Source organism: Pseudoliparis swirei, chromosome 2 (genome assembly GCF_029220125.1).
Source record: "Pseudoliparis swirei isolate HS2019 ecotype Mariana Trench chromosome 2, NWPU_hadal_v1, whole genome shotgun sequence".
Classification (NCBI taxonomy): domain Eukaryota; kingdom Metazoa; phylum Chordata; class Actinopteri; order Perciformes; family Liparidae; genus Pseudoliparis; species Pseudoliparis swirei.
Window position 1 is genome coordinate 10,740,093 of NC_079389.1, and position 72,089 is coordinate 10,812,181.

General features: G+C 40.0%; 1 protein-coding gene across 2 annotated transcripts; it reads left to right on the plus strand.

Moving 5' to 3' along the window:
- The first annotated feature begins 30,773 nt into the window (after positions 1-30,773).
- On the plus strand, positions 30,774-57,030 carry fign (fidgetin). Of its 2 annotated transcripts, XM_056436212.1 has the most exons (3): positions 30,774-30,878; positions 31,666-31,700; positions 50,297-57,030. In XM_056436212.1, the coding sequence occupies exons 2-3, from the start codon at positions 31,676-31,678 to the stop codon at positions 52,525-52,527; spliced, it is 2,256 nt and encodes a 751-aa protein (XP_056292187.1). In that variant the 5' UTR covers positions 30,774-30,878; positions 31,666-31,675; the 3' UTR covers positions 52,528-57,030. The 2 variants fall into 2 exon arrangements, with proteins under 2 accessions (XP_056292187.1, XP_056292194.1); XM_056436219.1 differs by lacking the exon at positions 31,666-31,700.
- Positions 57,031-72,089: the final 15,059 nt, after the last annotated feature.

Genomic DNA, 72,089 nt, shown 5'->3' on the forward strand with positions numbered 1-72,089 from the left:
ATATATCTGTAAAAATGTAATCTTCTGTCCATATATTGTCATATATGAAACATATGGGATGGGACAACCCTTGCATTTAAATTAAAGATAGTTTATAAAAAATGAAATAGTAACTTATTAATTAAAAACATCCCCTAGAAGCAGATGTAGGTATCCAAAAGTATTCAAGAAAATATATTGGATTTATTATGATAATATCCGTTTCATTCAGGCTTAGCCACTGTACTCTAAATATGAACAATGTTCTGCTCTTAATTATAAAAATATGTATTAAAGAGTTTTCAGTATTATTTTCCAGATTCCTGCTATTGTAAAGCACTATTGTATTTCCTTTGGTCTGCTTGGCTCTACTCTGTGACTTCTCCATATCAGGGGATGAAGCTGTCTGTTCAGGTGATTGACACAAGCCTACATTAAGAGGTGGTTTTGGAAATTAGTCCGTGGAGACCCTTTGGAGCCGAGCTGGAGAAGGAGGGCTGTCTCTGAGAGGAGCCGTGCCTTTTTAACCCCTCTCATTGGTATGCCGATGCGCGACTGGCAAGCTGCTCTCTAAATGGCTGAGACATCCTGGCTGCTACCCCCTCGACACGTTCCTGCACAGCCAGACCCGTGGAGAGCTGCCAACCATATGCAGCCCGGAATCCTCAAATTACAATGGGCCCAATTAATAATCACAGAGTAAGTTAATATTGTATTGCTTATGTAGAGCGCAGCAGAACAAAGCCACCAAGCCTCACCAAGCTTTACTTGAACTATGTGAACATTGTTTTCTTTCCTTCCGAATGCTAACAATGTTGGATTTTTTTTTAATGATGTGGTTGCTTGACCAATCTTTCACCCTCCTTTTAATTCACTATTATTGGCAGGATGTATGATAAAATACATAATAATGGGACCACTAAGGGATGGTCATGAAATGTGAATGAGTTTGTCTTGGTGGAATAAACCATGAAATAAGACGTATACCTACATCAGTAAAGCTTTGACTTAGAACCAGTTTCTGACTATTTAAGCCTTTTTCAAACATGTAATAGTTTAGTTATCAGTTTTATTTGGGGTTTATAAAATGTGGCTAGAAGAAGTAATATATCATTTTCCCCTTCATATTAAATTATTGTCTTTCGCCCATGTGCAAAATATTGAATAATACACATTTTCCTCTGAAAATATGTTCTTTAACACACTCTTTTAATTCACTAAATGTATTACGTACTAATCACAGTTTGTGTTCAGCATTTTGTTACATTGCATATTCTGGAACAGAATAAGCTGCCAGTGATGAACATTTTTGAAATTCTGACATGTTAATTTAAAGTTGTTAATAAGATGTAAATATGCAACGTGTCTTCTCGGGCTCCCTTTGATATGCAAATACAGGGTGCAAACAAAGGTGGAGTGGATATAGGTTCTGATGCAGCCAAATCATGGACGTGTAATATTGTTCATATGCTATTAAAATATGAAAGACATTAGCTATTTGCTGTGATAATGATGAGATTTGACTTTTCAAATGTAATGTATATCAATCAAACTATCTATCTATCCATCCATCTTTCATCTATCCATCGAAAGAATAAACACTATGTTACATTTCAAATAGCAGATCATATAAATGTTGCACTGAGAAGCATTTGAAATCGGGTGGGAGGTTGGTGGGAGGCTTTAAATGATTGTGTGAAGGCAATTTATGAAAAGTACCCCATTATGCGTTATGCATTTTATTAACCTGTTATTACTTGTATCATTTCCATTTCTTCTAGTATGTGCTCATCTGTGGCATTACGGAGAATAAACACTCCTTGAAATGTTTTCTGTTCACAGTGGGAAGTCTTCAAAGCCTAAATATCTCACTTTATAGATTCAAGATTCAAGATTCAAGATGTTTTATTTGTCACATACACACACAGGGTGTGCAGTGAAATGAAAGTGGCAATGCTCAGCAGGAATGTGCAAGGGCAACAAGTACACACTATTTACAATAAAAAACAACACAATATTTACAGTAAGTGTGTGTGTGTGTGTGTGTGTGTGTGCCTAAGAGGGGCAGTTGTGTGGGTCTATGTGGGGGTCCTGGTGAGGTCGGAGTTCACAGTCCTGATGGCCTGAGGAAAGAAACTCCGTCTCAGTCTCTCTGTTCTTGCAGCGTGACTACGGAGGCGCCTGCCTGACCGCAGCAGCTGAAACAGTCTGTTGTTGGGGTGGTGAGGATCCTTCATGATCCTGCCGGCTCTGGTTCTGCACCTCCTGGTGTACAAGTCCTGCAGGGTGGGAGTGTAGTTCAATAGTGCGTTCAGCCGAACGCACTACTCTCTGCAGAGCCTTCCTGTCCTGAGCGGAGCAGTTGCCAAACCAGGCTGTGATGCTTCCTGTCAGGACGCCTCTACAGCTCCAGAGTAGAAGGACTGAAGGATCCTCTGGGAAACTTTAAATTTCCTCAGCTGCCTGAGGTGGTAGAGGCGCTGCCTTGCCTTTCTCACCAGAGTGTCTGTGTTTGTTGACCATGTCAGATCCTCGGTGATGTGGACTCCCAGGTATTTATACCCGCTCACCCTCTCCACAGTAGTCCCGTTAATCCCCAGTGGTGAGTACGTCCTCTGTTGTTGTACCCTCCTAAAGTCCACAATCAGCTCCTTAGTTTTGGTGACATTCATGATGAGGCTGTTGTCCTGGCACCAGAGTGACAGATCAGCAACTTCCTCCAGGTAGGCCTTCTCGTCGTTGTCGGAGATCAGGCCCACCACCACTGTGTCATCCGCAAACTTGATGATGGTGTTGAGCTGAACCTGGCCACACAGTCATGTGTGTACAGGGAGTACAGTAGGGGGCTGAGGACGCAACCCTGGAGGATCCTGTGTTCAGGGTGAGGATTTGGAGGTGTGTCTGCCCACCCTGACCACCTGTGGCCTGGCGGTCAGGAAGTCCAGGATCCAAGCACACAGGGGTGTTCAGTCCCAGCTCAATCAGCTTGCCGGCCAGTCTGGAGGGACTATGGTGTTGAAAGCTGAACTATAATCAATGAACAGCAGTCTCACATAGCCCCCCCTCTGGCTGTCCAGATGAGAGAGTGTGGTGTGCAGTACCTGGGAGACAGCATCATCCGTGGATCTGTTTGGGCGATAAGCAAACTGCAGCGGGTCCATGGAGGAAGGGAGGAAGGCGCAGATGTAGTCCTTTATCAGCCTCTCAAAGCATTTCATGACCACCGAGGTGAGGGCCACCGGTCGGTAGTCATTCATACATGCTGGAGAAGCATTCTTGGGCACAGGGACAATAGGGGATTCTCTTCTGCAGGACTGGTGCATGTTTAGTTCGCTGTGTGATCTTGATGCTGTAGGTGCCATTATTGGAAGAGACAAGTGATTATCTTAAGGTCACTTAAGGAAACATCGGACTACAAGTCTGAAAATGGTTAAAAGAATATCTATGTGTGGATTTAGAAAGAAGTGAGTTCAGCAGACCTATGTAGCCTTCTAATCTCTGCTTGAGGCCAGCAGCTCGAGGCAACTTGCATAACACGCAAAGTCCAGTTCCTAATCCAATTCACCGTTACATGCCGCGATAGTCGAATTATCAACCGGATCGGATCGAGTTATCCAGGGGTGTTAATCGGATCGTAGTCGGACCGCACATAGTCGAACAAAGGTGTTTACATGAAACGGATAATTCGATTTCATTCCGACTAAGCCAGTTATTCGAATGCATGTAAACACGGTCATTGATAGACAGAAAGAGATGTGTGGACAGTTGGATCCAGCCATGCACTCTGCCACCGGTCAGCTAAAAACTTTGTAGATGATTTGCACCTCACTCTCGTGTCTACACATTTCCAATTTCAGGAGGAAAATTGGGATTCCTGAGTGTCTGAAGTGCCATTTTCTGACTCTTTGGAGTGGAAAATAGGATTCAATTCCCGCTCAACACCTCTTCATTAACTAACCACCAAATACCAGCCACAAAAAGTGCTTGTATCAAAGAACTTTGACAAGTGCATTTCCATGCTTCTTAAAAACAGTTTGGGGTGTATTTCACAGATATTGTAATGCTTTGTGAAAAGTGCACGGAAACACCAGACAAGTCAAGTTTTGTGTAATTATTCACTGTGCAGATGCACTTTTGTTTAAAGAGAGTAACCCTGACCAATCCCTCTAGAGAGGTGTTCCAGCTCCCGGTGTGTAAAGCCACTTAACCAGACTCACAGACATTAGCCACCCATGACTTTGCTGCCAATCCAGATTCGACACCCACTGTACTCCCCATTAAAATTTTACAGGTCAAAAATTTAAAAGGCAGTTAAAGAAATGTTCTTTTTCATTACATGTGACAAAAAAACAAGTAGGTCACACTTTAGCATAATGGCACGGTAATTAGAGCCTCATGCTTTGATAAAGTGTGACTGTAAATCAATGTAAGACTAATTAATCAATATTTTAATTATTAGACCTTTTAATGAGCATTTGGGTTGAATTCCCCTGGATCTTGCTGCCATATTGGCCTTTTCTGTCATCATTAGCAGGAACACGGAGATTTTGACTGTGCTGAATTTTTTTGCAATAAATAGTGACATCAAAGAGTTTTAATTATTTGAGTTCTTACGCTTGATGTTTAAGTTAAGACTTAAAGCTCTGCCCAGAAGTCGTGGTCCTTTGGATTCCGGTTTCTGACTCATTAATCTGAATCATGATGATTTTGAATAATATGTCTTTATCAAATAATCACTTACTAATTGCATTCTTTTGTATCATCACCCAGTCAAGTCATTTCACTGTAAATATCAAGGAGGAACACTTTTACGATAAGAAAATAGCACTGGTCAAACATTTGAAGCCTCTCTTTCAGGTACCTTTAGAAAGACTGTGGACCTGTTAGTTTGAGAGCATGTTTTTGGAGAATCATTGTTAATAGTAACAAAAATGCCTAATTTAAAGACCATTTTGCATTTAGTTATAAAATCATTAATTTGTATCTGATTATTACATAACCAGAAATAGTTTCAATGTAAAGAGACTGAAGGTGTTAATCGTCCAGCTTGGGTAGTGCCATGGTAACTAACAACGTACAAGCAATGGTGGGGTTTTCTTTGTACCTTCGCAGGGATTACATGGCAATCAATTGGTTTGACCAGTACAACGAATTCCCTGACTCTCTGTTGGTGTCACTCTTTTGTCTTTTCATCCATGTTGGAAATCATAGCACATAGTAAACCATGGATACTCTGGAAGTGCACAGTTGTATTACTATTGCATCCTTTTGTGTTCTTTAAGTTTGTTGGTTTTACTTTTACTGTACAATATCTAAAGCATCAATATAGCAGCAAATACCTATTTACTCTATAAAGATATCGTAAAGTTGCGCTCTCCCTCTGTGTGTGGGTTGTCATTCGATCTTTTCTGTGCTTTGCTGGCAGCACACGTACATTTAATTCACCCACTAACTAGCTTACAGCAAGGTCAGGCAATGTTCCCTTAGCCTCATACCTCAGCATCATTCTTGGCCCATGTTAAAATGTATCAATTACTTTTGGAGATTTTGTGATAATACTAATAAATAAGAGACAGACAGTGTGGCTAGTATTTGCTGCCTTTGTGGATTAGCTTGGTTAGGTCTAGGCCAATTAGAGGAAGAATGTAGGGTGGGTCATGTCTCCATAGTCCAGTGACCTCTTTCTGTTTACTTATTAGCCATGTGCTTTGGTTTGTTGTATTTGCAGAACAACAGGTGTTTGTTTTTGGAATAAATGTTGTGAGATAAATGGACTTTTATCTAATGTGACAATTGTGTAACTGTTGTGGTTTTGTAATAATCGTACATGAACATGTACTTGTATAGCATTTTTCTAGTCTTCCGATCACTCAAACGCACAACATGACATCATTCACACCCATTCATACACTGATGGGAGGAGCCACCTGGCCATCAGGACTAACTAACATTCACACACAGCAGGCACAGCTAAGGGAGACATGTTGGGGTTAAGTGTCTTGGCCAAGGACACATCGACGTGGGCTAGTGGAGCTGGAGATCGAACTGATTGAAGGAGGACACCGTTCACCACTGAGCCACATGGAGTCGCCCGTCAGAACAAAGAATGACACCAGTACACTCAAAGAAATGACTCATTGGATGAACTCAATTAAATTGTTGGCAGGTTTTCCATCCAATAATTATATGCAACTCCAACTAAAATTTAGCACATCAGTGCAATAAAATGTAATTAAGTTAGTCCAACTCATTTGTATCAAATACATCTAAAATAAAATAACGATATTCATTAAATTAAATTAATTTGTGTTTGTCCAACTCAAAATATAAACTAACTAACTAACAAAATATGCAAAATCCACACAGAAGGAACACCCCGACTGGGAATTGAACCCACGGCCCTCTGGCTGTGAGGCGATAGTGCTAGCCACTACACCACCGTACAGCCCTGAATGTGTGTTCACCTCATGTAAACAACTGATTTTCAGAAGGCGCATGTGCAAAAGATAGTCCTCAATGAAACACATTTATTTTGAGTTGATATGCATACCATCTTACCTAAATAAATCTAATAAATGAAAGTATTCATACATTTTGTGTTACACCCATTCAATATAAATATCTATTTTTGTAATTGATTTATTTTAATGTGTCACCTCGAAGAAGGGCTTGAATTGTTTTTGTGAGTGTAACCTAAATAAATCGAATAAATGAAAGTATTCCTACATTTTGTGTTACACCCATTCAATATAAATATCTTCGTATTGTAATTGATTTATTTCAATGTATCAAACAATATTTAAATGAGTCACCTCTAAGAAGGGCTTGAATCGTTTTTTTGAGTGTGTGATTTCATGATTGAGATTGTATGACAGATCCATGCAGTTAAGCTTGCGAATCTTTTTGCATATTATTATATTATCTGTTTCATGTAATCACTATGACAGCTCGCTAACTTCAATAGCTTCTGAACTCACAAACATGGCAACAAGAACACGTGTGTCCTGACTGTGCGTCCCGTATTGGTGTCGCTTGGAAACCAATTTTATTGCGTTGTGAACTTCTTGCAGCGTTCTTTTCTAAATGTTGTACGTATATTTTATTTGCTTGTTTGCATGTGTTTTCTTAGTTTGTGGTGCATTGCGGTCTCAAGGCCACAGCAGATTTCACCTGAAAGTCTTCTTTCAAAATTCTTCCTTATGAAGAGTCACTGCTGCGTCAATGTGAAACTGAGGTCATGGGCCTATATATATACTATTTAACAGGTCTGCTTCTTGTAAGAACATAACAACTTAACTGTTTTGCTTTTTAACTGTTCTGCTTTTTAATTGTGTCCATTTTTTAAAATATGTTGTACGGCGACCTTGAGTGCCTTGAAAGGCGCCTTATAAAATTAATGTATTATTATTATTATTATCTAACATTAATCAATGATTAACCGAGACATTACAAAAAAAATATTACTTTTCAGCTTTAATTCCAACTCCATTATACCTATGTCACTATATAACAATACACACATAAACCACAAGTTACAGCAAAAAAATAAAATAAAATAATTGTCACATGCACATATGCAGATAGTTTTGTTAATTTGACATTTTGTAATCGATTATTGCTATTATGCAGTTAGATTGCAATGACGACCTCCCTTCTCTTTGTTATTCAAAGGGTTTTAGAGTCTTCTAACAGTTGGGGGGGGGGGGGGGGGGGGCATATTAGCAGGGCTATGAAGTGGAACAACAAGCAAGGTTAATGAGCCAGAGTAGAGCAGTGCTGGCAGCGGTGAAAGAAGACGGTAAAAGGAATGCCTTTGTTTCTGATGGTTGAAACACTTGGTAGACAATCCACAAATGTACCCCCGACATATATTGCACTTAATGTTAACCTTTACTGTGTGTAACATATTGACAAATGCTAATACCAGTTAGTGGGAACTGTAATTGGCCTGTGGGATGTGTTTCTCTGAATGGGATTATACAACTCATCTGAGTGTGGCCAGTGAGTGTCAAGCTACATCTTAACCATGACTGGCAAAACTGTGTGGAGCTCATCTCCGCTGAGGCGGAACTAAAATCTGGAAATAATCAGCTAGTGGGGAACATGAGAAATTCTCCAGAAAACATTTTTACGCCATTGGAACCCACTGCTCCTCAAGATTGGATTCAGGTACCTAATCCCAGGCGGCAGCTGCCCCGCCCCCCCTCCCCCTCGCTTTTCTTTCATACAGTGGAGCGGAGCAGCCATGGGGTGTCAAAGGGGGCATGAGACTGCTGTGGCTGACACCTGCTGGGCGCTATAAATATATTTAAAAAAAACTGGAGCTGCCATTGTTAGTTTGTACTTTAGTTCTCTCTCTCTCTTGTGGGCTGATGTTTACTTTAATGCAAGCTGAAGGCTTCTGCTGTCACCAAACCATTAGATACGCAAAGCATCCAAATAACTCAACTGAATCTACCCTACAGCAAAGATCTCCACCTAGATCACAGAGAAAAGACGCCGCTGCAGCTGGTGTTCCACAAGACAAAAACACAATTTTGCCATAAACTGAATTAAACAATTGGAATTAAACAGTTGTTATGGGCAAAACGTGCAACCTTTGCTTTACGTCTCAGACGCCAAATTAAAAGCATTGAACCAGCAGCAACAATTTTTATGTAAAGATATAGTGGAGTAATGCCCGAGCAGAGGATACATAATCCTCCCTCTGTGTGTGGTAATCCGAGCTTCTTCTTGATTTGTTGACATAGCCGGTCCGGCCCTGCATGTCCTTTAGTGCATGTTAGTGCTTGTGAGCCCCACTGGCCGGCTTACGGTCACCACTCTGCACGACACTCATATGACAGCTACAGATGATAATCGTTGTGGAAACGATGTAATCAGAGGTATTACTGAGCCATGAACACGCAGCAATGTTGATCCTTTTATCAATACTTCCAACAAGCTTATATTGTGTTAAAGAATAAATGAATAGCCCCGGAAATACCAACATATTGGTTTGTGATGGAATGAACTCATAACGAGGTTTCCTTAGCCAATATGTTCCTTCCATATAAAAGTATTACTTTAATAGATGCAGTTCATCTTTGCATCTGACCTGGTCAAATTCTTTCAGGTAATGCAATTTGCCCCACATGTTCTAATAAGTACTCAGTGAACCTGGTACAGCTCCAGATGCCAGCAAATGTCAGAGAGATGGAGAGTTTTTGTTTGAAGATCAGCGAGATGTGAACCACACATGTTGTATGTTTCCTGTGTTATGTTACAATCGCCTTGTAATGTCTCATGGGGAAATGGTAAGTATGTCTTGTTTGGAATTATTTTCTCCTCAAACTTTCCGGTTATACTCTGCAAGAATGACGGGAAAGTTTGTTTTTTGTCTGTTTGCGTTGTGTCTTTTTCTCCCCTCTCTGCCTTGGCTGCATCTGATACAACACCGGTAGACATGTTCTTTACATATGATCTCCTCTGGATTTCCAATCTGCAGTGCTCTGACTGTTACAGGCCGTCAAAGCCCGACTGGCCCCTGCACTGCCTAAAAGTGTGACACCTCCATTCCATGCTCTTGTCATAGAAGAAAAAGTGGATCAATGTCAGTTTCAGGGAGCCTCACAAAGCAAAGTGTAGCTTCGGACACGAGAGAGATTCTAGTCGAGACGATCATCTGCAGCATCTGTCGGGGGGAGAGAAAAACAGAGTGGGGATGGAGGGAGAGAGAGGGGTGAGTGGTAGGGGGGGGGGGGGGGGGTGAGAGCTTGCACTACAACACATTGGATACACACACCAGCAGGGTCATCAGACGGAGCCTGTTTAGAGGCAGAAGCTTAATCACATGTAAGCGGCATCAGACAGCCGACACCTCGATGTGTTTTGGAGATATGATGCCTGTGTGTGTGTTTTCTGCCAGACCCTCCCCCCATGGCCTTCCCCTACACTTGATTTCCCCAAGAGACACCCTGCTGAGAAAACGACAGGGCAGCAAAAATGTACAAAACCAGCTCTCTGCTGGCTAAGACCACCTTTCTCTGCTTATGGAAAAAACGCCTGAACCAAGCCAAAGGAATAAAATACTGACAAGCAACCCTCTTCACTGTCATGCAAATAAACTCAGCTCTGCTACCACAAAACACAATGCTTCAATTTTATTATCAATTATTTAATGTATATTCATAGATATCTTCTTTATATTAGATACATAGATATAGAACAAAGGGTTCTAAGTAATATTTGAAAACACTGAGGTGAAAACAGGTTAATTTTTATAATTTATAAACATAACATTTTCTATGTGTAATTTAAAACTGATTTGATGACCTTTAATTTCAATTACCAAATAATAATTTTGAAAGTAATAGAAGTGGCCAGGACTGATATGTAGCAAGAGTCAGGCGGAAATGTGTCAATAAATATGTATTAGACTTTCCTCTCTAATAGGTCATATGTGCACTTGTGTTTATGCCCTCTCCTTGATAGTATGCCACATGGCCAGGCTATTTATATCCTGACACTGAAGTCTGGATGACATCAGTGACAGCTGCGTAAGGTTGACTATTAATCTGCAATTGATCAACATTTTTTTTTTTAACTGCTGTAATGGAAGATCTAGTTCTATGCTGCTTGACATGAATTAGTTTTGAAGATGCTTTTCTTTTGCATTTCTGAGGATGCTGCATGAATTTCCCCTTTACCATATGAAGTTGTTCATAGTTAAAGAAGAAGAAGGTTTGGTACTTTATGTAAATAATACATTTTGAAAAGACATTGTCTATTTGTAAGATTTGTACACTTTGCCCTAGAGACCTGCAATTATTACTCTGTAGTGTCTTTCAACAATAAATAGATAAAAGCAATTTAATGAGACGTACAGTAGGATTTCTAGTTGGTTATCATTGTTTCAAAGCAGGACTAAGAGCTGGTGGAGAATCCTGCCTAAAGATCAGCGCACAGTGTATGAAACCATTAAAAGTGGTCGATTTAAAGTTGTGACAGTTCAAGGGAATCGGGAGCCATAACATATATAGAATGGTCCAGAGCAAGGTCAGTGTTTTAGTAGCTCTCCATGTCTATGCACTGAAGCTGACAAGGATGCAGCACATTTCATTTGGGACCGCCGGGGAAGACAACGTAGAGCCATGACTTGTCTAGACGCCTGGTGCTTGTCCTTAGCACGATGGCTTGGTAACAGCCCTGTGTTGAAATAAATCTGTAACCCAGCCTCTGCCTGTATCAAAGAACCAGCAGATTCTTTGCTCCCAGACTAAGCAATGCACTCTGCCTGCTTTGTAATGCATGCACTTTATATTGCGATATACTCGGCGGCTCGGACTTGCCTGATTGACCTGCATTCCAGAGCCAGCCCGCTCTCTGCTCACCACACCTGGGGCCCCGGGGCTGGCGTGTGGCTGTCACCGGCCATCGCCATGCCATGCGATTGATGACAGCTATTCACTGATGAAGCTGTATTCATCATTCCTGTCCAGGGCTGCACTGACCAGATGGACCCTGACCATCCATCCACTGTCAGGGACACATCTGTTCCCGTTGTTGCTTAGAGTACTAACAAGTCACCTGCTCCCTGAAAGGTTGGTGTCAGCCACAAAGGGATGGATGCAGCTACATGCTGCCTGTTAAAGACAGAGAATCATCCCAAACACAAAACTACTGAATCTTGTTTGTGTTTGTGTTGCAGGGGTCTTTAATCTGCATGATGCTGCAATGAAGATGTATGGCTATAGCTCTTTAGTGTGATTTTACAATGGGAGGTGACATCTTGCTAAATTATTCTTATTCTGCCATTATTAAATTAACTTAACTGCTTTGAATAGAGCCCATGTCTTCAGCTGAATTCCTCGCGCCTGTTCTCTGACAGGTGGATCCATTTGAAAAGAAAAAAATAATTGAAAAGAAAGTAGTATAACAGCTTTAATCTTTGACATGACAATCGTCACATTATCATTTAGTTTCTGTAAGGCAAGAATTCTCTTAATTTCTGTGTTTAAAATAAAGTTGAACACTCCCTGGAAACATTCCATCCACTGTCATAAGACATTAAAACACACCTGTCAGTCTGAAATAATGTGTACAAAACACACCATTCTTGACTATTTCATTTGTTAAAAAGGAGGAAAGGCAGCGGTTGCTTTGAATGCAATATGCTGAAGGAAAAGCCATCATTCTGCCGGGCTTCACTGCGGTTTCTGAACAAGTAAATTCCTGCTACCACACGACTTCCCATTTTAAACTCCTCACACAAGGAGGAATGCTTTGTATCGGGCTTCGTAGGCTACGATGGTTTCAGTGCAGTGCTGTTTCTCTGTCTTATATAATGAAAGGTCACAATTATGCTGTTCCTGGTGAGTCTTTTTGTCTCCACGTGTGCTCGCGGGTGAGAGCTGGTGAGTTTGCAGAAGGACCAGTCTCTCAAGATCTGCACTGAAGTGCCTTGTAGACCTATTTAGCAGGTCTGACTTCATTAGACTTCCTGCGAGGAGGCTGAGTGTGCCGGAGGAAGCCCCGCGAAGTTCTTCATTGTCTTAAGACTCAATTGTAATCACCCTACTCAGCGTGACAGACAGAAGAGCTCTCTTGCGCGATTGCAAGTATTGATCTTTTGGCAGCAGCAGATCTCTCGACAAGTCGCAGATGCACAATCACACCTTTCACTTTAAGAGAAAAAAGATATCTCCGTTTGCCTTAATTATCTGATCAATAATTAGAATCAGGATAGCGGGGGCTTCAGCCACGTGCTTGGTGAGACTGCTTTTATGCACCTGTCCTTTGCTTCCCACCAGGGAGGAATCTGCTGAGTAAAGCTGATCTGGTGGGCTGGGGCAGTAAGGGCAGTGTGGAAGCCCGAACAGCAATGACTTTCAGATTCACAAGCTCCGCCCAGCCGCCTCCGTCCATCCCCCTTCACTGTCATGCAAGATCGGCAAGATTTCTGTCACCTTCAGCAATGGCAAACAGCCAAGTGTTCTTGGAACCAAAATGCATTCTCACAGCATCCTGTCGTAGCAGCATGAACTTGATAATCTTCTGATAATTGCAGCTTTAAAGGAATATCACAACTCAGGTGGTGGGAGAACAGCGGGTGTATTTGATCACGGTGTGTCATGTTCACCAACATCTTTTTGCACCATTAACCTCGATATGAACACATGCTGGTGACGATATTAGACGACTTGTTTGTGAATTGTGGAAATTCAGTGATATTTTATTCTGGAGGAATTCATTTAACAAGCTATGGAGCGGCGCTGCAATCTGGCCTAGTTACTGTAGCTCAGTCAGGAGCTCTGCACCCTGCGTTAAAACTGTGTTTGTGACACATCTCTTCCATGGAAACGCAGTAATGACTGCCTCACTTGCTGACCAAGACCACAACAGTGTTCTCTAGTGCTGCCTCCCCCCAATGGGTCTGCCCTCAAAGTTGGACTAAGCTAGTGCCTGCATGGTGACACTATGTGTGCAGAGCCACAGAGAGGAAATCTGGACGCCATTATCACTAACATTCCACTGAATAAAGCTGGTCAACTCTATCGCATGTCAACACCGAAATGCTGGTTAAGACAATAATGAGTATAACCTATTGTCCGCTCTGCCTCTCTATTTCTGCCCATGAGCCCATGCGGTGGTTTTAAGGGTGCAAAACACAACAACACTGGACAAAGCACATGAAACATACATTTCAAAGAAAAACAAATTAAGCATATTTTTTTCGTTTCTAAAAAGTTACTTTTTTAATGATTGTATCAGCAAAGTTTGAAAATGTTACTACCTACCGCTTCTGTAATATGTTCACTGATGATGTATTACATCTTGTTTCTGTATATCAATTAGGATAGGAAGAGATGGCCGTCTTGGTTAAATACAGAGATGCTGACTTGAGGCACTAGATGTGTGTGTTTTTAATGTTTAGCCTTTTGTGCAGCATGGCAGTCCACCCTTTATGTGCAGACTGAAATGCAAACAAGGTTTGCCATGTTGTTTTGTTCACACATTCCCAGATCCCACATTATGCTTCCTAATGATTCCCTGTCTTTCCTTTTATCGTCATCATATGTCAAAAATGTTCTCATACTTTGGCATGATAAAACTAAACTCCAATGTCAACCATGCAAATATGACATATGTATGTTCATGTTTTCTTTTTTAATGTTAATGTTTTTTGTTTGGTTATGGTTATGCTAATTATTTGGGAGGAAAACCAAAGATGTGGACGTATTAATGTGAACATATGCCACTTGTCAGAAGCTGGTAAATTTGTTTGTTTTTTATATAACAGGTCTTTTCACTAGAAGCCTTAAAATAAATATTCTGATGCATACTTGCTACTTCACTCAGGATTTATTCAGATGATTCTGCTACACATCGAGGTTAACATTTGTTGTGCGCCTCCCCTTCATCAAAGACCATTTGATTATTGTTTGGTAATTAATAACATGTAGTAAGGTAAGGGTCCTTGAAGGGCAAACCAAGCTCTTCTGAGCTCTCCTTGAGTTTGAATTGATTACAGCCCAATGATACTGACCCTCAGCACAGACAAACTCATCAGATAATTGCTAAGCATAATAGAAAGGTCACTGAATAAATAGGATTAATTTAACCTGTAGGGAACTGTGACAGCGCACAGCTCATAGAAAACAAAGCAAAAACGTGAACCTATTCTATGCAAACAAAGAGTTTGGTTTATCTTGCAAAATGGATAAAAAGGGGAGAAATGGTAACAGCCAAAACACCAATCATTAAAACTTAATTTTGATTTCTCTCTTTCTTTCTCTTTGGGATAAAACAATATCACTGCACACCATATTTCAAGAGTTAAAAGTTCTTCAAGCAGATTCTTGCTCAAAGAAAGAACTGAAAAGCGCCTAACATTATTATAAAATAGAGCATGATTTTCTCTCGAAGATGCTGTCAGACCTCTACCCTGCAAGAATAGATGTGTAAAGTGTTTCTGGTTTGGATTAAACTATACACAGAACCTTTTATTAATCATTATCTGCTCTACAGTACCAAAGCATGTAATTTTGTGGTGTGTATCCAGATTGTTATTCACCTTCCCACGGGGCTATTCGGCACCGTATTGTCAGCGCAGTGATAAAGCTGCTGATGATAAGAATGCAAAAGAAAAAACGCTTCTTTTAAACCAACCTTGAATATCTTCCACACTCTGGTTTGCTCTCCTACCATCAAGGCAGAAACTTTGCAAACGGGAGGAAATGAATCCTGCTGTTTGTCAGCATGGATGTGCTGTGCTCTTGTCATTGAACCCAATAACTGAAAGCAAAATAGGAAAGAGCATACATTTGTGAAAAAAATCTTTCTCCGCACATGTTTTTAATTGTCCATATAATAATACAAATAATGAAATAGTATTCTGGTCGAAGAGATTTGACTCAGATGATGAAAATGTATAGCATTGGTGATGAGAAGCAATAGCCAAGGGAACCAATTAGTGTTTTTCACATCAAGGAGTAAAAAAATCTATGTTGTGTTTTTCCAGAAAGCCTTTAGCGAGGTGTCTCTTTGTTTGTGTAATTGTTGAGCTGTAGCATTGCCTTCCTCTGGGCGATGTCTTGTTGGAGATATGCCAATGGTGTTTCACTTGTTGAGTGCTTTACTCTGCTAGCTCTAAAGCAGGGGTGCTCACACTTTTTCAGCATAGAGAAAGTGACAGGGGGGCGGGCCAAATTTTTTTTATGTCATGCGATCTACCATACAACGCCGCGATCGACTGGCAGGTCGCCGCGATCGACCGGTCGATCGCGATCGACGTATTGAGCACCCCTGCAAGCAAGAGCACATAGTGCTGTCTCGGAGGCCCAGAGGGCTGCATTGTTATTATCTGCTATTCAGGAACTACAGATGACGACCATAAAGCTCACTGTAAGGTGCTGCTCAGCATCTTTACATGGTTGAAATGTGACTCTGTCATCATACGTCTGCCTTCTTGTGTACGCCTACACATTCTGCAAGCCTTAGGATTTTTAACTGATAACTATATTGATCAAATAATTGATATATTATGTGAAACTAAAAATAATTTAACGTAGATTATTGGATCTTTGGGAGACTTATCTAAGTGATTAATAAAAACCTCTGTCGTAATTAGTGTACATAATTGGGGTTATACAAAGTGTAGAACTTGATATAGTTCACAGTCCTGTGTGTGTTAGACTTTAGTAAAGATTAAATTAAACTTGTCTTGTAAATCCTGTCTGATGCTTTTTTCTTTTCTTTGACTTTATTCAGAATAGTGATTTTCCCAAACAAGAGCTTTGAGCCTAAACTTAACCATGTCAATGTTAAGTGTGTTATTCTTTGCAGATACGTTAAGTATGAATATTTTAAGATTGTTAAATGAAATAACTCAGGTGGCATTATGGTTCCAAATTGCTGCTGCATATTAGTAAACACACATATTTTTTAAGAGACGTGGTTGAGATAGTACTGAGACAGATGTCAAATATAATGAGTCAACACAAACTAATGTTAAACCATTACTTCTTATCATTAAATATATTTGGGTGAAAGTGTGAAGACGTATGTCAGTCCATGCGTCTCGTAGGACTGGGTGTCCTCGTACACATGTGTCAATGTCCATGTGCATGTGTGAATGGGGGATTCTGTGCATGAGCTTGAATATATCTCTTTGTATGTGTATGTGTGTGCGTGTGGATGTGTTGGTTGATGCCTTCTCTGTGCTCCCCTGCTCATGCACAGGCACTCCAGAGATGTCCACCCTAATGGAAGCTGAAGCTGTCATGGCTGTATTGATTGCTCAGACCTGCAGATTATTGCTCTGAAGAGTGACCAACAGCAACCCACTACGGTAAAAACTTCTCTAACCAACAGGAGTGCGGCTGCTCTACCCTGAGAAGCAACATGTTTAATTGTTTGTGGTGTTCTCCGGCCCCTACTGCTGAGGGCCCTGGGGGAGAAAGGCAAGTCTAGGGCCTGACCTTTCCCTCCATAGCCAGCCTCATTCACACATAGCCTGGGAAATGTATCAGTGATCCTCACTTCAACATCGCTCCAATTACCAGAGACAAACAAAATTGCAGCCCTTATCATATGGGATAGGAACACTGTATCCTTTGGAGACTACGAGGCAGCTTGTGCATTGAATTCTGCAAAAGTGAAATACACACTGAGTTCGGCGTTTTATAGGTCAAAATCCTGAATTGATATCTTAGTGAGGTTTGTTATGTTAGAACATGTTATTACTGTTGTATGTTAATCTACATGTCCCACAAGGATGTCATCAGCTTACTGATTGAGTGTCAAAATGAATAAAAGTCCAATCCTGTTCCAGACATCTTCCTAAACACCTACATCTATTGCCGCACAGATGCAATGAGGAGATACATTAGAAAAGGCAGCACTGTGCTGGTATCCAAACACTCCATCAGCATTCAGCTCAGTAGGTTGCAATTATAATGAATATTAATGACTGTTTTCTCATACATAATATTCTCATAATGACTCTACAAAGTAAATGCAGCCCTCTTAAAACAACCATTTATCATAACTACGTACTAAAGCAGTAACACTGTCGACCACTGGAAAGATAAAGCCATCAGCTACGCTCTTTACATTCTCACGTGTAAGCTTATGACAGAGGAAGCATCTAATGTTTTTTATGAGAAATTGTGTTTCATATCACACTATATTCTCGACTGGAAAAAAAATACCCATCCTTTTTTTCTCAAGGTTTTTAGCTGGATTAGTAGTAAGCATTTTGCCATTGAATCTGAATGAAATAATATAGGTAGTTCTAGGGCAACCGCTATAATGTTAAATCATTCACACACTCTTATAGACATCCCCTGTCCAATGAACAAATGCATTACAGCAACTAAAACAAAATGAAATTCAGTGCTGTGTATGTGCTTAAGAGTACTTCTTTACCTCCGTCAAATACCTTTTCCCGTGGGCCATTAAAACAGCGGAGAAGCCCAGCTCAATCCTCACAGACATTACCTGTGAGCGACTGAACCCTATTTGGGAATTGGTAAAGCGTACAGAGAAATAGACTTGGGATAGAACAGCCTGGCAAATTCCATTTCACATCTGAAGTGGTCTACTTGTGAAAGATCATTTGGTTTGGAGTGAGTAAACAGAGGGGACTCCATCGCTCTCAATGACTTATGTGTGAAAGCTGGGGATTACAGCCCATCAGGAAGTCTTGGAGCTGTTTGGAAAAGCATTGCCTCGCCAAATGAATCCAACTGCAGGCACTGTGTTTTACAAGCCCCTGTCACGTGTGTCTGTTCAACCTGTGGTTTACTGTTTTCAATCAAATATAGACGCCAATAAATGTGTACTTTCAACTTACGAACTTACTTTTCAAACGTACTGATATCTTTTAATCCGTCCTATATGTTACTTATATGTGTCTATGTTAAACATAGGCTACTCAAGGTTATAGTGGTCACTGCAAAAAGGTTACGCATAATGTGTGCACCTGTATGCACGCAGTTATGACAAGTCCACCGGGTCACAGTTACTACAGGAAGAAGCTGGACATGAAAATAATCAATTTGGATAATGACTTTTGATGTTTATCTTTAATTTCATGTTTCCATAACTGAAATAAACTGTATAATAAAACTTACTTTGCCATAAAGCTTGATGCAGAAGTGTGCCTGTGACGCATTATCTCTACAGTTCACCATGGTAATTAAAGTGTTATCATTGCTGATACGAATGGTGACCATATCCATTAAAATAATACTCAGTTAATACAATAGAAACACATCTTTCAAATATCTTCGTTATTTCTCTAAATGTTCATCCACCAGTATTTAGAGTAGACAAATATGAAGTGTGATCGCAGTGGGCTTCAGTCGTTGGCACTAAAGCGCTTGAGTGTGATGGGCAAAGTGGCACTCACTGTGGAGCTCCCGCAGCTGATAAAAGGGAGAGACATTAATTGAATGACCTTGGCATCACTGGTTTTAATAAGCGAGTGAACTTCCATATAAAAAGCCCGACAACTAGAGAAAAATGGTGTCTTAGTGGAAAATATTACATTTAGATATTTGACTGGGTCTTGAATGCTGTGTATTTTAGGACCGAATAATGTTTCATTGTTACCTAGAAAGTTGAATAAATGAAAGTCATATTGAGTGTCTTCAGCGTTAAAGCGAAAGATGCTGAAGTTTGAAACTTGATGCTAACTTTAAAAAAGGTACTCTAATTAAACAATCATTTTAACCAGTTCCTGACATGTTATCTTAATAATAAAGTGATCAGAGATACAGCACTGTCCTCCAGGAACATCAAGAACGCCGGACAGATGAGAGAAAATACACTCACAGTCTAACCTGCTATAGCTACGCGTTATTGGTGGTGAATACCTGAACCCCAGCTGAGGGCAGACACTGGCTGCGATGACAGATCCATCAAAGCAGCGGAGGCTGTCTCTCCCGTTGTGGACTCCGGCGAGGGCTCTGCCTGCTGCGGAGAGCAGAGGCCTGCTCGCCATTGTCCACTGGCACCCGGCCAAACTGACCCTGCTACTATTGTCCTTCACCCACCAAGCTCTGAAGCCTGCTATTCAATTAAGATACATACACTTGTGATGCATGCTTCGAGAAATGCATTTATTTGTTTATTTGTTTATTTATTGGATCCCCATTAGCTGACGCCTTAGCGACCGCTAATCTTCCTGGGGTCCACAGAAAGGACAAAATACAATACATACAAAAACATACAAAACATATCGTGAAACCAACAGTTAAAAATAGTACAACAAAGTAAAAAATAGTGCAGTCAGATGCACAGTACAGTCGAAGGATAAGATATATGTTCTGCAATTCAACTTAATTCATACAAAGAAAAAGAAAAAGAAAATCAGATGACTAAAAAGCAATAGAATACGTCAAGTGGTGAATGTTCTTAGGTGCGCCTTTAATTATTTTTTGAATGACAAATTATGACTCATGTGAGTTAAACGAGGAGGTAGTAAGTTCCAAGCGGTAATTGCACGATAGATAACAGTACGTTTGAGGAGGTTAGTTCTTGGGGTTGGCAGTATCAATTGACCTAAACTAGCATTCCTTGTGTTATGATTATGTCTGTTAAATGTGTATTGTAACTGATTGAAGAAATATACCAGTGTCTGATTAAATACTACTTTCCTGAAAAACATGAGAAGACAAAAGTGAAGTTGAGTTTCAACTGAGAACCATGACAGGCGAGAGTGCATATATGCAGTATTAGTTCTAATTGAACACTGGAGTGCTAGTCTGGCAGCTCTGTTTTGAACCATTTGTAGTTTAAGCGCTGTCACATGCAACGTTAACGGCACAAGGAGCCAGTAGAGCGCCTTTCTGAAAAAGTTTGTCGTGCTTTCTTGCAGACCATATGACACCGTGTGTTGTGCACCGACAGATATGCTAGAGAGGTTCAGGTCATTTATGTTAGCTTTCTCTCATTCCAGGCTTCCTGATTGTTTTCACCTGTCATCCCACCTGTCTCCTATGCTCATCAGTGTCAGCCCCGCCCCTGATTGGTCCCACCTGTGTCTTGTTACCATGTGCTTAAATTCCCCTGTCTCCCAGTGTTCCTTGTCAGTCTGCCTTGTCTTTGCCATGATCAGGTCAGGTATTTTGTGCTCTTGAAAGTTTTTGATCCTCACTACGTGAGCGCTTTCATTTGCTCACTGCAGAACTGAAAATAAAGTACTTACAAATACTTTATCTCTGGCTCCGGTCGTGCAATTGGGTCCTACTTCCTAAGTGTCTGAGTTCGTAACAGAACGAACTGACCATTATGGACCCAGCCGACCCAAGAACGCTTCACGCCGCTCTGTCGGTACAGGGCGTGACGATTTTTCATCACGAGGAAAAGCTGGACAAAGTCAGCCAGGAAATACAAAAGCTGAGAGGACGCCAGGCCGGGGTTCAGGAAGAATTATCTACACAGATGCAACAACTGGTTGCCCAAATGAATAATTTTTGCACTCATCAACAGACTGCTCCTCCGGTGACGCCACCCACAGCTGAGAGTTTGCCTGTCAAAACTCCAGCTGACTACCCAGGTCAAGCTGTTTCTTCCCCGTTACGGCTGGCTCTTCCGGAGAGATTTTCCGGAGACTCTTCGAATTGCAGAGCCTTTCTGGTACAGTGTGATCTGCATTTCCAACACAACCCAGCAGCTTTTTTATCTGAGCATGGTAAAGTGGCGTTTATTGTGTCTCATTTAACGGAAGAGCTGCAGCCTGGGCTACTGCAGAATGGTCTAGAGACACCGAACTATGTTACTCATTGGCCGATTTCATAGAGACTATGAGCCGCATTTTTGACCACTCATCGCCTGCTACGGAGGCCAGCAGAAGACTGTTTCAAATACGTCAGCTCAACCGTCAGGTGGTTGATTATGCCATCGAGTTTCGTACAGCAGCAGCGGACAGCGGATGGAATGTTCCGCTCTTCGTGACGCCTTCATGACAGGACTTTCGAACCGATAAAGGACCAGCTGGCTCCATTGGAGACACCCCGGGATCTGGAATCCTCATCGCTGTGGCCATCCGGATCGATAACCGCCTTCGAAAGAGAGAGGAGCGCCGACGCAACCGAGTTGTTATTCCCAGCTTCCAGAATTCGCCTCGGAGGGTCGCGCCGCCAGCTGAGGATTTCCAGCTCATGTTACCGGACCATCAGAAGACTACACTTCCGAATGACTCCGTGAACCCATGCAGCTTGGAAGAACCAGGCTTTCGCTGGAGGAGAGGCAGCGCCGTCACGGAGGGTTGCTGTTTCTACTGCGGCCAGCCGCGTCATCAACTCGCTTCATGCCTGCGCAAAGATCGTCCTCACCACTCAAAAGGAGGGCGCTGGTGAGCAAGTTTCACGCAGACTTCCCTCCTCGACCTGTTACTCAGGTAGACATTTGTATTAACAATCAGACCATTGACCAGGGTGTGTTAATAGACTCAGGGGCTGACGAAAGCCTTATAGACTGGGGCCTAGTCAAACAGCTAAAAATAAAAACTGTCCCGCTATCTCATCCTGTTAGTGCCAGTGCTTTAGACGGCCGCTTGTTGTTCACAGTTACCCATTGCACTGAGCCCATACGGATTACTATAAATAAGGACCATACCGAGAGCATGCAATTTCATATTTTTGAGTCGGCTCAGTACCCGATTATTTTGGGGTTTCCTTGGCTGAAGATCCACAATCCTCACATAGACTGGCTTTCAGGGAAAGTTAAGGAATGGGGAGAGGATTGTAAGGGCAGGTGTAAACTTTCGCAACCTGTTAATGCACCAACAGACTCTAGTAGGATCATTATAGATCACCCTGACTATCCTGATCTACAGAAGGTACCTTCCTGTTACCATGATTTAAAGGAAGCTTTTAACAAGTCTAAAGCCTTGTCGCTACCTCCTCACCGAGATTTTGACTGTCCCATTGATCTCTTACCGGGCCCCCATTCCCAAGGGAGACTTTACTCGATTTCGAGACCTGAGAGAACAGCAATGGATGAATACATCTCCTCTTCACTCAAATCAGGGATTATCCGTCCTTCATCGTCTCCAGCCGGAGCGGGATTCTTTTTTGTGGGAAAGAAAGACGGGTCTCTGAGACCTTGCATAGACTACAGTCCACTAAATGACATTACGGTGAAGAACCGCTATCCTCTGCCACTTATGTCATCTGCTTTTGAACTGCTTCAAACGGCCAAGATATTCACCAAGTTGGATTTAAGAAATGCATATCACTTGGTTAGAATAAGAAAAGTGGATGAGTGGAAGACTGGATTCAACACTCAGAATGGTCACTATGAGTACTTGGTAATGCCTTTTGGACTGTGCAATGCACCGGCTGTTTTCAAGCTTTGGTGAATGAGGTTTTATGGAATTCTTGAATATTTCAGTGTTTGTGTATCTGGATGACATACTGATTTTCTCCCCAGACGCTAAATCTCATGTTAACCATGTCCGCCAGGTTTTGCAGAAACTACTGGAGAATCAGCTATATGTCAAGGCAGAGAAGTGTGAGTTCCACACAGAAGAGGTGTCTTTCTTAGGATACATAGTCTCACCTAATCATATCCAAATGGATCCTGCGAAAGTCAGTGCAGTATCCCAGTGGCCCACACCAGACTCCAGGAAAAAGGTTCAGCAGTTCCTAGGATTTGCTAACTTCTATAGGAAGTTTATTAGGAATTTCAGTTCTGTTGCTGCCCCTCTGCATGTTCTGACTTCTCCTAAGGTTCCTTCAAGTGGACCCCCAGGCGGATCTCGCTTCCAACTTCTCAGAGATAGATTCACATCAGCTCCCATACTCACCATTCCAGATCCCCAGCGCCAGTTTATGGTCGAGGTGGATGCTTCCAATGAGGGAATTGGAGGAGTACTGTCTCAACGTTCTGCAGAAGACAACAAAATGCATCCATGTGCTTACCTGTCGCGGAAGTTGACAACGGCAGAGCGGAATTATGATGTGGGAAACAAGGAACTGTTAGCTGTAAAAGCTGCCCTCGAGGAATGGAGACACTGGCTAGAGGGTGCAGAGCAACCGTTTTAGTCTGGACAGATCACAAGAATCTAGAATATATAAGAAAGGCTAAGCGTCTCAACTCCCGTCAGGCCAGGTGGACACTTTTCTTTAGTAGATTCAACTTCACACTCTCTTTTCGTCCCGGTCTCAGAATCAAAACCCGATGCTTTGTCTCGTCTTTACGATCCCGAACCACTTGCGGTAGAGCCCAAGACCATCCTTCCACTTAACCGTGTGATCGGAGCCTTTTCCTGGCAAGTGGAGTCAGACGTTAAAGAGGCAAATGTCATGAATCCAGCACCTAGCGAGTGTCCCAACAATCTGCTGTTTGTTCCTGAGGCTCTTCACTCCAAGGTCATCCACTGGGCTCACTCATCTGTGCTTTCGTGCCATCCGGGAGTAGCAAGAACAATGTTCAGGATTCAACAACGTTTCTGGTGGCCATCCATGAAGAAAAATGTGGCAGAGTATGTAGCGGCTTGTCCGGTGTGTGCGTGTAATAAGACCTCATCTCAAGTTAAGATGGGCTTGCTCCAGCCGCTGCCGATTCCCCAACGTCCTTGGTCACACATTTCGATGGATTTTGTGACAGGATTTCCTTCATCCAGAGGCAAGACTACGGTTCTAACAGTGGTTGATCGATTTTCAAAGATGGCTCACTTCATCCCATTGACCAAGCTTCCTCTGCCAAAGTCACCGCAGAGGTCATGATGAATCACATATTCGGATCCATGGATTCCCTAATGACATTGTTTCCGACAGGGGTCCACAATTCATTTCCGCTTTCTGGAAAGAGTTTTGTCGACTCATAGGTGCCACCGTCAGCCTGTCATCAGGATATCACCCTCAGTCAAATGGACAGTCGGAGCGTCTGAACCAAGAACTAGAGACTACGCTACGTTGTCTCGTCTCCCGGAACCAGACCACCTGGAGTGACCACCTCACATGGGTCGAGGTTGCCCACAATACCCTTCCTACGGCGGCCACAGGTCTCTCTCCATTCCATTGTGTCAATGGTTTCCAGCCTCCACTTTTCCCTAACAACGAGGAAGAGGTGATGGTTCCATCGGCACATGCCATGATCAGACGTTGTCGCAGAGTTTGGGCTGGTGCTCGCCAGTCTCTTCTCCGAAGTTCAGCTCGAGTGAGAGCTTTTCCGGACGTTCATCCCAGGCTCCCCTCCTCCTACAGTCCAGGCCAAAAGGTTTGGCTCTCTACCAAAGACTTACCACTCCATGTCGCCTCAAAGAAACTGGCTCCGAGATTTGTGGGTCCGTTTCCAGTGTCCAGAGTCATCAACCCGGCGTCGGTACGCTTGCAACTCCCCAGGACCTTGAGAGTGCACCCAACGTTTCACGTTAGTAGAATCAAGCCGGTGTGAGAGCACACTTGTTCCCGCCTCCAAGCCCCCTCCACCGCCCCAGTTCTTTGAAGGGGGTGACGTTTACAAGGTCCGTAAGCTACTGGAGGTCCGTAATAGGGGCAGGGCCAGCAGTTCCTGGTAGACTGGGAGGGTTACGGTCCTGAGGCTAGAAGCTGGATAGCTGCATCATTTATCGAGACAAGACTCTTATCCACGACTTTTACAATCAGCCTGGGCCATCAGGAGTTGGCCCTAGAGGGGGGGGTACTGTTGTGCACCGACAGATATGCTAGAGAGGTTCAGGTCATTTATGTTAGCTTTCTCTCATTCCAGGCTTCCTGATTGTTTTCACCTGTCATCCCACCTGTCTCCTATGCTCATCAGTGTCAGCCCGCCCTGATTGGTCCCACCTGTGTCTTGTTACCATGTGCTTAAATTCCCCTGTCTCCCAGTGTTCCTTGTCAGTTCGTCTTGTCTTTTGCCATGATCAGGTCAGGTATTTTGTGCTCTTGAAAAGTTTTTGATCCCTCACTACGTGAGCGCTTTCATTTGCTCACTGCAGAACTGAAAAATAAAGTACTTACAAATACTTTATCTCTGGCTCCCGGGTCGTGCAATTGGGTCCTACTTCCTAAGTGTCTGAGTTCGTAACACCGTGCTGTACAGTATGCCTTGGACCAGACTTTCGAACAGTCTCTATGTCATCTGGTGTATCTGTCACATCCACAATTACATTATTGCTGTTTTCCTCACACAAGCGACTGTGTCAGAGCTCTCAAAACCAAACAGATGGAGCTAGTTGGCAACAGAAGGCATGCAAATCATGGATCACTCGATTGGAGATCTTATTTAATCATTCAACCAAGTGACCATCTTGGAGACGACTCAATACAAGCTGCCTACTGTACAATATGCGTAAGCAACTGTTCCAATATTCAACTAATAATGAGTTACACAAAAAGATGAAAACTAAGACAATGTGTCTTTGGAGCATACATAACATATCTGACTGAAAACTAAACATTTGAATTTATCTGTGGCTTTTATATCAATGTATGAGCTAATGATGTGAAGACATGTGAAACATATATGCAGTGATAAGGAGGATAAGCTACAGACTTTACAAAATGTGCATTGATGTTATGATGGCTGCATTGCATTACGTAGAGCATATTTACATATGAACCATCTCCTCAGACACATTCAGGTTTGCTGTTCATTTTATGAAACCCTAAATCTGAGGAAAAAAGGTAGTTGGATGTGACAATGCGCCACAATTACAATCACATGGAAGGAGCCCAAGGATTTCGAGTGGGGAAGTAAATAAAATGAAAATTCAGAGTTGCCTGAAATAGTTTGCAGAGAAACAAAATGACCTGTATTTAATATTCAGGCACAATGCTGAAAAGTGACAATTGCTTATCTCCATGGAGATCAATAATGGCTGCAGGATCATTGTGTAAAGTGTCAGCAGATTTAATGCAGATAGGATGTCATTATTATTTTCTCTCTCCTAATGACCATCATTATGCATGAACACTGATTGAATTCCATTTGTTACCTACGTTTGAGCCTGAGTGGAATAATTACCATTTAAGTATCTCCATTAAAATTCATGCACGGATGTTCATACTCAGACCTTTTTTCTTCTTCTTTTAAATAACTAAAATATTCTTTGAATACAAAATTCATTGGATAAAACCCAGCCCTGCTTTAATACTTCAAGTCTAATTACAGGTGAGTGTTATTAAAGCATGTCTTCTCTTTCAGTTTGTATCTTTTATTTTAAATGATGACAAAAGAAAAGTAAGAACCGGTTGCTGCTCAGTTGCTATCAATACAGCACACTCTCTTAATATTTAATTAAAATGGATCTGCTGGTAAGTGTGATCAATATCTAGCACCCTGTCTAAATTGCTTTTTCAACCTCTTGTGTCGCATACAAAATAAAAATGTTTTAATAGTTAAATAATTAAAAAATATTCGCCCCATGTTAAGGGTTATTGTGCTGCATTAAGATATTAGTGGTCCTTTTCTACTGTCTCCACTTCACATTGGTGTGATTGCTGATCGTTACAGACTCGGGCGACAGCTTAAGATGTGATTTATCCTTCCCAGAACAAACCCGTCGTAGGTCTATAGGCCTGTTTGTTTATCCATTGGTGCATGAATTCAGCACGAACAAGAACATGTCACTTCTTGTTTCTTGTTTACCGGTGGTCATCCTGTGTGTATAGTCACCGAAGTGGAAGTACCTATGTTTATGTTGCAGGTAAATAATGCAGCCTCTTCCCTAATACAGCCATCTTCTGTAAATACACAGCTGTGGCTGAACGGTGAGCCAATAGAGGAGAACGGAGAGGGGATTTGGCCACACCTAATCAATCACTGACAGATTACTGCTAAAGCCACTTCTATACACATTAAAGAGGGACAAATGCAGAATTGCAACTGAACAAGTTCTAGTTTCAAGCCAACAGTGGGACTTCCTGGTGATTTATCAAAGTCACTGGTGCTGAGCAGCATGCCTGTGTGATTGTTGTTCACAACAGACAGAACTGAGGCACAGCACTGAAAGGACTGTTTATGCCCTCAGCTGTGGCACTGTCAGCCTTGTGGAATTTACTGTAAATCACATTGCTTTTATTGCAAGATTTAGTAGCTTATCCTCTGTGGGCTCTATTCACTTCAAGCTTGTCCCTATTAGGATTTTAGCCTGAGTCTGTACGGTGACTCGGATCCACATCTAGAAATAATGTGGGAAATCAAGCCTGTGTTTTGGACTTGTGCACATCTTTCCCTATATAATAGCTTTTGCTCTTTTGTAGTAATTTTTTTTCGTTTTTGTGACAAACCTACATCGTCTTAAGACTCAGTGTTTGTATTATTTATAGTCAAGGAGCTCTATTCCTGATGAGAATCACTGCCTCTGATAGCCCAGAGATACTGTGTAGCATCTCGGCATATTATGTTGTTTACAGCATTATTCCATGAAAAGCTCACAAATCTGATTTAGTTACCCTGAGTATTGACACAACATATTAACACAGTTTGAAGAAAGGAAACCAAATTACTTTTCAGTGTTAGTGGAATTACTCAATATATATTTTAATTTCGGTGTGCGATTGATGCTACGAGCTGTTTATATGACACAATGTTTGACAACAATCACCGTGAAGATGAGTAAATAGTTCTACAAGTCACTGACCAGGGCAATACAATCTCCTTTGTTACATCTATGCATGCTCCAAATGGCTCAATGCAGCCAGTCCCTCCGAAGTCAGTGTTTCATGGCAGAAAACATATACGCCCAGCAACATCGCTGAAGTGATCACAAATGACATAAGAGTCTGTAGGCAGAAGGTTAAAAAACAGGCAGTCACGTGGCATATGAACCCCCAACCTCATTCCTGAGGAAACGCACAATTCCCCTCTGTGAGTGTGTGTGTGTCTATTAAACACTGATTTCTCATTTTATGTGTAATAAACTTAGAATAGAACCAAATATTGATATTCATCTAGAAAAAGGTGAATACACGTCTCAATCTTGTCAAACAGTTTTGAATCTTTTCCGACATTAATTTACAAACTATGTAATCTTAAATTTGTATCTGAAATTGCCTGACATTAAATCCATGGCAACTTTTTATTTCCTCGAGGTTTGATTTGTGTCAAGGAGGATCCAAGTGTGTGATGGACATGAACTGTGATCTCTGTAGCTGTATGTGCGGGTGTCTGCATGATGTGTGTATTGACGTGCTGTAGCAAGAGTTCATGGAGGCAGCTGAGCAAAATAATTCAGAATGTCCTGCCTGCTGACACAAGGACAAAGGCACCGACTGAACATGCCCATATGAGGAAGGAGACAATGGACGTGGCTACCTGGAAATGCACTGCTGTTGTTTTCACCGTGACCTCCACGGCACACAGACATTTTTACAGGCTGTTCCTACAAGCGTGGACACTCACTTCTGGTTGAGTCAGCTGCGTATTAACTGGATGTTATTCCTCGATGAGCACTAGCATCCTCAGGTAATTAGCAGCAGAGGTTGATGAAATGTAATTATGACCATTTTAACTACCTCGTCATTTTTGTGTTTGTTTAAATCTTGGCCAGTTTTGACACAATTCACAATAGCTTTTTTCTCCACGTGTTTAAAAAAACATTTTTTTAAAGAAAAACTCCCAGCAGGGACAGCAGCAGTGAATGAAACTGGAGCGTATGAGTTTAAACCGTCATTGTCCAAAGTAGCAGTGGTTACTCCATGTCCTCCCTTTTGGGTATAGATCTCTCCAAAGTGGTAATGCAGTTGGAATTAGCATGGTGCAGTCAGGGGACTACTGAAGGCTGAATCAATGCATCACTCCTAGGGCCTTGGGTATGGATATGAGAGGCCATAATGGGACTTTTGTTGCCCATTCTTATATCATATGTCGAACCAGGGTCTTCGGGCAGCCCTTCCCCAAAGGAGCCCCCCCCCGCCCCTTTTCAAGGCCATGTGCAGATAACAGGAAGGGGCGGGAGAATAACCTGCAAAAGTGTGAGTCAATTAGTCAATGAAATAACAGTTATTTATATAATACATTACATTTTCAGGACAAAATCCCTTAGTTTGAACTGTTGGGATTTGTTGCTTCCTTGCTGAGAGTTAGATGAGAAGATCAATACCACATTTGCATTTATTGGGTATGTATGAAGCTACAGCTAGTTGCTGGTTAGCAAATAAGTGAAGGTATTACCACATTTTTAACTCTTGATTCGAAATCTTTTGTTGCCACAGGCATATAGGTGTCTCGCTGTCTGTGTGCATCAGAATGCGTTACTCCACTTCTCCAAGTGAGGAAATATAATATTTACAGTTGCATAATCTGGTTGACACTCATATAGCCTATATTTTAAGTGCTTGAGGATCCAATCATCACTAAAGCGTGTGTAATGCAGGAGAGCCAAAGATGTCATATTGACATTTAGCATGTGTTGATTGATTCACAATGTCAACTCATACATTGAGAAATATGCAATGAAACATTCCACATTAAAAGCTGCCAGAAGCCTCTGAGAGGCACACATAATTAAATTGTGTTTTCTCAGTCTATAGCTGTGGGCAGAAATGAATGCATTAATCATTTTAACGATTATTTTTCGTGTCCATTATGTAGCAGGTCAGTCTGTCAATTGTATCGAGAATCCCCAACTTGTCCCACTCACTGTTAACTACTGCTCACATGGACGACAACATAGAAAGTGGCACAGCGAATGAAAAGAATCGGTCCCCCCACCCCTTACTGTTATGGTCGCCTTAAGATGAAGAGGCAGCAACTCTTCCATCCATGTCTTGTTTTTAATGGAAATGTAAACTTGCCACCATAAGAGTGAAACGAGCCACAAGTGAACCGTGTGCACACACATCATATGTCCGCTCCAGTACCCATGCATACGCACAGAACTGCACCCCTACTCAGAGGAACATGCAACGCTGACCTTTGCCAGTAGAAGATATAGGCTTCATGCAATGCGGGACCATTTATATAAAAGATGTCCAATAACAAAACATCATGTTTACAGATAGGCCTACAGAGGAATGTGTCCCGGCTCTTATACAAACACATGCACATGCTGCTGTGAATGCCCAGCAGTGCAGGTACAAGGCAGAAGAAGGCAGCATGCGTGCAGACAGTATGTAATCAGTTCGGCTACATTGTTAATACCCTACATCAATAGTCGATAGCTAAATGCTGTCATGACACTTGTGAAGCGCCGCTTATTAGGGCTGATTCTCTTTGAATTTGGCTGCCGCTGCACAGATCATGCGCAGTGTGCAGCGCGCTGCCTTCACTCCGCGGAGCAGCTGTCCAGGGTTTGGAATTCCAACATGGCAGAGGCTGTGCTCAGTCTTCCCCTCACTAACTTGGAATGGTTTCAAATGGCGAGCAGCCGCGCTTAACCTCAGCGAGCCATATTCATTCTGCGCACTCACCGACTCGATGGCACTATAGACCCTGACGCGGCCCCGGCACCTACACAGGTAAGTCGTATATCCGGTCAATACGCGATGTTGTCAAGTCAAAGAGAAACGAGAGAGAGAGAGACAGAGAAAGCGAGAGAGAGAGATAGGGAGCGGGAGAGAGAGAGAGAGAGAGAGAGACCATGTCGCGCATCACAGTTCCGCAGCGCAGTCGGTCCGCGGCCACTCATCCTGCGTTTTGCCTTCGCTTTCGAGCACTCAGTAAACGCTCTGAAGTTTTTCGTCGCCGTAGTTTCCCTCTACGTAGTTTGTTACTTATTGGGTCTGCGGCCAGCCTCTTTTATAACTTTCCTTTGCAACGAAAAGTTTGCGCACGTCTGCTTGAATAAGACGTGCCGCGGTAACCGCGGGCGCGAGGTTAGATGCTGGCAAGTGATCTGTTTTAAAAGTATAGGGAGGGGGCATCATGCTGGTTTAGCTGCTTCCCCTAATGGGCGTCATGAGAAATGTGTGTTTTCTGTCATCCACAGTCTCTCTCACACGCGTCCTATCCTCTCGTTGCAACTCGCGTAAGAAGTGACAGGCTCCAGCCGAGCTCGTGTGGTTTCCTGCGTCTGTTTTTTGTATGATTTCATTTCACTCGCATGTTCCGTTTCCTTTTGGTTTGAATTGTCCATAATTACACGAGCCAGATGAACACCTGAGGAGAGAACAAGGGACTGTGCGCTTTGGAAACTTGTGAAATCCGATAGCTGAGGGAAAAGTGGCTTTAATGAGAGGCAACCTTTGGAATTCCTCCTCGTGAAAATCCCGTTTCTGCTGTTTTCCCCTCTCCTCTTGTTTTTAGGCTTGAAGACATGATCACTAGCTCCAGTATTTATGGTATGTTCATTTTGCAATTATCATTACTATTATTGTTCTTATTTCATCTGTGTCATAGCTCATTAAAAAAGAGGATGTCAATGCAGTGATGTCCTTTTGTCTTCGTGCATGTGTGGGTCATCTTCAACAGTTTACTTAATGTAGGTTATTATAAGAAATGAGCACAGTCCAGAGATTAGGGCACATTGTGTGATTTATTTCATACAAGTGGCATTATCAGTTAAGCTCAAAGTATCTTGTAAAGGTTTAAGAATGTGCACATTATTATTACATTGGTTTGGTTTCTGACATCATTTATGTGCAGTTTAACTTGTTCTCGCTCATTGCACTGCTTTCATGTTTTTATGCATGTAGAACAATATTACATTCCCTTCTAATGGATGTGATGGGTAACACATTTCCATTAAGAGATCACATATAATCCTTATTTTTAGAAACAATTGTTCTTGTGTGTGTTGAGACCAGTCTGCTATGTCATTTAGCCTTTAATTAAATATTGCCCTTAAAAAATGTGTACGAGATATTAGCATGACAGTTGCAAAATGTCATTTGTTTTAAAATTCATGACATGGATCTCTTGCAAATGTTGAGAAAAGTATTTCCTCTCATAAAATGAATTTAGCGTCACAGTTAATATCTAGTCACAAACGATGCCTTGTTTTCAATTATTCTAAATGTAAAAAAAGTAAATAGCACAACAACAATATTTAATTAATACTTAGTAATATAGCAATGCCACAATATGTTGACAATATCATTATTGTAAAGGTAATTATTGAAACACCCTATTCAATTTAGAATGACCTTTAGGAAAACTCACAACTGCCCTTTTTTATGTTTCATTAATGAAGTTGCCGTGCACTTTTATTTACCTTTTCACACTTTGCAACCATTCACGAGTGAAAGTTCATTAAAATTGCTCACAGATGACATCAAAGGCTGCGTCAGAAATAGCTGTTGTTCATGTTCCAGTGGAAATGGTTTGCGACAAGCCAGCAAATAGATCTGAGCCTGGACACAAAGTCAGGAGGAGTAACAAGTTGTGTGCTGTCTCTTTTTTGCAAGCACTTTGTCCTCAGCGAACCATGTTCGCTTCAATAGGACACTTTTCTTAATTGTGTCCACACATTTCATTTGCATGTTTTCCTTTGAGAGGAAATTAACATCATCAGCAGTGAGCTGAAGTATGTTTTCATTCCTCTTCAAAACATAACAGCATTGCAGCATCCGTCACTCAGTGAGAACACAATTTACATTTACCAGCACATTCATTATGTTTGAGTGTTAAGTTGTAATGTGTTTTTGTAAAGTGGGTGTTACATTTTTTAAGTCCGATTTTTACCACCACCCCCGCCTCCACCACCACTCCTTGTATGTGTGGTCGGTATTTACTTTTTTATATATAACAGAATAACTTTAATTTGAGCAGATATGGCTAGGGCGGCAAATAGTTTTAAGCAATTAATGGTATTTAAATTTGGATCCACAGCATGCATATCCTGTGCAGTCTGTTTAAATGTTACATTTTATATTTGCAGTCTCATTATCACTTGAGACTAAAACACACGGATGCAATTGTTTTTATGCTGCAGTATGTTCACACCTAATTTTAGAGGGAGTTGTTTCCAGTATAAGTGAGGTTCATCTTGAAAAAAGAGAATGCATCTGCACAGCGAATACAATCGTCTGGCATTCATTAAACTACTCTTTGAGATTTTTATACTGGGTATCCTAATTACTAAATACAATCCGAGAATATCTATTAGAGTTCAAACCCTGGCAGGGTTCTGTCTGCGCTCCTGCAGTGTCTTAGGGGGCTCTTGCAGGTCCTTACTTAACCTCAGACACCTCCGATGTGCATGGGAAGAAGCTGACAGCTCTGTTTATTTCCTATGATAGCAGTCTAAGCTGTTGCTTGACGTGAATCTCTGAGCCAAATTTGACGACAGATGCTGACCCCCCGTTTTCATCACACTCTTTACTGAGTGTCACACATGTTCACACTTTTAAATGTGTCTGTAAATAATGATAATGCGTTGTGTGAAGTAAACCACAGTAAATAATTACATTCAGCGATCTTCTAGTGAAACAAGGATCTACAAGTATACTTTCTATGTTCAGTCATGTAATGAACACAAATGCAAACAAAGGAAAACATTTTAATCATTTTAAAATGTCTTAATCTCTCTCAAAATGCTGCTTTGCGAGCCTTTAATTGATCGTATACTGACTGCACCACGAGAATCAAACAATGTTTTCAAAAATTAATTGTTTACATAATCTGGCGTTATGTCCATTTCATATATAGTACGGTATATCCTTGATTCATTGTTGGGTTAATCACCAACAAATAATGCAAAGAAAAAAACTAATCATGATTATATGCATCCTATGCAATCTTTGACTTGCTGGTGACATGCTTCTGTGTGAAGCAATTTAGCTGCTCTAAATGTTCTGTCCATAATCAAAAGTGTGTAACACTTTTAGTGATCGCTAAAATTGACAGCATGGCTTTGAAACATTATCACAACAGGACCGACACTTTATATACAGTGGGCGCACTAATGATGACAATTAAAGCCAGCTCCTAAATACCTCGAGCTGATTCTGTGTAAACAGACTGGGATGTCTGCAACGCTGTCTGTAAATTGATGAAGTATTAATCTTTACAGATGGATCTTTTTGTCAGTAACTAATATAACTATGAGAAATTCCATTCAGCCCCCCTTGACAATATGTTTAGAGATCAGCGGAGGATTGTCATTTCATGTGGTGTCTTTCCTATTTTTCTGATAAAAAGCGAGGGAGTTCCCAATGGAGTAAGATGTTAACAGAAGGGACAAAAACATTCCAATCTTTTTTCTTCTAAGTATTCTATGTCTTCCTCCCGCCCTATCCTCTCTTTCTCCCTAGTCTCTCTCTGTCTCTCTCTCTGTCTCTGTCTCTATCTCTCTCTCTCTCTCTCTCTCTCTTGTATCCACATATCTGCCGTTTCCCTCATGGCAGCTTGCTGTGTTATCTTTGTGTGTTTTTCTCTACGCTGACAATTCTTGCAGTGATCTAAGTTGGACTGCATTAGAAAGTGACGGCAGCTGTCTGTTGCTATACTGAGGGACGTGTTTGCTCTACTGCAAAGATGAAGGACCATGAATCCTTGACATCCTCCCTTTCTCTCCCCTCCTCCTCCTTCTACCATCTCATTTAGACACAGCGACTGTCTGCTCAGACTTGTTTTTTTCTCTCTCTGAGTGACAGCATATGGCATGGACATTTTCTAAAATGCATTCGCCTACCATTGGCTGCTTTGCTTTCTTCTTCCCCTTCGTACGTCTTCGAGCTGCAGACCTGTCGTGTTATTTGTTACTCTAATTCAAACAGAAATACTTACAGTTTAATTTAGTTTAACACAGATTAGTGGGGGGGGGGGGGGGGAAACAGTTTTATATTTTGTCTCACAGTTTCAATGCAGCAACACATATTTCTCTGATTGTATTGCATCTATATATATATATATATATATACATACAATACAATCTATATATATATATCTAAATATACTTTATCATATTACATTTTTTTAATTATGTGCAAGTAGGTGTGTGTACCTAATTGTGAGTGTGCATGTGCAGTATGTGTGTGTTTGCCTGTCTGTTTCTCTTTGTGCATGTTTTTTTTTTCAAGAACCAGTTTGAGGGAGGACACAATGCTCTTTTCTCTTTGTCTTTTTTTAATTACATTTGTTAAGAAATTGATCATCCACACATACATCCTGTTATGTTTTTTTATGATCCATACCATCATGCACAATGTGCTTATAGAGCTTAGGGTTCACTGAAAATTGATTAAAACAGAAACATGTTCATAAGTCATGGTGTAAGGTTGATCTATTCAGGCCATATACGCCAGACATTATTATTTAGAACGAGTATGGCAGTTGTTTCTTTAAACTCCTTGTTCTCCTCATTGTCAACACTTTGAAACAGAGGCTTTGTTTCATCTCCTTCACACGAGGTGTCTGTGCACTCATAAGGAGACGAGGCAGCTCCGCGCCTGTTGGGGATTGGCAGGAATAGACAATCCCCAGGTGTACTAAACTAGGTTTAGCATGAAGGCTTTTAATCTGGGAGATTGTAGGAGATTCATGTGCATTCATAGAATTGCCTCTGTAATTATCATACCCCCAGTGGCAGCCAGAGAGACATTTGCCTAAATCACTGATGTCCTCATTACACTGTTTACATTTTAATTAGCATGCTAAATTCCTGATTTATTTTAATGGCCAAAAAGATTGGAGGTCTTCTTATCATTCCTCGTGGCATGTCGTGGACTGTTGGTTTCCTGGCTGTAAATTGCAGTAGTGTGTGCAGCACACTCCAAAAAAAGAGAAATTTACTTGAAGGCTCTTAAAATGATTTATCATGCAGTATTGTGACTGGGAGAATCATTCACAGGTACAGCTCTAGGACAATAGTCTGAATATGGTATGTATCCATAAGAATTCACACAAGGTGATGACTGAATCTGCTTTCATATCTTTAAATTATGTCTTTGGCCAGACTATTTATTATTACTTTAAGGCAGTGAATATCCAACCAACAAGGACTATGATTAACAAAATCTACAATTCCATGACTTTTGGCACTTTGAGCTGTCATTGCGTGCCTGAGTACGGTTGCTTACCATTGAATAACCTTGGTGAAGAGGGTTTTTTTCCCCGTCCTTCTTCCAAGGTGTTTTTTTTATTTGTATTGCATGTTGTTGGGGCGTTTTGTATTGTGAGAGAGCAGCATGTCTTTCACAAGAGGATAAGAGAAAACTCAATATTTTACTGTATTGAAATTCCTCTTGTGTTCCCACAAAACCGTGTCTGACTAATCTGGCCATCGAGGCCGTCATTCTAGCTGGACTGAAAACCCATTCAACAAGAAAACCTTTGTCAGCTTCATTATATATACATATATATATATGTATATATTATATACATATATATATATTACATACATGTATAACATATATTATGTTATAATATATATAGTATTTTCACACAAACAAATGTCAGTAGTCTCAAATTTGTCTTGATGCTTACGATAAAAGCTAGAAGCTGTGATCCCACTGCTTTGATTGAGCTACAAAAACGTGACTCGCTCTAAATGTGATAAAAGATAAAATGTCTAACTGCACGAACAAAATTAGATTTTGAATACATTTGTCTCACAGAATAACTCTGTGTTACAACCATTTCCTTTTGTCATTGTATGACAAGATAATAGTGTTATAATTCATGTATTGAAATACATGCTTGAATTAAGAGCATGCGAGGATTTGCTTTGATTATAAACGTTAATCTTTTGACTGTTTTTCTTTGTCCCGGTCATCACATCTCATGTTAATTGTCTGAAATTGATATTTGCGACAATTAGCTAAAGCGATGATCTGACGAGATGTGAGCTATCAGTGGTTTGTTGCAAGGATCTCAGTGTTTCATTCATCCTCTGTGGAGTCGGTTGGCTGACAGGTCGGCATTGTGCCAAGTGCTGGCAGAGGGGGCCTTGAGTGCCAGCGACGGGAGAGGATGGGTTGAGGTCTGCCTGGTGGCGTGGACAGGGGGGGGGGAGGGGGGGATACGCAGAGGGAAGGAAACAGTGGATAGAGGGGTGAGTACACTGCCATAAAGGTTTGAAGTGTCAGGCTGTGGGAAGGCTGACTCTGTGACGTGACCACAGCAGCATGCGTAGAGGTGAGGCAGAACGACTGGATATGTGAGCGTGTTATGTTGTTGTTATAGTGCCCGGCATATTAGAATTAGCATATTGTGAGCATGCGGCAAATTGGTTAATTCTTCAAGGGAGCTATAATTAAATCTGAAACAATAAGACAACATTTATATTTTGATTACTGGAAGATTAATGCATGCGTTCATGCAATTTAAATTAATAAAAGCCGTTTCTATTTGTTTCCCTTCGAATAACTTGAGTCTCACTTGCATGGTGTAAGTGAATCGTCACGAGGAGTCTGGCTGCGTGGCGTGTGGCCTATTTGACAGTCCCTCTTAGTGTCCACATGGAATAAGATTAATTTAAATATAAAAAAGCGTTCAAGAGGTGAGCATCATCACAGAGCTTTATGAGGGCTGACACTTCTTTTGTGTTCATTATCAGGAAATCACCTCAGGGAGTGGTGTTGACTTTGCAGGGTCTAAAATAGCTGTTACATTGGACTGCCCCACGCTCGCTTCCACTCAAAGTATCTGGGGAGGCAAGGTGGAAATACCAAACGAAGGTTTTGCTGATGAAAGCTAAACATAGTATAAACTCCCACTCTAGCAAAGGAAATCGAGCCATGTGTCCAGTTCTGCTGTCTCGGATGTTATGTGCAGTAAACAAAGGCTCATGTTCGGTTTAAAAAGGTTTGATTCCAGTGTGTGAGGGAATACCTTCAAGTCTTTAGCTGATTGTTTGGCCATGAACCATTTTTTCTCCTGGGGGAGAATAAAAACGGAAAGTATATTTGTATAGTTCTTTTTTTTCTCCTAATTTAAAAGTGATGTTATTGTTGGCATTAATGGGCCTGCACACGGTTTACAGCAGGAGTCTTTCTCTATAGTACAGAGCAATAGCAGATCATCATTGACTTGGAGCACAATGTTTCTGCAGTCAAAACCCTGACTGCATCGCCTCTCCCACATCTTTAAATGGATCCCATGAGTCTTCTGTTCTGTTGTTTCCATTATTCATTTCAAAACTTCCATGTAGCATGGAGAGGCTAGAGGGGTGAAAAATTATTTTGTGTCTGAAAAAAATTGATGTAGAGCAAAGTCACTGCTTTATGCAAAGTGTGCCATGCCTGGGGAACATGTGAGCTGGCGTACTGTTGGAGGAGTCAGTGCTTGGGCAAGGGACGGACTGTGTGTGTGTGGGGGGGGGGGGGGGGGGGCATGCGCGTGTTCCTGTCAGTCCGTCAGTTAGGCTTAATGTGGCTCCCTAGAGGTACCTGGGGGAGACCCATCTAGCACCCAGTCAGCCTCTGCTGGCGGCCAAGCAGTGACAACGGGTTCCCACAGAGAGAGGAAGTGTCATGGTATGTATGTAAACTAGTGAGAGATGACTGGAGACATGTGGCCTGTCGACACCGGGCCTGAAAGTAAAGTAGTTTTGCTCTCTTTGACTTCCTTTCCCTCTTCCCACTTGAGACTTCAGAGAGTGAGCACCAGACTCCACAAAAGCATGGAATACATTGACAACAAGTCAAAGATGTGAATAAAAAGGATGCAAATCATTTGGCATGAAAAGACACATGCTATGTGCAAAGGTTTTGTTTGTCTTTGAAAGGCAAAAAAGGAGTGAGGAGTTTTTAGTGTGCAGAGCTTCAGGCAGCTTTTCTAGGTCACAGGTCATGTGGGTCAGTGTTACACTCCCTGCAGCCTCACTTCAACCCTCGGTCTGGAAATAGAACATGCAACGTCACCCAGCTAGGAGGGAGGTAGATTCCAGACCTCAGTGGCCACGGGCTGCACATGTGGAATCTGCTCGTGTAGTTGACCCCAAATGTTTGAAACTCAGAATGCTCCCAGTAGGATATTGTTATTTCATGCATACCCAAATGAGCAAGGCTGTTCGAATTGCCTTGTACACAGTGGAGCAGTATACTTAGACTCTTCACTGTCTGCGGTTCACAATTCATCAAGGGATCTCGCAGTAGCCAGAGGCAGATTTGTTTAACAGTATGCACATAACCTGTAAGAGAGGCGAAACATTACAAATAAACTGTGGAGTAGTTGTTGTTTTTTATTACATATTTCAAACACATGGAAGAGACTTGAAGAATCAAGCACGCCTTTTGAAAGATTTCACCCAAGTCTTATAAGCCAAGGAGCAAAACAAATATTAGCCTAATTACTATTTTGGTCACAAAAAGCAGTTCAAAATATATTTTTTAGCTGAGTTTCCATGTACCATGTACAGTATTTGTCATAAGTGTTTTTGAGATTATAAAATGTGAATTGGTTGTCAATACAATAACTGTTATGGTAGCTGGTAGTAGTTTAGATTCACACAGCAATGTCCATTAATCAAGTTTAGGTTTTCCCCCCCAAAAAATGCAGAAGGAGCAGGCACTGAACTATGGCTTGTAAAGCAAAAAAATCACATAACATGAACACACACAAGAAGTGCTTACTATTTCCAAGTACCACACATACTCCTTCACACTCGTGTTCAAGTCTATTTTGTATTTCTTTCGAGCGCTTTCATGTGGCACCTAGAATATACAAACTCAAATAGATGCACTTAAGGTTGACTTTCTAATATATATATATATATATATATATAGCTTATATTTTGGTTCCAATTACTTTATAATTCTGGCAACATAGTTTGAATGCAGATTTTCATGTTGACGTGTGTTTCATGATGGTAACCATTGTTACGCAGAGATGAACAGTGATTCAGATATGTTCTATGGTATAGTAGTATTACTAGCATTAAACATGTGATCAGTATTTAGATATTTAGATTGGGAGTATGGTCACAGTATCTCATGTGAGTATTTGTGAGTCCTAACAGTGAACACCTTGCTCTCAACCTAGTAGTGATCATTTGAGAGAAAGCTGCATGTCCAAGTGACGCGTCCTGGTTCCACTTTCTATCCAGGGAAGTAAAATCTATCAGCACTGATGAGTTCATGCTCCCTCAAATATATCAGTGCCAATTGTGTTTCTTGTGAGCTATTGTGCTATTCTCTTGTCTATGTGATGCAAAGAGCCAATTCACATTTGAGCAATGGGTGACCCGAGGTTATGTACATTGATGAGTGGATTTAGTTGCTTAATAGAATTGTGTCGAATTAATTAGCTTTTAATTGGTTGAACTCTGTACATGCAAATGCAGCACAATGTAGAACAATCATTGCTTTAAACTGCATACTGAGGTTGATTTAATGAAATGTAGGAAATGCGTTTGTTGTGTTTGTTTTTCTTCCCAACATACTCGAGGAACAGATGTACAGCACCAACAAGGTTTTAGTTAAACAAACAGAACATAGACATGTTTGAAAAGCCTCCCTCTAAATTTAATTATCTCATCTGTTTTTAACAAAAAAGGCTTTGTGCCACAGATTAACCTTTTTCATTCCTTCTTTTTCTAATCTTTTGAGGAATACTTCAGAATAATTTCCATTGCAAAGCCCCTCCTACTATCTGGCCACTGAGTAATTTCTGCCAAGTCTTTGTCGTTCACCGGCCTCGCAGTGTTTGAAGTTGTCTTCAATGACTGCTGTCATTAAGAACAGAAACGATCACAGTATTGCTCTGCTACAACACGCACACTAATGTTGTGTAACAGTTTAGGCCATTTAAATACTAATTTAAAAGAGAAATATTTGTAAATCATATTTTCTTTCTAAGTTTAGAATATGCTATAGGGTTGCTGCTCTCTCACAACAAGAAACTCCCGAACAAGAATGTTCAAAAATATTTAGTTTGGATGGATAGCGACCACGGACGCCTCTTAGTTCTGATTGGTTGATTTTGAGAACAAGACTTAGTGGGTTAACACAATTTGGACACTACTCTTTGGGAATTTCAGTGTGTTTACATCTTACCTTTTTTCATTGTACATACTTTGAAGTGGTTGATAAGAAGAATATAGATTGCACTTATATTAAAGCATCTTGCATCTAAAGCTAAAGTTTTGAATATAGCTTGAATTGTGACTTCTTTAAATCTCCCCGTCAATTACAGATTTAAAGTTGTGGTTAACGTTGTAAACTGAAACGAAACAATACAAAAACACAACAGAACTACTTGGTGATGTTTAGGGTTGTTTAGGTTAAATAGAAGGTTAATGTGTGGCTATACAAAATATATATTGTTACATAAGGGAGGATGATGGCAAAAGCTCTCGTCCCTGATGAACCACACCTCCCACCCCATGCATGACACTCTCGCAGCTCTGCACAGCTCCTTCAGCCATCGGCTGATTCATCCCCGGTGTCTGAGGGAGAGGTACCACAAGTCCTTACTTCCTGCTGCTGTCAGGCTGCGCAACAAACTGCAGTAGATTGCTGGAGATCCTGGCAAACTCAACACTTTACTCAGCACTTTACTTTACTCAGCACTTTACTTTGTTTTCCCCTTGTATATTTAGTATTAGTATTAGTATTTAGTTTTTTAGTATTTAGTTTTGTGTTTTATAATTATTTTTATTAATGCTCTGATGTGCACCGCTGCTGTGATTTTTGAAATGTCCCCACTGTGGGACGAATAAAGGTATATATCATATCATATCATATCATATCATAACTTAAGTTCTGTATGTACAGTATGTGTTAAACATTTGACATGAGATTTAAAGAAGTCAACAATGACTTTAAGTTTCACATGGGACATGAACAGTGGTCACATACGTGAAAGTCCTTCATTTGTTTGACATATCAATCCACCCGACCTCCTACCTCTACGGACTTACTAATATTGATTAGAAATTTTTTTGTCAAATCTGAAATAAAATATATTTCCTTTGTAATACTGCAGTTATTTTTAGGGGAGAGTCACTCTTCATGTGCAAATATTCTGTCTTTCTATTATTATTTTGTTGGCCATGTCACCTTCAACCCATCCAAATAAACTCATATTGTGGTGAAAGATTCAAAACATACGAAAATAGATATTGCCCCAAAATATATAGTATGTCTAAAATGCTGAACAAAAAAGGTATACATACTGTATATGAATGTGTGATTCACCACTTAACAACTACTTAAAAGGAAATGTAAAATACTTTTCTATTGTTATATTTTTTTTCACATACATAATGCTTAGAAATATTACAATACCTTTAAAACTTTTACAAGCAAATGCTGTAATTCAGCTCCATGTACTGTGCTAACCATGGCACCTTAGCTCTTGGAAGTCATTGTTTGCCAGTGGGCGAACCAATCTTCCAGACAGCTCTTTCCTTGTAAAAGTTCCCCTTTATGGCTTCACTACTGCACTTCAGTAACTTTATTACAGTATAGCTGAAAGATTTCTATTTCATATTGACCTAAGACTGCTGCAGTTGTCTCATTTCACCTTTTGTCTGGCCTGTGTTGGAGAAGTGACCTTCTTTGAGACTTGCAGTCGATACCGCAGAATGCTTCACAATTCTTCGACGGAAAGCCGGCAGTGGTTACAAGCAAACGTCCTTTTTCTGTTCAATTGGGTATTTTCAATTTGATTTCCATTTGAACCTTTAATCAGTTTAATAAGTAGGAAACGGTAAATAGAACAACAGATCACCCCAATTTTCTTAATTTAGCTTATGTTATCGACGAATGCATTTGCATTAATTTCGGTGTAATTACGTTGAATGATTTTAGGCGAATTAAAATAAATCAGGAGTTTCAATTCAACACTTTATTTAGATCCTGTTGTTTTGTGTTCTGTCTGATGTTTTGGTCATGGAGAAAGAATACAACTTTATTATTATTGTTTATTGTATTAGTGTTTACCATCTGATCAATGAACATACAGTATGTGATGCTCTATCTTTAATGTGTATAAATACTTCAACATTGCTGTGTAGCAACCGGCTGCTCTCCAGTAGCCTTTCAGCAGCCGTTTCTCTGTGAATCATGGAAGTAATGTAACTGGCTGTGTACAGTCTGATACGTACGTCAGGATCACACTGTGAAGAATGAGATTTTTTTACAATGTGATTTCCTTCCTGTCTTGCAGGTTAACGTGGCTGTAAAGTCTAATGGTTGGCAGTGTAATCACAGTTGTGAATCGGACCAGTGAACAAGATAATCTGTTAATTTCCAATGGGGCGCGGCCTGTTGGTTTGTAAAACAGACGACTGGCTCCTGGTGCCATTAAACCGCTGCCTCATAGTAGAAGCCAAGATGTTTTAAATGTGATAAAAATCTTTATAGTTTTCAGGTGGGGGGTGGGGGCGGTGGGTTTCTCTTTGATGGGGGTCTTCCTCTGGGTAACAGGACGGTGGGGATCGAAGATGTTAGTGAGTAGCTTTTGGTCAATGAGCCTTCGTGTAGCAAGGTCACAATCTGCCTCTCTTCTCGTGTGAAGTGTGTAAGTGAACCCGTGAGAGGCAGAGTAGCCAAGTTCATAGAGGCTCGCAAAAACCACTGCCTCTATATATATACCTGTAATGTGTCTCTATGGTTAAACTAGTTTTACCAAGCGCTTCAACTGTGTTTGTTTAACTAACAAGCCATTTGAGTATTAATCAGTCATATGCACTTCAGAACACCAGGAAGCCTGTCTCCCATAATTGTGTTAGTGTTATTCAGTGTACAAGTTATTCTTATGAGTAGAGCGCTGTAAATTTAGCATGTGTGTGAATTTAGCAATACTTAGGGTAGTAATGGAAGATGTAGCCTCAGGGGCTTTTTGGCCTGAAAAGTCATGGTTTAATTAGCATCACTGAGACACAAGAATCCCAGTGCCCAGAATCTCTTCACTTCACAATTTACTGTGTTACAGGGTGAAAAATGACAAATTATATGTTCCCCTCCAGCCAAAAGTGTTTATCATTAGTTTAGTCCAAAAACCTGTGGGACTTGAGATAATCCAGGGTATGTAACAAAGAATATATTATGATATCAAATTGAAGATTGCAACATTTGTGTACATTCACTGAGAACTACTGTGAAGTTTGCCATATATATCTATTTATATCACGACAAAATGTGTTGGCCTACTCTTCGATATTGCTGTATACCTACCAAAAACCAGAAGCTTTGTTTAAACAATAAACAAGTTATGATTATGCTGTGGAAGCTGGTCAACAGATGAGTTAGTGTTTTGCAAATCACTCAAAACGTTGTTTTTTTTCACACCTGTCCACTGGAATTTTTAATAAAGATTTTCCAACAGGATTCAATAATGGTTATATTATGTGGACCAATTTGTGCTTAATAATATACACATGATGCTTTCCAGCAGAATGATGCAACATTTCAGATTACTTTAGCAGTACATTACAATACAAATTATGCATTTGTACAGTTAAGTTATGAAATGATTTCTAAGTGGGAACATTAACATCTTTTCATTACATTTCAGATGAAGTATTCAAATCATTAACAGCGCTGTGCCAGTTTCACAGTTTTATTCAGTTACCAGCTCTTACAAGCTGCAGGTAAACTAATGTGCTGCTTAGTAGATTATAGTCATGTTGTAACAGGAGCAGGCTTTCTCTCCACCATCTTGTGTACAAGTCATGCAGGAGTACATTTACTCTGGCTGCCGATACAACTGGTATTTTAATTAAGCACTTCACACTTCTCAATTGTTATATAATACTATCCTTTGTCACAGCAAATGCATTGTCCTCGTAGGGTTTCCAACAAACAACTGCAAATTTACTTCTAACAAAGTGTATTTTTAAATCAATTATGCCTTTAACAAAACCAATTTGTTTATTTTTATTTCTTTTTTTTAATGTGAGTCTATATTAGTTGCAAACAGGAAAAGTACTGTGGTTGGTGACATTTATAATTCAAATGTATACAAACAGGAGAGGTGTTTAATAGACTAATTTAATTCAACATACAACTTGGATGTAGACTCAGCAATTGGTTATCAGAAGTAACAAGTGTTGTGATAACTATTGTGACTTAGCAGTAGTGATGAGTATTTATAATTCTGGTCACCGTGCCAGATTTTGATTGTGTTATCTGAAAATAATATGCAAACTGCTCAGGAATACAACATGTATTTCATTCATACTGCTGGTATTTACACAAACTGACAAGACAGGGACCTCATTGTGCCCATATTGATGAGATGACCTAGGTAAATAAGACGACTTGTGGTTTTCTAAAATAAATGCATACTTATTAATACTCAATAGACACCAGCCAACATCATCTCCCAAAATGTATTCTACGGGATATCATAGTAGGATATTTCAAATGTGTTATCATTAATGTAACTGTTATTGCTTTGGGTGAATTCCTGCGCGATTATTTCTAATAGTAAATTAATTAGTTATGCTTGCTTTTATCAAATTGTTTTCATTGTTTAATGAATATATTTCTCTCATTGTGACATTAACTGCACAATTTAAGGCTCTCGCAGGTTATGATGAACATTTGTTATTAATTTAATTTTCATTATAATTGTGTTCATGATTCATTACATTAATTAAAAGACTAACGGAGAACAACAAGTATCTCTGGATGTACAACATCAAACCATGTCTTCTAATATCTAACATTCTATCTTATTTTGAACCTTAAATTGGATCAGATTAATCCTATTTGATTATTTTTTATTAGCAAAATAATAGCAGGTTATCAGGAACATTTGTGTGGCCTACTTTCACTGTTTTTATCTAAAGTATTGTGGCACAGATAACTGTATTGTAGTCATTTAGAAATGCTGCTTTGAATGAATAACCTGTGTTTACAAATGGACTGTCTAACTCACATTGACACAGGAATATGTATCCCTGACTGGCAGGTCAACTACAATAAACGTACTGTTTAAGTGCATGCTTGCACAATTATTTGTCACCTTAAATAAGTATAGAATCCACTGGCATTGGTGGATTTTGATAGTGTGGAAACATGCTAGAAATGTGCTGCCTCGGGTGATCGGACTGTGAAATGAATGGGCAGTAGCCCTGTAAAAGACAGTGACTGAGGAAGACATATCTTTTCAAAAAGAGGGGTTAAATGGCACCCTGTCGTCTACAGATTGGAATTACTGCCGCATGGAGCTCTAAATTGAGTTTAAATAGTCTTAACTGGATATGTGAGATGAATGAGACTCTATCGCTGTACCGATTACCATTTCACATTGTATTCGAATGTTTTGCCCCACCCCTACTTAGAATATCTCCAGTGAATTTGAATATGAATATGAGCTTGTTTTTATTTATAAACGTAATTACTGTCTGTCTGCAATATTTGCACGCTTGTCAAGTAGAGTGGTCTGTGTGTGCAGAATAAAAGCAAAAACTCTCATAATTATGTTTATGTCCGGCGATGGAAATCCCAGGGTTGTAATTATCAGTAATTATAAATACTTTTCAACATGTCTACTGCCTCAGCTGGGACCATTGTTTGGTGTGAAGTGCAGAGTTTGTGCAGCTTAATTATGACATTGTACATGACTAAATGTACCAGTCTGCTTTAGCCCTGCAAAACACTTCCAGTGCATAATCACGCTCAAGTCTGACTTTAAAGAGCTCATTACAGTTAGTTTTCTAAAGAGCGGCTTATTAAACACAGTTACCTAATAAGCATCTTTGATGGTGCAAATTGGTAAAAATGGTAATGAGTCTGATTAGGCCACGTTTCAATTACGACAGCTTTCACTTCCCTCCCCCTCTCCCTCTGCCTCAACCCTCCCACCTTCCCCTCCCCCAAACCAAAAAAGAAAAAGAAAAGTCCAGCTCTTTATGCTTGGGAATCCTCCTGGAAGGCATTTTGCTCTCTCTCACTCTCTGTGTCTCGACTCCATCTCTCTCTCTCCCTGTGTCTCACATACACTCACGTATACGCAGAAAAAGGAAAAGAAAACCGCCGTGCTTCCTTTCAGCAGCGCAGTAATGAATAGAGAATTGTGCAAGCGGCGGTCCAATTTACGCGCTGGGAAATTGGATGGACAAAGTGGAGGTTCACTCTTGTTTGCTTAAAAACGGCCTAGGCTACCAGATTAATAGTTCCCAAAAAGGTCAGCATCTCTGTTTCAGCGCTAATGATAAGTGAACCAGAAATTAAACACCATAGAGTAGCATAACACTATGGTATCACAAGTCTATTGAATTTCGCCTCCACCAGGTCTTTTTGTCTTCAAAGAGAGTGAGATATTCTAAAGTAAATCATATAAAACATAAATTGTCACTTTTAATCCCAGGGATGATTCTTTAAAATGATATTTTTATAATGATATTAAATGATATTAATGATATTATATTTATGCGTCTTTGGGTACTTAGAAAAGCGCTATAGAAACCTGAATTATTATTATTATTATTATTATTATTATTATATTATATTCAAACTAAATGTGTGTTTTTGATCATTCAGATATGATTCACCCTCTAAGACACAGATCAATTAGATGACTGACAAACTAAATAGTATTTTATCCTAACATCGTCTATAAGATTTATGCCAGAGGACAATTCAGATCTATGAATTGACAAACACAGTGATCCAACAAAGGCTGTACTTGTTGGTGGCTAATCAGTGGAATTTGAGCTGGAGCCCCGAGGCTATCTGAAAACATTCCACTAATGGAGCGCTCTGTAATTATACCATTTCAAAGAAAGACAAAGGGACCTGTAGATGTTTTATTTGAATTTCCAGGCAGGTGGAATAAAGGACAACCATTTTACTGTGATGCCAAAGTACAAGATCATTACGCTAATGCACTGCTTGTGTGTGCATGTGGGTGCTTTTATGTCGATGTGTGTGTGTGTTTGTGTTTATCTGCATATTTGTGTGTGGATGCATTTACTATCAACAATATAACCTTTGTATAAACCAAACTCTTGAGTGTCTGATTCTACTTCAAATCGTGTGCTTAATATATTATTAAAAGAAAACTGGTTGAGGCATTGGATCATTTTACAAAATATGATAACATTCATTGAGTTATTGCTATTGAATGCAAAACAAGTTTATTTGACGCAGTTAATCAAATATGTGTTCTTGTATTTATATTTTTATGTTCTGTATTAATTTTTTTCTTTTTTCGTGTAAATGAAAATTATTTTTCCCAAAAATCAAATATCATGTTTGAGTTCCTTTCTAAGTAGTGTAGAGTGTGTTTCTAACAGTGTGCTGTACTTAGATAATCATCTTGGAGGATATCTATTTCATAAAATACCTAATGCTCAAAGATCTCAAGTACACTTAGTGAATAGTAGTCCTTTGATTGTCCAAAGTGGCACATTGTTCAGAGAGGATTAACAGTAATAGAAGAATCACACTCAATAAGATGTGTGCAATCTTGTTATTGACAAAATGTGCCTTGAGTGTAAATGAACTACTGAATGACATCTTTTGATTTTATTTTAGCAATAATGTAGATAAACACTTATTAATAGTATTGTAATGCAACAAGAGAAACAGGCATCATTGGAGGATAACTACACTTAAAACAAATTAAAACATGCACCCACCTCCAAACTTAACACAACAGCTGAGCTAGAATGTGGGGGGTGACTAATACTTAAATTATTGCAGATACACATGAGTGTAAAGCTTCGATCTGTAGTTATCTTTGTCACTGCCCCTGTGATACTACAACTTGTTTTCATATTCTATTTTCTGTAAATTGATGAACCATTCTGTTCCAGCACAGTATGGCTACCATATTTGTCATGCCTGGGCTTTTTGCCTCAGGCTTTTTTTTTCTTAATCATTAGCTTGGATGGTTGACAACCATGTGAGCCATAGCATGGAGCTCTTTGACTAAAACCATGTAAATTAACACAATTAGTGCAGCATCATCCTGCTAATTAGCTCCGGGTGTCTAGTGTGGCGGGTGGGCAAGTAGCTGGAAGGGAGTCAGAAGGGAATCCGCAGACAAACATTGCATTTGTAATCTGCCTTTGGACAGTAGCTGTTTGTTGCCTAAATCCTGTGATATGGACTTAACGTACTGAAGTATAAAGAATAGCGCTGCAGTGCCGGATTAGCAAAGGCATGGACCATTATAACAGGCAGGGGAAGTTTAGTTAAATGCATTTTTCTCTCAAATGGTCTTTTAGCTTTTTGTCCGATTCGTGTTGATGTAAGACATTTGCGGCTCTATGAACTATCTTGATTGTTTCATGCCGTAACCTCTTTAATAGTCTACATTCTTTGAGGCACAAAGTACAGCCTCTGATAATCCCAAGCAGAGTTATAGATGACAGCATGTGTAAAGTCTTTTATTTGCAGATTGACTGTAGGATTTAACTTGATTATTCATGTAATTCAAACTCTCAAGGCCAAATAGAGTGGCCGAGAGATGCCGCAGAGAAAAAGACAAGTGAAGCATGTTTTGTTTTTTTCCTCCCCTCCCTCACTCTGTGGACTAGGAAGTCGTAGGAAGACTGGAAGTGGATGTAATTCATGCTGGGCTGAGGGGTTTGTGTGATGAAAGCAACAGAGCGCTGCCAAGGAAGATTGCTTTGCTGCGCTCCTCCAAGCAGATTTGAAACTGTCTCAGAATGCCTCAGATGAGAATTGGATTATAGACTGACCTGCTATGTCTGTGTCATTCTGCTCTGTGTTGGCTGGATTACACCACGCTAACCAGGTGTCGGCTCCCATATCCTACCCATACCGACCATGGTGTGTGTTCTGTTAGTGTTGTCTGTTGGACATATGGGAGACATTTGGACCGGTTTTCTTTAAACATTTTCCTTAATTATGTCAGAAAAGCCTCTCCCTCTTTTCTTTGCACTTTCTCATCGTTTTTCTCCCAAATTATTAAAATCAAATGTCTGTATTATATACTTTTTCCCACAGTATTTTACTATTACTATTTGATTATTATAGAACATTTAATGTATAAAATATTATTTGCAATGATTATTACTGATGATATAATGCTTACTTTGACATATTTCTTCCTTATGCACAATATCCAGGTTTAAAGATGCAGTGGACCCCAGAGCACACACAATGGGCTGAACAACACTTTGACATCTCATCCACTACCCGCTCGCCAGCACACAAAGTAGAGGCCTATCGGGGCCACTTACAACGAACATACCAGTATGCATGGGCAAACGATGACATCTCTGCACTGACGGCCTCCAATCTGCTTAAGAAATATGCAGAAAAGTACTCCGGGATCCTAGAGGGCCCAAATGAGAGAGCCCTGCTGTGTTCTTACTCTGATAGCACCACTGGACTCATGAATGGACGAAAGTCAGAGAATGAGTGCTGGCAGGAGGGGATTTACCCAATGAACTGTGCTCCAGATGTTATATCTGTGAGCAAAGCTGGAATGACAGCTGCACTACCCCCTACAGATGTGTCGGCTAGCATAGGCAGCTCCCCGGGGGTGGCCAGCAGCTTGTCTGAGCCTAGCTATTCCAGCAGTAACTGTGGGAGCCACACAGCCACTACTCTCCACTCAGGCCTCCCCTCTCAGGAATATACTGCCAGCTACAACGGCTCTTACCTGCATTCTAGCTACAGTGGCCAGAGTACTCCCGCCCTACCCTCCCCACACCCTTCTCCTTTGCACAGTGCTGGGCTCTTACAACCACCGCCTCCACCTCCTCCCCCTACCTTAGTGCCGAGCTACAACACTGGGTCTCCAAACCTTCCCAGCTACAATTATCCTCCAACAGGGTATCCTTCTCAGACTGCTGTTGGCCCTGGTTATAGCCCTGGGGGAGCACCCCCTGCTTCTGCTTATCTGCCATCCGGTATCGCAGCTCCGACACCAATCCCTCTTTCCACCCTGCCTGGCTACACCTACCAGTCCCATAACCATACACCAATTGCACCAACACCTTTGAACGGAAGCTCATCCAACTTGTTAAAACGAAAAGCTTTCTACATGAGTGGACATGAAGATATGGACTCTAGCTATGGTAATTTCAACTACAACCAACAGCGCTCTTCACAGAGCCCGATGTACAGAATAACAGACAGTGTCTTAGACTCAAACAGGGGCAGTGGCTTTGACAGAAATGCTGAAGCATCGTCTTTAGCATTCAAGCCAACCAAACAGCCAATGTCTTCTGATCAAGAAAGAACATTTATTCTACACTCTGGCAGAGCACTAACTCCCCCATCCTATGGATTAACCAAAAGCTCTGTGGGTGATCTCAGAACCGAGTCCTACAGCAAGTTTGGATCCCCTGTCATGAGCGAACAGACTGAAGAGCACACACAACACCTCTCTCACTCCCTAACAGGGCCTGGCATTGGTGCAGCTACCTCGTCCATCCATGCTGCAGAGGAACAACTGAAGAATAGTGACTCCAACCTGGTGGAGATGGTGACCACAGAAATTCTTCAGCAAGGCCCTCCAGTGGACTGGAGCGACATTGTGGGACTTGATATGGCCAAAGCAGTCATTAAAGAGGAGATAATATGGCCCATTTTAAGGCCAGATATGTTTAGTGGACTTACCACATTACCTCGGAGCCTCCTTTTATTTGGACCTCAGGGAACTGGTAGAACACTGCTAGCTCACTGCATGGCCAGCCAACTGGGGGCTGCCTTCTTGCAACTCAGCAGCTCAGCTCTGGTCACCAAGTGGCTAGGGGAAGGGGACAAGATCATTCAAGCTTCTTTTCTGGTGGCCCGGTGTCGCCAGCCAGCAGTGGTGTTCATCAAAGAGGTGGACCTGCTGCTCTCAGACCAGCTAAGTGAGGAGAGTCCATTGAACCGCCTCAAGACTGAGCTCCTCATGCAGCTTGACAATATTCTGACCTCCGCTGAGGACCATGTCCTCGTGGTCTGCTCCACCAATAAGCCTGAAGAGATTCCAGAGTCCCTACGGAGGTACTTTACCAAGCGACTGCTCATCCCCTCGCCTGATGGGACAGCACGACACCAGATAATCAGCCAACTGCTCTCACAGCACAACTACTGTCTTAGTGACAAAGAGATGTCACTCCTGGTTCAGAGGACAGAGGGCTTTTCTGGACTGGATGTGGCTCAGCTGTGTCAACAGGCTGTGGTAGGTCCTCTCCATGGCATTCCTGGTACTAACCTGTCAACCATCCACCCCACTCTCATGAGACCAGTCTCCTACCAAGACTTTGACAGTGTGTTTTGCAAATTCCAGCCTAGCATATCACAAAAACAACTTGACATGTACACTGAGTGGAATAAAACGTTTGGTTGCAGTCAATGAAAAAGACTCATCAAACACAATGTCTTTAAACTGTCGTTAAACCCTGTAGTTCAATACACAAGTTGTTGACCTTCAATGAAAGAGAAACATAATTAACAATTGTGACATGAAAATACTATATAGAGTAAAAGGATTGCCCTTTGACCAAATATGACAGTCTGGACATCACACATTGTAAACGTTAATTGTGGCTGACTTCAGATTCTCACTAAAACTGTAACGATTTTGAAGAAGTTTCCCGCCCCTTTTTTGTGTATATATATATATATATATATATATATATATATATATACACACACACTATTCTGCTGATCTTGAGATTGTGTTGCTATCAAGTGCCTAAGGTGGTGCTGTTAAGTATTTTTGTTCTTTTTGCCTCACAATCTTCATTGGTGACATGTGCTAATATTTTTTTTTTTAAGCTTTAAAATGAGACAAAAAATGTGCTCTCTGTTTTACATTTGTGTTCTACAGCTGTGTCTTTTGTGCTCTCTGTGAACAGTTGTGGTTAATTAGAGGTAAACTACATGTGTTGGTATAATTTCAGTTGGGCTTCATTACCTGACATAGGTGTTATCAATGTGTAAATCCTTTAATTACAATACCATGGACATACTTTACGTACAATGTGATTTGTTTTCTAGCAAACATTTAGGTGAATTTGGCTGCTGTACTCTCCACTAAAGATCAACAAATACTATTTTACAATATGACCTCAGTCTAAACAATAAATTACGATGTAATGCTTTTAGAATACTGTTTCAATAGTAATTCATAGTGTTTCACATAAATGTAAAATTCTAACATTAATTCCTTTGATTTTCTCTATTTTAAAACTCAGGAAAGTGAAGATGATATGTACAGTACCTCATACGCTTGTGGCAACGCATCACTGCAAAAGCATTTGGCTTGCATCTGAAATTCCATCATCGAACAAATCTAAAGCTATACAATACCTCAAAAAGCTCAGAATGAAATTATACGGTTTCTACAATGAATGTATGATAGTAAATCTGGTTTATTCATAAGAAAAAAAAGTAATTAGTTTGGGTCTCTTTATTTTAGCTTGTGGTGATGCAGACCTGAGAGAAATTCAAAAGTTGCAGACAAACATCTTGGGGTTTAGGAAGACAGCTGCCCCAAGCTATTTCATTCCATCCTTCTGATGTTTTATCATTAATGAAACCTAAGGATTATGTATAGCCTAAGTTAATTTCTACCTCAGTTTGTTGGTTATCTCTGGAAGTCACATACATCAAGCGTGAACAATGTCAGCACCTATTTTGCTTGTTTTAAGAGGAAACCTTTTGAGAGAACACCAAACAGTGTTTTGTTGTGAACCAAATCTATTAGCTTTACATTCTGATAACTCCCAAGAACCACATAATGCACTTAAAGGGGAATACCACTGAATATCAGGTCTGGAATACACTATGCCTTTGCCTTAGGACACATTGGTCTGTAGTAGCTAACATTCACCAGTGGATGTTGTTGCCATTGCTTGTTTGGCCCCTGAATATGTGATGTCAAATGTGACAGCTGTTCGTACACATCATCTGGCTTGAAACCAATTCCATTATGATAATATAAAATATTGGTTTGTCTCTCTTAGGTCATAACTGTAACATTCATGAATTGAGTGGCATTCCTTTTTAAGAACATGTCTTGACTGTACACAAAACTGTTATTTTTACTAAATGTTGTAATTTTCACATTTACATGTTTAAACATTTGTATGTTTACACTGCTGTTAATCATTACTTGCTGCCATTAACCAGTATATTTCCATGCAACTTTTTTTGGGACAATGAAAGATCAGGACTGACAGCTGAATTGGCAAGTAAGCAATGTTATTGAATGTAATATGTCCTCTGTGCAGTAAGGAAAGCAAAGCACTCGCACATTGAAAACTGCCACTGAAGTAGATAGCACTGTAGGTGTACGTGTACCGCAGAGGCACTAAAGGACCTTGTGTTTGTTTTTTACAAAGAGTTCCCTTCATCTTTGTTGCCTATTGCACATGTTGTACGTGTTCTTTATTATTATACAATGTGGATATTGATTGATTGATAAATACTGTACAAACGTAGTTAATTAAACATAGACCTTTTTTACTTTCTGTATACATACACAACATCCAGGGGATCCATAGACACATTTGTTTACTCATTAAAGTGTCCAGCAAAGTCCATTTGGAAGTTTCAAACATGAAAAATGTGTAGTTAAACAGAAAAAATAGGCAAATAATCATGTAAAATACTTTTTAAAAAGCCCCTTAACTAGTTTATCATTTGTGAATGCACTTTGAGGTGTTTATTGGTTTAGAACTTGCTTGAAGCCAAAGTGAAACAGTTTTGAACACTTTTGAATAGGGTGATTTATTTTTGGAAGTTTCAGTGACCTTAATACCACAGTATGATCTGTGGACATTGGACACGAGGCATTGCAAGTTATTATATCGCAAGTATGTAAAATATATGTAGGTTTTGTAAAACATTTGTAGTTTTTCACTTTTGTCTGGTCTGAGTTTATTAGTTTATGGAGTTCATTCACCCCTTCCTGGGGACCAAATCAAAACTTGGCTAATTTGTTTCTATTCAAAAAAGCAGAACTTGTCATATACCACAAATTGTGTTACACGCTAGACTATAATTGTGTTGTGTTCATGATTGATAATTTTAAGAAGTAATTAAACTCATAGCACATTTTTTATCAAGAAGGGGATAAGGAACCCTCAGTTCCATAAACAATAACAGATTTCACAAGATTAAGAGGATCACTGTTCATGAATTTACCAAGAGATATATGTTAAAAGGGGGAAAACTCAAATTAAGTAGTACTTGTAATCACTCTGACATCAACAGCTTTTTAAAAATGTTTTTTTACTATTGTCTCTAACAGGGCACTAGAGCACACTGTAATACAAGGCAGATAGATAATAAGTTACATTTGTATGATTTTATTTGCATCACAGCTAGAGAGTGAAACGCCTTACAGCAACATCTGATATTAGGAAGACAATGGCAGTTATTTAGATAGGGTGTATATTTCAAACAGATGTAACATAATAATTTGTTATTGAGGGTGATGGGATGAAAGGGCCAACAGCCACAACCAACACATGAGCAGAACCTATGAGAAGCACATTGAGTCTCACAGTGACGCCAACTCAGCCACTTGAATTGCTTTTTTTCCTAAATATGTCAGTATATCTGTAATCATTTTTTGTTGAGAACTGCTTCAGACTTTGATTCCATCTTTATGTAGTTCTATAATCTGTTATTCTTTATAACCATTTCTACCTCATTGCTACATATTGTAGTACTTATGTCCTGTCATTTTGAATGTCATGCATTTGTGGATAAAAATTATTTTTTTCTTTTTTGAAGAAGAAGAAGATAAAATAAAGAAAATATGCGTGCCCTTGAATCCGAGCAGTCTAGCTCACAAAGACTGTCTTTACACTATCAAGTACAAGTCAAGAAAAAAATATGGCACCTTGAAGGCAAGGAAACCACTATTCATACTAACGTACTGTTTATTTACAATACCACCTGTCCATTGAATTGCTGTAAAGATGTTTCACAAAGGCACCGAAGCAATTCCAATTAATTTCCTAAAACTAACAAATTGCTTTATTTCCTGTAAATTGTTGTAGTGCGCATGTTATCGTGTGTGTATGTGCACTTGCAATCCACATCCAAGTATGAGGGGATTACTTTAAGAAAAGAAAAATCAGAGTTTTTACTTTTCATATTCATGTACAGAGAATAAACTTGCACATAGCTGTACGTATTGTACATTTGCTAATGATATACAGCATACATAAAAACAATTCACCACATACATGTGTATATGTGTGTATCAATTTAAATGTATTTGAATTTCAAGGTACATGAAGGTTATTGAAATACTAAATAAAGTCGTTATACCTTTTTTTGCTGAAAACTGGATATATTTTGTAACTGTACTTAATTAAATTTGCAATAGTGTAATTCATTTAAGCCTGTGCTATTTCCGTTTCAAGCTTTTGTGTGTGGAACACCGTGTCAGAGCCATGACAATTTAAATTATAACTTCTTTGTTTCACTGGTGTTTGACAACAATAAAGTGAAATTAATTCAGTTTGCGGCGGTTTACAGAGAATGATTTTATGGCTTACTTTTTATTTCATTCCTCTCACCGAAACACCTCGAATAATCCATGATAACTTTTTAATTCATACTTTTTTTAAATTAGGAAGTAAACAGCTGTGTTTAAACATCCGCTTTCATGTAATTATGAACTAGTATAGGTGTTGTATGCATGGGAAGTTTCTGTGCAAATTAACTAATGAGAAAAATACCCGGCATATGTGTCAGTGTTGGTAATTCTCTTTTTTTATCCCGTGAGTTTGTCAATATCAGCTGTTGGTGGAGTTTATAACCATAACTAACATATATGTACTATTTCATGATTCAAAACACGGGGTGTAAAACAAATCAAATACATTATGTACCTGTATTATGTCGTGTATGCTAATCATTTGGGCAAAGAACCATTCTTTGCACTGAAAATTATGAATAAAATATGTTTTCATTTCCATAAAGCCTTTCTAATTAAAGAGTCGTAGATGATGTGGAGTAACATTACAGTAATCAGTTCACAAAAACGAAGGAGTGTGAAAATGGTTATTTCATTGTACCAGTGCACTGTCAGTGTATGAATACTCTCCGTCACAAGCATTGATAAGCTTGTCAAGGCGGGAACACTTCAGACTAACTCCCATGGAGAGCTGTCCTTGGGGATCGTCACTAGTCGTATTTAGCAAGACAATTATTCTGAACATTGCCCCACAAAGTGTGCCTACTAGAAAACAGGATAATGTATTAAAGTTCACATCTGATATTTCTCCTCTGAATCATAAACTTTTAACCCTTGTGTTGCCTTCGGGTCATTTTGACCCGATTCAATATTTAACCCTCCTGTCGCCTTCGGGTCAATATGACCAACATTATTTTCATGGTTTCATTAGCTATCTATGACATCGTGTTACGTACTGTGATGAGGTCAAATATGTTAACAGTTTTAAGTTTACTGTATATACATACATATGTGCCTATTATTTTGTTATGTACTACAGTACACAATAGCATTCAGCTCAGCAAAACTGACATTCTTGTATAGCACACTAAGCGGTCAGTGTCAACAACAAGTTAAGCAAAACAGAGATTTGTATATACGAAACATTTTATGGGTTGACGGGTGGAAATGCATCTAACCATTTTCAACAGTCCACATCATAGACATTATGACAAAACAACTTTTTGCCATTGGACAATTTACATGCAATAGAGTTTTGATGTTCTAAGCTAAGGAATAGTTGTGACAGTTTAGATGATGTTAAACCTGATAAAAAAAACTGTAATCATTGCTAAATTAACTGGAGGTTTGTTTAAGTATATTTGCCAAACCTAAACTGAGTTATTTAAACTAAGTCTTAAACTAAGTTTAACAAATACAATCTGACTAAATTTAGCAAATAATCAAACAGGTTACATGGTGAATACAGTCTGTGTGAAGAGGTAAGTATCTGTTTGCGATATGGATAGATGGATGTAAAGATAATTCTCTTTGATTCTTTCCACTGCATTTTTAAGCAAGAGCCATTTCACCAGGAAGGGGTGGGAAAAATCAAGACCGATAAAAATAAAGTTGAGTAGGCCTAAAACAAATTACACTCAAGTTATTAGTGGCTATTTTGTAAATATCAAAGATCCACTTATCCCCGTGTTCTGTGCTTCATTTGCATTCTGATGAAACTGGAGTGGATGTGTGTGAACTCGGAGGTTATCTGTGGAGCTGCAGCGCTGAGCAGCCAAATCAGACAGCTTCGCAACCGCATGGCTCAAGAGGATGAGCCACAGACCTCTCTCAAATCACTTCCTTCATAACAATTAAAATATGCAAAGTGATAATTTTCCTTAAGTAGCCTTAAATGTGCAATCTATTTAAATGTGAGGGAAATTGCCTAAAGCTTGCGGTGTGTGTATATGTGGGGGGTGGGGTGGGGGATAAATTATTCAAATAACAGAAAGGACTCTTGAAAGCAACATTTTTCTGTAATAAGCATCCAGTTTCATTTACTTTTTTTTGTGCCTCTTATTAAAAGTGACAGTTCTTTTGCTCTGTCTGATGGCTATATCTGACACAAGCCCACGGAACTGACTGCTCGACTAAATGGTAAAGCATTTTTGTAGCTTTTAGATGATGGTTACATTCACAAAGTAATTATGCACTCGAGAGTCCAGAAATAAGGTTTAATTACACAGTAATCGCTTCTGATGGACACTGGGAAGTGTGAGCACTGCCAGACTGCAATCCATCAATGACAAACCTCTGGCCAGTTTTAATTCCTCCTCATTTGCATCATAACCTCAGCACCAAGTTGCACAAATGCTGCTAAATGTTAATAGGACCTGTCTCTCTCTTCAAAATGGATGCTAAAGCCATTTCAATTCTCCCTTTCCCTCTATCTCTTTTTCTCACACCCTTTCTCTCCATATCTCGTCTCTCGCCTCAATTCTCACATTCTCATGAGTCTTCACATAAATAGCCCCCTTCAGAGGGGAAGCTGAGCACAGGAGACAGTGCACGGTCACTGCTGTGCTAATTGGGAGCAACATGTAAAGTGTTATCTCTTGAGTGCTAACAAACCATACAGACAAGTGTACTTCTTTGCCATGTGTGTGTGTGTGTGTCTGTGTGCGTGAGTACAATTGTGAGAAACTGTTTGTGTCTCACACACACATATTCACACAGCTACAGAGCATAAAGGTGTGTTCACACCATGTAAGGGAAGGCCCTCACTATCCTAGGGGACTGGAAGAAATTATGTTTTTATTAATTGAAAATTGTTATGGGAGCGAAGGACACATTTCTGCCCCTCTTCGGAATGGTATAAGGTTGATTAGAGCCAGTATTTATCATTATCAGCCCGTCTCCTTTACATATTGTGAGTATACTACTTTATTATACATAGGGCTTGCCGGTGTACTGCAGTGTATTTCAAATGCAGCCAGCAGCTTGCAAAGGGTGGACATTAGACCCAATGGACCACTTGTGTAAACAGAGTGGAGTTTATTTGTTCTAATAACGTGAAAAACAACACATTTCGTACTAATTCCTGCAACATCAAAGCCACCATATATATACTCTTGGATACTTATGGTATGACCTTGTTAATCCCCAGGCATTCAAAGCAATTTTATCTTGATTTGAAAAAATAATGAGATGTATGGAAACAAAGAAAAAGAAAAGTCAAATCGTGACCAATGAATATAATTAGTGCGTGAATGTCTTCAGCGTGATGTTCCTGTACAAATGTTAACCAACCTATATATTTACTTTTATAGCCATCAATAATTTTATGTCAGCTGTAATTACAGAGAACCATTTTTGTTACTCAGGTACAATACTGAATACAGAAAATAAGGGTTTAATTAAATATAATATAGCGCTTGGACAAGCTGCAAGGTTGTTCCTTTTCATAAAGTGCGATCTACAGTGATTCTGAATCTATATCTGAAGTTTCACAGCCGAGGCTACATGTAGTTAGCATTCCAATTTTCAAATTATTCATGCCTCAAAACAAATATGATATCATGTATGTTACAGTATTGATTCTACTGCTGGTCATATTTAAAATGTGGTGTTATAATATTTTACTCTACTAATGTAAAAAGTCTACAGTAGAAAAAATCCTACAGTAAAACTCCTACAAGCACTTAAACATTGCACTTTCTAAAAGTACAGAAGTGCTATCAGAAAATGCTCTTAAAGTTCCAAAAGTAAAAACACTTATACAAAAGGCCCCCAGCAATGTGGTGTATGTATCACATATGTTATTGGAATATTATTACTGATGAATTGACATGAAAGCAGTATTATAATAGTAGTATAGTATAATATCTTCACATACTCTCATCATATGTCTTACATGTCAACGATCTGCAAAGCAACTAACATTTGTAGCTCTGAAATAAATGTCCCTTGTTTTTTCGTGCTGTATTGTGTATTAATCCTAAATCTAAACTCCAATTCCCCTTGTAGTTTTTGACGTTGGGAATTGTGATAATGCTGGTGGCGATGTTCACCTTCAGCTGCAGACAGCTATGTGTTCAGGTAAAATACAGAGGTATCAGAAACGGGTGATTTTGGTCTCAAATGTATCTATTACAAGCTGCGACAAATTAACTTTTTCGCCTCACTTGAGAGAGCAAGTTGTCTGACTCGGGGAGTAGAGGTCAGCATTTCTACATTCAAAAGCCTGAAATTGTCAAAGTGAGGAAAAACGCTGCTGAAATCGCTTGCATTTATAGCCGTGTATATTAGTGTTGCAGCTGCGAGAGGGATGTCGCTCTCTCTCAACATACACTCAGCTCGATAACAAGCTGGCCTCCTGCACCAGCGTGATCACATCTAAATGTCCTCAGGTCAGTGCCATCAACTATCCACTTCCTATGTTTATAACAAATTCTGTGTTGTGCACTGTAATATGGCTTTTTCAAATGCAGTGCACTCCTGCGTGTGATCTCCACCATTCAGATAATTCCTTTTCACATTTTCGCAAAGTGACCAAAGTGGCATGTAGTTACCATTACTATGTGGTCCTCTTTGAAAAATATAATGGTGTGATGACACACCATTCCTGTAACACCAGGCAGTGCCGCAGGAAGTCAATGAAATAACAGTCGGTACGGTGGGATTAGAAATATATATTTGATCTATTCTTTTATCCATAACCTACTGGAATAATGTCACATTATAATTGGCACAATCAATTATCTTTCTCTTGAGCTGTTGAGTAGTGCATCAATGTATTAATAGGTGCCCATACATTAAGACATAACATCAAAAGTGACCTAAAAGTCAGAGGTCTTTTTATAGCTTATACTAATCACTATTCTGAAATCCCTAATTAATTTTCACCTCAAATATAAAACCTTGGAGCAAAGACCATTGACCAGTAGGGTGGAATAAATTAGCTTTATTACAGTTTTAAAATGTCTTAATTTAAAAGTTGATACTTGAAATACCATCACTGACACATGGAGACTTTGACTGTTCGTATTGGTGGCTCTCTTTAGTGTGTCTTAACCCCTGTCTGGGAACAAGTAGAGCTAATGGGGAGCAAAGACAGTGGAGTTCATGTTCGATAGCCACACATCCTCCAGTCAAGGCAATCATGGGAAACACAGAACGTCACTCTTTCAATTTCATCCTTTCCACTGTGCAAGCCGCCCTCTATAACGTCATTATCTCCAACAGATCTGCAGGGTCCTGTGACAGGGCCATGTTATCAAGGCACCGGGGAAATGCAAATTGATTTAATATCGGCCATGGCATTTTTAAGGCCTCCACATGTTACATAGCCTGTCATTTCAGGCACTGATATGAAAATCAGAGGGAAATGTCAAACTGTGGAGGGACTATATTATACGCAGCGAGTTGTTTACTCAGATCATCGGCTCAGGAAACACGATTCTACTTAATGCTATGTTGTCAATAGACTATTTGAGAGTGCTTTTGATCTGTTTGAGGAGTGATCTTTTTCTCAAATCAAAATGCCAACGTACAAACAAAAATATACACAATTAGCCTAATGCAACAGCAGAGACAAATGTTCAAGAAGGGATGGATTTTAATGAATCTATGAAGGCGGTCTCAAGCTCAACAGCTCAGGTTCTGTCTCAACCAGAAGGCATACAACGTGAAGCCAATGCCGAAGTGCTTTAAACTTGCATTATTTGTAATAGCCAACAGGAGAAACTTATCTGGTTGCAATTGGAAGTGTATGATAAAATGACCCTGTGTCTCATTGGAATTATTGCGTCATAAGCATCGTCTCATTGTCACAATAAAGGAGGATATGCTTTAGGCCGAGGCTACATTGTGGCTGACAGGTCGCTGTCCGACTATTCTTCTTTGAACTTTAACTCTTCAGGGTTAAGTGTCTTGCTCAAAGGCACAGCAACTAAGGTGGGGTTTGAACCGCCAACCCCCCTGATTAAAAGACGGTCTGCTAAGCACTGACCCACAGTCGCCCCATGAATATTTAATTGATGTTCATCATGTTGCCAGGAACACTTCCCTTGTTGTACTTAGCCATTTGCTCTGAATTAACAAAAAAACGTCGCCATTCAACTCATCTGTGGTTTTAATCATTATTTTCCTGCTTACTGGGCTGATGAACAAGCAAATGTATGCTAACAAGTTAGCCAAAACTTAAAAGTTGATGCCATATCAGAGTTGCATTTACAGCTTGTTTCTGATTTCAAGTGCCCCAAAAAGTCAGTTATTACAGGTAAGCAAATAACTATGGATTGCTTTTGTCAAGAATTATTTGAGTCTAGCTTTCAAGCATAACCTATTTAAGGTACTTACTGCCAGATGAAAATATATAGACTGAGAGCAAGGTAAAGAGAAGAAAAAGTAAAAAGCAGATGGCTAAAGATGAAGGTCAAAACATATTGAGAAGTTTGTCAAAATCTGATGACATAAGCAATCTGTAAGCTGTTATTGCACCCAAGCTTGAGGTACAGAGGAACATATTGAAATTACAACAACAAAAAAACACTGCAGCTGCCAGCACACTGCCAGGAATGATTGCCCCAAGTGTTTTTTCTTCTTGCTTTGCCTCTCTCTTTCTGTCCCTCAACCCCCCCCCCCCCCCCCCCCCCCGTAATACGCATGGCTGCATGCCAGATGTGAAGAGAGGCATATCTGGATTTAATGATATTACAAATGCTTTTCTTTATGCTCGATAATAACTCAATTTTGATTGATACAAAGCTGTCAGCGCCTTATCTTAATACCTATTGGGTTGTCTGTCATCCAGCATTGAGTCATCAGTTCTAGCCGGTGATGAGGCTCGTTTGCCACCACTAATCATCTGTCTCGTTGGGAAGCCTCTGAGGCTGATCAGATAGCACTTGTAAGTACTCGCAGCAACAAGCATCACAACTCAAGCTTTCAGGGGAAATTGAGTGGGCCCCATTATTGCTTGCATTCATAGCAAATGTCCGAGATTTTTTTTTGTACATAAAGCAAAGCCTGGAATAAATCATGCAGTGCACTCACATTTCTATTGATTAAAAGCAATTCCCATGCCCACATCTGGTGAATTGTCCACAGAATAAAGAGCAGCTTTATATTTTTGTCCTGTCAAAATGTTAGGTCATTTTATCAAGACCAGCCTGTTCCATACAATAGCACAGTAAGTCTTCTGTTGAGAAACACCAAGAGGCAGAACATGAATTCTTGTATTTTCTGCAATAGGAACCTGCAAGTCCTTTATTTTGTCCAGTATATCATACAGCTTAGTACTGTGAATGAATTACAAAACTTCTTTTTTTTCTACATAAGATGGGCGAGTTAATTTTTTTAATTAGTATGATTATGATTTTGGGGCAATACTTTAATTTAAAGCAGTATATTAACATATTGTACATTGTTATTTTACACTAACATGTAGCTGTAAGTTGAAATAATGTGTGCTTAATTGTGTATTTTGTGTTTAATTCCTCCTGTGGGCACCCCTTAGTGGAAGATGGTGTGAAACACAAATAATGAATAAATAAATAATGATATGTCTTCATATGAAAAGTTATAGTTGATAAAAAATACTCTACATAAATAAACACTAAGTGTATAAACAGTTTATTAAAGTGAAAATCAAAGTGTAATACTTTTAGACTTTGTTATAATTTGAAGTGAGTTTTCATCCGTTTTTAAACAGTTGTTATAATACACATATTGTGTATTATAAGTACCCTAAAATGTGTACATATTATCACACAAGTGACTGTGTCTTAATCTGACTGAGGACAAGGGCTGCGTTGCTCCTCTAAAACACTGTCTTGCATTTTACTGCATCCAATACAATTATCCTGATAAGAACTTGAAAGACCTCTGTTAATGTGGGAGTGTGAGAAGGCCTGTAGCCTATAGAACCTGCTTTCATTCATCTCACAAACATCAGGGAGCTCAAGCTTGGCGTCACGCAAAGCTTTTTTCCTTTGAAATTCCCCAGGCAGACCCACAAATTAAGCTCACTTCTGTTTGACCAAAGATGAGACCGGGCCCTGAAGTAAGGCAGCTTTTCCTCCCTTTTCTCACAAGAGTTTGCAATCTATCCCTTAGAACTCTGCAGACCTATAAATCTCTTCAAAATCTCTCTAGTTATTGTCAGACTGCTGGTTGTGAATTTCAAGAGTGCAGATGCAAGAATGAATTCTGTTTTTAAACCATGTTTTGTTAAAAAATTGAAATAACTGTACTGTAAAAATATCTAAGCATGTTGCCAACAAGTACAGGTGTAACGGTAAAAATGTTGGGATAGCAAGCATTGCTTGCCTTTAGGAGGTAAACATATAGCTCTACTTCGTATGGTATTGAACATCTGGCATTTCAATCCATAAATGTAAATAAACCGCTCATTTGTAATGATAATATTTTGTTTGGATGAAGCTTGATTTCCAAGAAGAAGAAAAAACACCTTTTATATAAGCTGGTGGGTAGAATTTATTGATTGAGGATTCGTGCAGTTTGCAAATAAATATTCATTATAAAGTAGGATTTTTAAATCGAAAAGTTGCATGGATCTTTTTCGTTGATGCATCTGTATGGCATTTTTGTGTTTTTGAAAGAAGCACTATGTTATCGGGTTACGTCCTCAGACAGCAGGCTATGTGTGTCCACAAGTTAAACCCATCCCAACTTTGAAGACATGTCATGACAGGCAATCACTTGTACAATGGGATTCTTCTCCTCCAGAAAGATTCACAAGAAAAGATTAACTGAATCTATTCTGAGCACATTCAAAGGCAAGGCACCATGCACTCCTCTTTTCGAGTTCATTATCATTCTCAGGTTATCCTAGGCCCGGTGAATCTGGAACGCAAATGAATTAGTGAGAATTAAGAAGTCTCTGTGGTCTGAAACCTCTCCAAATCTCCTCCTAGATGAAAGATACATAGCCATGGCTTATGCACTGTCGTTCTCTTGCCTGAGCCCCCACGGTAGTCCTAAATCTACAGACACACTCCAGGACACCCCCCTCACACACACCACCACCCCCTCTCAGAAAATGGAAATGGTGCGAGCAGTTAATGTTGCCTAACGTCTCCTGACCGCAGGTTTTGTCGTAAGGGAGAAGTTGAGCAGGGAGGCTGCCATTGCTGGCGAATAATTACAGCAGTGTGGTGCTGGCACTTCGACATGGTTGATCCCTCTATAGACAGGGCTTCCTCTCATCTCAGCCTCTCTGTAGCCTTCAAAGGGCTCTCCACTGCCTGCAAGATTGAACCTAGGCCAGATAAGAAAGATGCCATGGCTCCATTGTGACTGTACTACTTCACATATTTCAATGGGACTTCAGTTGCAGATTGTGTTAGTATTACTCCCCCCATTGTGCACTTATTATAGGAAGTTTTTGCTCATCCCAAAGATTAGAATAGATAAAGTTCCTGGATAAAATTCTAAAGACAATTGTGTCAAGGCCAAACAGGTAATAATGATAATTGTATGTGCTTCACTGCCATTTTTTTGGTAGATAAAATATATAGTAATGTTCTGTCTGTGCTCAGTATTTTTCCCTCCTTCCCTACCCGTCAGGCCGGGCCTTTGTAACAGACTGCAGAAGTTGCCTCTCTCCCTCAGCTCATTCAGCATCACACCCTGCCCTTATGCTGGACATCAAATGACCAGCTCACCCCCTGAGGAGCTCTCAAGTTTCTTCATTTCAGCAGCCGCCTGGCTCTCCACTGGTCAGCAGCCGGCCACGCAGGGAGAGGGGACATCTGCCTGTCTGAGGATAAGGGACAGCCTGGCTCACTATCCGTCTGTCAGCCCCTCAGACTGGACCCTTCACGTCACTGCTCCACTCCCTCCTTGTTATTCTGGAGAGAACGCGGGGATCTGATATGAGGCATTGTTTGTGCCATACTGGTCAGAAAGACAGAGTGGACTAAAGCTAATGCACGAGGCATGATCTGCAACAGAAAATATGGCTGTTTGGCACAAGTTGCTTACAACACAAAACCATTGTTAACACATTGTAAACGGAACATTATCAAACATTTAATCGGTATGACAGTATGCTGTAATCGATCCACACATTTAAGTTATGAGTATTAGAAACTGTTGATGTGTTGTTTGCAAGATAATGTCTTTTCTACGCTGATGTAAACATGTTGCATGAATGATTATTCTGTAATGATTATCTCTATCTAATTACTTGTGTTTTTTTCCATCCCTAAACATCAAATAAAGGCAGAGCGATCGATAGAGACATATTTGCATAAAAATCTATTTCACCGTAACTGAAGGATCAAGACTGAGCTCCCTGGATAAAGATGCCTTTGGCCTTCTCACCCATCTAACCTGCGAAGTAATTTGTTTGCTTCCTAAACTTAATATTTGTTCTCTTCCTCAACTGATTTATAAATTAGCTGAAGGAGGTGAGGAGCCTAACTAAATTCATGGACAAATGGTAATTACTGCTCAAGCTGGTAACCTGCTGCTTAAAGTTCTGTTTAATTGGATTAAATGGAAATCCATATACAATTTCTACAAGTTGAGAATCCACATTTACTCCAAATTGTTATATGCTCCAGTGTCATCATACTCGTTTGTGTGTGGCGATTGCCAAAGCAAAAGAGAACAATGGTGTACAATCTAACTCCCTGGTGCACAGAAAGAAGCAGTGCACTGTAAATGATCATGTGAGGTGGACTGCTGGCCAGCAGCCACATACTGTATATATGAAGAGAGGAGGACCACTCCGAAGAGCTCACACCTCCTGGACCGAGCCGGAGGTGAAGGAGAGAGGATCACCCTCTCCTTGTCAGCTGCAAGGGTAATTACTGCTGGCTGAAATTACTCAACATTTGTTTATTAGCTCCCCAGAGCACACTGTAAATAGATTGTCTGTTATAGTCCGATCACATTAAAACCTCTTGCTGCGTCGCCCCTCCACCCCCCACCCACCTCCTGTTTGCTGTAAGCCAGCCTGCTGCTCACTTATTGAACAGCTAGAACCAAGGAGCCATGTTAAATGTGATTGTTTTCCATTAGCTACATCCTGTCTAATACCTCACTTGTGCGGCGCAATTACTGAATTCTGCCATGCAACATAACCTTCATTAGCCGACTGTAGAGTCCTGCAGTTCCAATAGCCCCCTTACCATTTTTCATTTTTGTTTTTTGTATTCACCAGTGGGTAGTGAGTTTTAATTCAATATTGATTTCTACATAGACACTCTGTTCCTGTGTTTTGTATAATTTATGGATACCGTGCTTTTAGTGTATGCATTGATTGAACAAAACTAAAAAAAAACTAAAAAAATCAGCAGGCCACGTCTTTCCTTGTCTTCATCATGACATTCTGAAACATTTGCCCGACTAAAAATGAATTCTCGACCGCAACACATGTAACAGTAGAGAGCTATTTATTTCCCGAAATTGTAAGGAGATAAATTGTAGAGGTATGCAATAGTCCTGTCAAAAGAGAAAAAGCGAAAGAGAGAGAGAGGGATGGAAAATATGAATGAAATTTATATTCACAGATGTCTGCACAGCAATCCTTCCACACAGTTTGAAACATTTATACCAAATAACTCCTCTCCATACAATGCTGGAACACATTGGTGATAAAAGCCCAAGTGTTGTTCACCAAGGCATCTATAACAGAGATATTTAGCTTTAAAAATCTAAACTAAAAGTTAAACTAAAACAGCATGCTTTGTGTACCCGTGACAGGTAGAGCATGGCTCCCTGAGAGCCAGAGTAATAAAACGCTATCTTTCTGTGGCATCTTCCCTTTTTCTCTAATGTTACTCTAATAAAAGCAACTGCTGAGGTGACTGGGCACAAATAAGGGCCTAAAGCTGCTGGACATCTATCCCAGCCCCCTGGAGCCCCATAACACACACCTAATGGCCATTTGAAACTTCATTAGGGTATTAATTCTCTGCGTTTCTGAAGTGATTTCATCCGTAATGTGACAGTATCTGGCTGCTAGCGAGACAACTTGTTATTATTGTTTTCCCGCTCCCTCCATTCCACCCATTTTATCCTCCACCCCCTTCTTTCTCTCAGCATATTGTTATTCTTATGGTACCACTGTTTCAGTTTTAAGAGGAATCTGAAAATACTGGGTGTCCTTTGAGATGGAAGCCAAAGCTCTGAGCACGAACACAAACGTACCTCCATCTGACCAGGGGAGCAGATGGTCAGGTCCACCACAGGTCCGGGAAACAAGCAGCAACGCAAAACATTAGATGTCATTTTGCAATTTTAAATTCACATCACCTCCTCCCACCTGCAGCCTGTCAGGGTGCAGTATTCACAGCCAGCAGCATGTGGAGCGCATGTGGCAATAAAGGGTGTGTTTCTAAAAGACACATGGAAAATGTATCATACGGTAAAGTGAGGGCAGCAGAGCCAAAGCACATTCATATGTTGACACACCTGTAACAGATCGTTTGTACTGTATGTAATGTAGTTATTGACCAATACATTGGCACTTAAACTGTTCTTAAGTCTTACAACTACATAAGCATATGGAATACTGTGGAATAAACTATGCATTAATTAATTAGAATACCGCTTTGTAGTAGTAAATAAATGCCGTTTATACCATGTCTGTTTTGATTGAGCAATATGTGAAACACAAACTATCATATTTATTGACGTTTAGTCAATTATACTTAAAATGTACTAAACGTCAATACATATGATACTCTCTCTTGTGTGATATTGGTTTTTGAAACAAGCGTGGCAGTTGAGTGCATCATAAAATATGATTTGATTATATTTGTGTATCTTGTATTTTGTGTTGACGCTTTAAGATGCAATAAGTAAATATGGATATTTAGGGATGATATGTTAATTAAACGGTTGGTTCACTGACAAAAATAATTTTGCAATAGTTTTGATATTTGAGTGTACATTTATTATTTATCAAGGGACATGTTGAACATTTGCCACTTCCACTTCCACAGCATGTACTACCTTTCTCTGTTTGATATCATTGTAAACTGAATATCTTTGGTTTTTGGTCTGTTGATCATGAAAAGTGAGCAATTTGAAGATGTCATCTTGAGTCGTTTGAATTTGTAATGTTTCACTATTTTCTGACAATTTGACTGAATGGTGGATAAGAAAGATATTTGACATATTAATCATGAATTTCATTGGTGATATGTACAATTCATATACATCCATGCAATAACACACAGCTAGGCTAATTCAAAGGCAAAATGTATGTATTGCCATCACCCTAAAAGCTCTACTCCAGTGTGATCCAATCACTTCTGTACTCACATCCTATATCTCGAAATAACACGGCAGTTTCTTGGAGAATATCAAAGTATGGGGGAAGAAATTAGGAATATTTAAAATGCAAAGAAGCTGTTCTCTTGTTTCAAAGACAAGCAATATCAGAAGGTTCAGGGGTTGGTGGGAGAGAGACTCTCATCTTTGTCGGTGAAGAATTCCATTCATCCCAACAAGGCTCCTCAAGATACAACTGAAGTGTAAGATTCTGACATTTCTGAAGTGAAATGATAATTGCCTTTAAAGACCAAGAAGGGAAAAGAGAGAGGAGATGAAAGATAAAAGGTTGGAACTAAAGAGAACATTAGGGCGGTGAGAGGGAAAGCAAGCCACAGAGACCAGCCACATAAATAGTCATGAATTGAGAACTTTCTGCTTTGTATTGAAGTTCAGAAAAGAAACATTCAGCGAGAGGCCAGCAGGCCAGACTAAATAATCCTTGACTGAGCCTCCCATTCTGAATCACATATTAGCTGCCCCGATTTTAATGTAAATATGCCATTACGCTGTCATTACAGTGATCAGACGGCATGGCTTACAGGTCAGCCCAGCCACTGTTAATTTTGCAGGCAAAAGCTTTTTTTATGTCTTTTGAAATGTTAATAACTTTCTATTAGTTAATGTAGCGTGACTAAAATTTAAATTAGACATAATTTATTTTAATATCTGTGACTAGCTTGTCTGACCATTTAGCAATGGTCTCCCACTGAATACCACACTCTAAATTGTGGTAATTTGCATTCGATGGTTGAGGCACGGCTTGTCTCACTGTTTTGCCATTGTGAAGTCAAGGATGATTCATTTTTTTATCCTTGAGATACAGAATTTAATAATGCCATCTGTCACACATTTAATGCATGTGTTTTTAGCGGATAAGCAATGTCTGCATTTGTTTCTCAGGAATGGGATAGCATTATCTTTAAAGTTTCAGAGCCACTGAACATCAGCAGAATAAGTTGTCCTTCTTTGGTACAATATTAGTGCTCACATGGATGGATTATTCCTGTTGCTGTTTTACACCAACCACCCTTGTGCATTGTTTGTACCGTATTACCTTCAACATCCCACGTAAATGGCAGCTTCTTCATACCTAGAGACCTAGAAAGCATTCAAACTCAGTTAGTTGATGTATTTTCATTAAATACAACTTCATTTCAGAATATACAACAGCACAATGGAACAGGAAGAGGTGCTCTGAGCACTGGATGGTGTGGCTTTTTATTGGAGCTGCACAGACAGCCTTGTCAAGCTTGTTGATACATTTGGTATCAAAAAAGTGAGCAACACCAACCACTTTTCAGAATATCTGAGGAACATTGTTCACTGTAATATTTGCTTGTTCATTAAAAGTATTCAATTAAGTGTTTCTACTTTTACCTTGAAGCATTAATCACACTAATGTTACTAATCAAGATAAATATGTTTGTCCTTGTACTATTATTTATCATAGCTTGAAGGTTTAAATATGGTCATGCCGCTTGGTCAGATTCCGGCAAAATCAGATGAAATCCTTAGTTACATATTGTAACTTAAGATTCTATCAGTATAGGGTTCGCCCTGTGACTATTGGGGTTGTTATCCCTGCACGCATGTGCAGTCATGAAGATTTAATTCACTCTCTTGTGCCCTGCAAAGTCCCCTCTTACGTCACTTTCTATTTAACATGTAGCCAACCGATAACCGGTTAAAATCATACTGGTCATTGAACTTGTGCATTTTAACTTCAGTTTTTTTTAATGAATGTACATTTTGAACACATTTAGATTTGTAACTTCTATTAAAATTGGTATTTAAATTTGAATGTAAATCATTTAATATAATAAGACTGCAGTGGACACTAGCTGGCGCTTTGAGGGACCAGTAGCAGAATGGCTGATATATATATGTTGATTGAAATTTTCCAGAGTAAAAACTTTTGCTCACTATCTGCAAAGTATTTTTATTTTTATTTGTTTCAATTGTTCCTTATAATAGGAATGAAAATGCATAAAGAGTTAGGGTAATGGGCTTGATGGGGGAAAACCTAATTATCATTGGAAATGTCAACACAGATTTCAATTTATCAGATTTTCTCACTCATTTTTGTCAAATGTTTTCAGCGGTTGATGGTGCCACTCCAAATTCAGACAGTGGCCAAAGTGGGTGAGGAGGACAGGAGAAACCCAGCTGATTGGAAACATCTG

Coding starts and splice junctions, on each gene's coding strand:
- fign (XM_056436212.1), top strand. CDS start 31,676: ATGATCACTAGCTCCAGTATTTATG. Junction 31,701..50,296: donor CACTAGCTCCAGTATTTATG/GTATGTTCATTT, acceptor CACAATATCCAG/GTTTAAAGATGCAGTGGACC.